Source organism: Solanum stenotomum, chromosome 11 (assembly GCF_019186545.1).
Source record: "Solanum stenotomum isolate F172 chromosome 11, ASM1918654v1, whole genome shotgun sequence".
Taxonomy (NCBI): domain Eukaryota; kingdom Viridiplantae; phylum Streptophyta; class Magnoliopsida; order Solanales; family Solanaceae; genus Solanum; species Solanum stenotomum.
In genome coordinates this window covers 34,496,271-34,564,339 of record NC_064292.1, presented here as the reverse complement: position 1 = coordinate 34,564,339, position 68,069 = coordinate 34,496,271, and the positions used below count along the sequence as shown (strand labels likewise).

Below are 68,069 nucleotides of genomic sequence, written 5' to 3'. Positions count from 1 at the left end.
AACTGAGGAAGCTCAACATGTAAAAAAGTTGATACATGACTATATTGCTTCTTTCATCAAAGTTGGAGATAAGGTTGGTGCTTCTAAATTTCTCAAGTTCAAGTACAATTGTTTTGAATAATGTGTTTGTGTCCATCTAGTATTAATACTTAGCTTTAATTCTAGTGATTATAATTGATTGTTTGTTAGTATATTATTGTTTTTGTTTGTTGGTTGTGTTATTCAATTGTTAATTTGATTTGATTATTGTTAGTTAGGTATAGATAATTGAACATTTATGAAAGTCTGCATTATTTATGAAAAGATGTTTATGATCTAAGGTTGATTTTAGGATGAGCATCATATAATTGTGAAAGGTTTTCGCACATAATTAAGAAATCATGATTTTGTGAAAGGTTTTCTCACACATACATGAATCAAGATTTAAGGAGCTACTCTATGATAACTTAAGCTTGGATTAGTATCTAAATTATATTTTTCCATGTATGATGATCTGTTTATGAAATGACTATTTGGTTGGAATTTTTATTAGCACTAAGAGGACGTTAAGATGGAGGCTCTCCGTTAGTAGAGGCTGGATCTCTAGCAGCAATCTCCATGTCCCTAACTACGTGCCCTCGTATGATTTGTCTTAGAAAGATATAGGTATTGGATCCACATAAGCTAGAATTCTAATGTCATTTACTAAGCAAGTAAGGACATCTCTTTTTGGTGTGGGAGAAAGACACCAACTTTAATGTTATGGCTCACATGGTTTGTATCGGTTAACTGGTAAATATCCCACAAAATGAACTAAGTTACTTCAACGGTTTGTACGAAGCTTTCTTATGATTTTAAGATGAATTGACCATGTTCATGATTTATGATTCTTCTTTAAAGGCTTTTCAATATGTTTTAGCTTGGCCATGACATGTTTTCCTTTATTTCCCCTTATGATCATGTTTTACGTTCTTATGCATGTCCTCATACTTAGTACATTTCATGTACTAATGCATACTTGTGCCTATGTACATTGTCTTATAATGTAGGGTATGGCGCTTCTCCTCCTCCCACTCGTGGCTAGTGATCGATTGAGTGCTTGACCAAGAAGATTTGGTGAGTCCTCATGCTTCAAGGATCATATCACTTTACTTTGCTTTTCTTATGTCTTTTGTTTTCAGATGTTGTACGTGGTGTACGGGTTATGTCCCGACCACTTCTTTTGATATATTAGATTGACTTGTCAAGACTGTGTAGACTTCTACTCTTATTACAAACTCTTTTTTGATATGAGTCTATTGCTTAATTTCTCATATCTTCTATAATATTGTGTCCTATATATGTCAAGTGGCTTGTGTAGGGCCTCTATGGGTCTTATATGCCATTTCATTCTTGCAATTTTAGTTTACAACTATAAATTAAACTCTTTCGTCACACTTGAATAAATAGTTAGAAGTAGTATAATTTAGTAAATAGTTAATTGAAAAGTACCTTAGATTTGATAATCCGCCTCTTTTAGTGTCATTATATTACGTGTGAGACCACGTACAAGTGTATTTGGGAGCAATAGATATAAAGCACATCTAGTTGGAAAGGGATCCACACAAAAGGAAGACAGAGATTTCGAAGAGACTTTTTCGCCAATTCATTGAAAGACTCTTTTAGAATTATTATGGCACTTGTAGCTCATTATGACTTAGAGTTGTACCAAATGGACGTAAAGAGTACATTTCTTAATGTAGACACTGAATAAACAATATACATAGTGCAACCAGAAACCCTTGAGTCTCAAAATTCAAAGCACTTTGTATGGAAACTTAAGAAGTTCATATATGGTTTATAATAGGCATCTCGCCAATGGTATCAAAAGTTTTATCACGTGATAATCTCTTTGAATTTTAAGAAAAATATTGTTGATTAATGCATATATTTCAAGTTCAGGGGGGGCAACTTTATTATTCTTATGCTTTATGTAGATGACATTTTACTGGCAAGCAGAGATGTAGGTTTATTGCATGAAATTAAGAAATTTCTATATAGTAAAGTCGGAATGAAAGATCTTAGTAAGGCGTCCTTTGTTCTAGGTATAAAGATCTAAAGAAATCATATTAGAAATATACTTGAATTATTACCACTTATATCAATAAGGTGCTAAGTAGACTTGGCATGCAAAGTTGTACACCAGAAAAGAAGCCCGTGGCAAAAGATGATAAATTTAATTTGAGTTAATGTACAAATTGTTGTTCATCTTGTACTCCTAAGATACTTAGAACAAAACAGAATTTGGAAAAATAGAAAGAAGATCAAGCCCACTGAATGCACAGTGTCCCCTTAAGGAAATTATTCCCCTCTTGTATCTGAGGTTTGATTTGGAATATGTCCTCCCAAGATAGAATGATCTCAATCACCAGTGTATTGATACCCAAAACGCTGATGTCAGCGAGCCATTCAACGACAGTAAAGTACATTTAGAATACTGGATTTAGTAGTAGAAGAAGAAGTCTAGAAATTGGTTCTTTTAAAATGAGAGGAAATCGCTCAATTTATTGAAAACAGAGGGTAGTGTGAAAAGGTTCTTATTGTGCCTTACCGGAAAGGTCACAAACCTTTGAAAAGTCATAATCTTTCGGAAAGGCCACTACCTTTCATAAAAGTCACAACTTTTCATAATAGTCGCAACTTTTCATCAAAGTCACAACTCTTCATAAAAGTCGCAACTCTTCATTTTCCATTCACACCTTTTAAAACCCAACAATCCCCCGCATGAATGGGGAATGACTCCAAGACAAAGAAACTGACAAGTATGTGTACTTTACAAGCAAGAATTAATTGCATTTGGATAAGTAGGTTTCCCAATTGGACTTTCCGTAGTGAACATATGTCGGATATACTCGGTCAATCGGTAGATGTGATATCTTTGAACTGTCGAGCTTTGGTGTATACCTAGACAACCATATGTCACACAATTAACCCTTTACCGTTTATGGTTCTTACGAATGTGTTCGTTTCAGCCATGAACACCTCCTAGTTTCATGGGTGTAGAGAGAATAAGCTTTTGACAATAATTCTCTTTGAAGCGGCTTACACTTCACACCCACATAGGTGATTTCTAACCGTGTTATCGCGTAGATACACTATTTGGTCAAATCTGCCAAACTTAGCAAATCATTAAAAACATTAAGCTTTAGTAACTCATTAACAAGCCTTAATGTTGTATCCTTGTTCCTGAGCATTGTCTTCATTATGAGAATGGATTGAGTTTGTTGACAATGTCGAACCGTCAGTCACAACTTTGTTTTTCTCCTTGAATCTAGCTCTTGGGATCTCCAGTCTACTAGATAGAGTTTCCGCCATGATTACTTGTCCTAAGTCGTAAACCCATTCCCTTAGATGATCTTTAAACTTTCTCTCTAGTTAGGCCTTTTTGTAAATGGATCCGAAAAATTATCCTTTGACTTTACATAGTCAATTGTGATAATTCCACTAGAGAGTAATTTTCTAACGGTATCATGTCTATGTTTTATATGACGAGACATTCCGTTATACATCATGATTCATGCCCTACCTATTGCATCTTGACTATCAAAGTGTATGCATACTGATGCCAAATGTTTGGGCCAAAAAGAATATCTATCAAGAAATTTCGGAGTCTTTCAACTTGTTCACCGATCTTATCTAGAGCACCTATCTCAAAGATCATTGTAGAGCTAGCAATACATGTCTTTTTGGAAAATTTCCAAGAGACTGCTCCTCCACCAAGAGTAAATACATATCCACTTGTGGATTTTACTTTATTTGATCCTAGTGATCCAATTTGCATCACTATATCCTTTCAATACCGTAGGATATTTGTATAATGCAAGATATAGTTTTGAGTATGTTTTACCTTTAAATATCCCAAAACTCTTTTCATTGTCATCCGATGAGTTTAATTGGGATTATTTGTGAACCGACTCAGTTCATTAATATCACAGGTTATATCTGATCGCGTACACTTTTTGATATACATCATATTTCCCAATACTCTAGTATAGTCCAATTGTGAGTCATTTTCACCTTCATTCTTTTGAAGTGGAATGCTCAGATTATTAGAGTCTTGACAATATTAAAATCCAAATATTTGAACTAGTCAAGTACCTTTTCAATGTAATGAGACCGTGACAATGCTAAACATCTTGGAGTTCTAAGGATTCTTATACCTAAGATCACATTAGCAGCTCCACGATCTTTTATATCAAAGTTGCTTTCTAGCATATGTTTAGTAGCATTTATGTCATTAGAGTCTCTACTGATGATCAACATATCACCAATATACAAACAAACAATGACCTTGTGATTTTAATGTAACAGATTTATCACGTTCATCATTCTTAAATCCATTTACCAACATAGTTTGGTCAAATTTCTTATGTCATTGTTTGGCTGTTTGTTTTAGTCCGTAAAGTGACTTAACAAGTTTGCACACTTTGTTTTCTTTACCAGGAACCACAAAACCCCTTGGGTTGTTCCATATAAATTTCTTCCTCCAATTCTCCATTTAAGAAAGTTCTTTTCACATTCATTTGATGAATTCGGAGGTCATATACCACAACTAATAATATTAGCATCCGAATGGATGCAATTCTTGTTACTGACGATTATATATCGACAAGCTCAAGACTTTGTTTTTGTCTAAAGCCTTTGACACAAAGTCTTGCTTGTCAACAGTTCCATCGACTTTCATTTTTCTTCTGAAGATTCACTTTGAACCCAAAGGTTTATTTTCTAGAAGAAGATCAATTAACTTTCAATATGGTTGCTCAAGATTTCATCAATCTCACTATTTACACCATCTTTCCAAAAGGATGAGTCTACATAAGACACAAGAAATGTTACAAAATCATATTCGAAGGAAGTAAATGTCCTTTAACATTTACTATGCCTCTGAATCTTTTTATTAAGTGCATTCTCCTTTTTCCTTTCCAAGGTCTTTTAGACCCTTCACTAGACTACTCAAGTCTAATTTTACAGTCCACAGTCATAGGTCCTATTTAATCCTTTTAGAAATAGGAACTTGAACTTTGGCTAGACACCCCCACACTTTGAAATATTTCAAGTTGGATTTCCTTCCATTTCATTTCTCATATGGAATAGATTGTGTCCTGAAGAAACAAAATTGCTTTCTTTCTGAAAAGACAACTTTTTGTCGTTCCCTTTTGCAATAAGGATAGTTCCTCCACACAAGTTTTGTGGTAAACCTGAACTTATAAATAATGCATCCATCATTTCTTTCAACGCTCGGTTTTTCATTAGTTAGATTGAGGTGAATAGGACAGCAGTTTGATGGATAATTCCACTTTCCAAACATATTTCTGCACAAGCAGATTTATACTGTCTATTCTTATCACTTCTTATCTTTTTCCCAACTGATTTTCAACTTCGATATTATATTGTCTAAACATTTCTATTGCTTCATCCTTATCATTCAGCAAATATACATAGTCATTTCTAATGCAATTGTCAATGAAAGTTATGAGATACTTTTTTTCACCACGAGATGGTGTTGACTTCATATCGCAAATGTCAGTGTAAATCAACTCTAAGGGATTAGAATTCCTTTCAACAGATTTATAAGAATGCTCAGCATACTTAGACTCCACACAAATATGACATTTTTATTTATTGCACTCAAAGTTAGACAAAACTTCTAAGTTGATCAGTTTTCCTTACAAGGTTTTGTAATTGACATGCCCCAAGTGTTCATCTCACAAACTTTGACTCAAGCAAGTAAGAACAAACAAAAATTTTGAGTATGAAAAGCTCTTTGCGAGGTAACTTTTTTCTTACTAATATTTTGTTCCTATTTCTTACAATTTTGTGTGATACAAACATTGTTTAGAGTCATCACCTTGTCAAATGTCCTTTTTCAGAGGGAACTTTCCATAACTTTTAATTTGATTGTTATAGAACTACCCATGAGCAAAGTTTCATCGGGTCCAATAAAGGCAATATAGTCCAAATGTTTCTTTTACAGAACATAACAAATGACTATTCACCAATATTCATGTCTATGCAAATACTTTTATTATAATAGACATATCTTTTCATGAAAAATCACAATGTTTTAAGTGACACTTTTTCATAAAAGAACACAATTATTTTGAACAAGTATATATAGAATTTGGTAGTTTCATACTAGTCACACCATATACTAGTAATAGAGAAACTCAACAACCACAATACAAAATATACTCCAAGAATTTTGTGGGTCTAACATAATACAAAAGTATCATTGAATTTCATATCTTTTGCTCCAAAATTAAATTAGACACCAAGTCTAATTTTATGTTTATCATAAGCAAAGAACCCCCACATTTTAAATGTGATCTCAAAAATATTTTTCAAGTATTTGAAAATAGTTTTTCCACATATTTTTCCAAACTATCAAAATGTCATTGGCACTATGAAACCTCTTTTGGAAATATTATTCTACAAAAGAATTATATTGCTTCAATTCACTTCGACAATCTTTACATAGTGTCAAAGTTCATTCCATAGAGGCACAAAATCACAAACTCTAAGTCACTGGTATTTTTTCATCTATCACAAATAGACATACCACTTAGTATTTAGAATACTAACAATAAAGATAGTTTTTTGTACAATGTAGTTTCTATATAACAGTGAAGTTTATAGAAAGTCAAAAGTACAACATCGACTTATTATGTGAAGTTTTCATATTTTTCAAACCAATTGCATAGTCTGATTTATCCAGAGTAGTAAACAACAAAAGTTTTTAGCCTACAAAAATCAGACACAATCAAATTTCACATGGAGTATAAAACTACAAAAGTTTTTTCTCTCCAAACATAATTAAACATATTCTTTATCACATAGACATGTTTTTCTTTTCAAATAGTCTTCCAACTATAACATTTTGACATACTATTTTATCAAACAAAAATGTGCATCTCTCATTTTGAAAACTAAAGAATTTTAAAGGCAACACTATTTGCCAAGCAAAATTCATTCCACAACAAATGGTTTGCAGATCTTTTTCTAAAGATACACATGATAAAAATCAAAATTGTTAACTCTTAGAAACTATTTTTCTCCTTAGATAAATAATAAGAAGGTTACCTGGTGTAATCTTTAAACGGAATTGCACCAATTTTTCTGTACATTCTCATATCGACCTTGCTAAACAAAGCACCGAATTCTGGAGAAGTAATGCATTAATCTTCTATTTCCATGATCTATTTCTATCAATCAGTAGAATACAAGAAATGCCAACAGTATAATAATTTCCTTAAGATTGTTGTTCATCTTGTATTCCTAAGATACTTAGAACAAAACAGAATTTGGAAAAACAGAAAGAAGATCAAGCCCATTGAATGCACAGTGTCCCCTTAAGGAAATTATTCCCCTCTTGTATCCGAGGTTTGATTTGGAATATGTCCTCCCAAGATAGAATGATCTCAATCACCAGTGTATTGATACCCAAAACGCTGATGTCAACGAGCCACTCAACGACAGTAAAGTACATTTAGAATACTAGATTTAGTAGTAGAAGAAGAAGTCCAGAAATTGGTTCTTTTAAAATGAGAGGAAATCACTCAATTTATTGAAAACAGAGGGTAGTGTGAAAAAGTTCTTATTGTGCCTTACCGGAAAGGTCACAAACCTTTGAAAAGTCATAATCTTTCGGAAAGGCCACCACCTTTCATAAAAGTCACAACTTTTCATAAAAGTTGCAACTTTTCATAAAAGTCACAACTCTTCATAATAGTCGCAACTTTTCATCAAAGTCACAACTCTTCATAAAAGTCGCAACTCTTCATTTTCCATTCTCACCTTTTAAAACCCAACACAAATTTAGATATAGAGAATAAAAGAGATGGACAAACTCTCATGTGCATCAACAGTTAGAAGTCTCATGTATGCACATGTTTGTACGCGTTCAGATATAATGTATATAGTAAAAAATGCTGGACCGATATTTAAGTAACTCAAAAATGGATCATTGAAAAGCAGAAAAACGGATTATGAGCTATCTTCAAAGAACTAAAGATCGCATGCTCAATCATCAGGGGCCTAACAACATAGATGTTGTACGATATTTTGATTCAGATTTCGTTGGATGTCTTGAGAGTTGGAGATCCAAATTAGGTTATGTTTTCATATTGACAGGAAGAGTTGCTTCTGAAAGAGTGTGAATAAAACATTAATATCTTCTTTTACCATGGAAATCAAATTTGCAGTCTGTTATGAAGCATCAAATCAAAAAAATATGGTAAGAAATTTTATTAGTGGAATACAAATAGTCAGCGGTGTAGAGAGACCATTGAAAATTTATTGTAATAATAAATTTGCTAAGGTATATTTCAAGAATAATCTAAATTTCTCAAAGTCAAAGCACATTTGCATTAAATCTCTAGTTGTGAGGGAAACAATTCAGAGACGTCTTATGTCGATTGATCATGTTAGTACAAACTCGATGATTGCAGATCCGCTCACGAAAGGTTTGCCGCCTAAAGTGTTTCATGTGCATGTGGCACATATAGGTTTATGATGAGTCACTTTAGTAGGAGTTTTGGATTTTATTTATGCTTTTGACATGTTAAAGTTTATTTTCTGTAAAGATTAAAGTTTTATGAAATTTATTTTTTTTATTAATAACTTTTAAAAATAAAGATATTAACTTTCTATTGTGATATTATCTAAAGTCGAAGAAATTGATTTTGGACTATTCAAATTATAAAGTAGGACCAGTAGGAAATAGATATGACATAGATCCTTTTACACATATTTTTTATATTTGATTTATGTCACTGTATTACTGATATTTGTGATTATTGATGGGTTTAGTTACAAATATGTGTTACAAAAATTTCTTTGATCCTATATTGGTATTATGATGGACCAAATTGTTTCGAGATATTTCAATTAAGGTAGCAAAAGTTTGTGCACAGTAAAATTTCATCTATGTACGGTTCAAAAATATATGTGGTCCAAGTGAGAGATTGTTAGTAATTTATATTTTATGAATTCACATATTTCTATTTCTATTATATAGAAATGTGATGGAGAGGACAATCACTGGCAAAACAGTTATTATACCAATCGTACAAGGGAAAAAATATAATTATGATTTGTTAGCCATCATACAAAAATTTTATGTTCATTCTAGAAGCTTTACTTCACTCTAGAAGTATCTTCATCTCTCCACTCTCTCACTCTCCGCCATAAAATCTCATTACAATGTGAGTATCACTGAAACCAATCGAATTCAAACACAAACCACTACTACTCAAAATCAAACACCCAACCCCAATTAATTTTGACTTCGACTGAATCAACCCTTCAAACGAATCTCGAATCACTCATTTTTATGAAAATTCTCTAATTTTCTTAACCAAGGTATGAATTGATGCTTCCTTTTTGGGGTTCTATGGAGCAAAATTCTTTTCACTTTCTTAGTTGGATATTATGATTCTATCTTGTATTTCTTTCAATTCTATCTCTATTAATGTTTATTTTGGTCTTTATTAAGGGGATTGAAACTACATTAAAGAGTTAGTTTGATCAAGGTGGAAGAGTGTATAAATTGACTGGAAACTACATCGGAGGAATTGCAACTGGGTAAGTATTAGTGTTTCTTCAATTTTGATGCTTTGTTTCAGATCTTTTTGAAGTGTAACCTGGTTGCTTCTTTGATGAAAATGTTTGTCCTTTCATAAAGACAATAGATACTTATTTATTCAAATTTTTATTTAGCTGTCAGAAAATTGAATTAAACAAGAAGCAATTTTTAGCCAGGTTGAACCAACAACTTGAATAGGGATTCTTCTTCATGTTCTTTTTTCACTTAAAACTTTTATAGTACTTCTTAATGTTAGTGTATGCGCTTTTAGGTCAAGAGGAATTCTGCATTCTAATCTATTTCAAAGTCCAAACGTTGCTACGGAAGCTTTGAATCTAGCAAGCTAAAGAATTTTGCATCTACATTGGCTTGAAAACATAATACGATTAGGAATAAAATAAGAGTTTTGTTTAGTGGCATATTTTGATTATATTTGAAAGTTAATTTGGTTGAAACCTTTCAAATTGCAAATGATTAACATGTCTCAGAAGTCGAGTCATCCAATTATAAAATATCAGTTTATCTCATAAACATTGATATGTTGTATTAGAGGCCTTGAACTTCTCTTTTGCAACTTGTCAATCAATGCAAACTTCTCCTAGATGAAACATATGTATCTTTAAATTTATAGCTCTCTAATTTCTATTTTTGCACTCCTCAGTTTTAGACTTCTTTAGTTGACAATTGTTGTTTTCTTGGTTTTTGAAGGTATATCTAAACGCCTCGCTGTTATATGGTTTCTGAGATAACAAAAAGTTGACTATTAAGTTAGGTATTGTATCTCCAACACATTTGAAATGATAGATAAAAAAGACTTTGGATTTTGAAGTTTCGAAATGGAGTTATATGTCATTATTCATTGTAGAGAAATTAGAAACTATTGTTTTACGAAGGGGAAGAGCTTGTAAATAAGTTGGCAAAGTTGGAAAGGGATGTCAAAGAATGAGAAGGCGCAAGAATTGACGCTGCGACATTTTTAAAAACTGTAAGCTCTTGAACTCTTTTTGATATTTTTTATCCTAAATAGCAGTAGATTTCTTAATATTTGTTTAGGGTACTTCATTTTTGCAACTGATCGTTGAAATAAATCTCTTATATCTCAACCGCTTGCTGATTATTTGATTTTTATGGCTCTCATTGTTAATATTGTCTTTGTGAATTATGTTGTTCCTCTCTTTTATAATTGAAGATATTGAGAGTGGTAATCAAACTTGTTATAAATTGTATCTCACAATCTTTTCTTTGATCTCATATGACTAGTTCTCCTTTGCACTTTATCGGGTGTGGTTCTCCTTGTAGAAAACTGATATGTTTTTAACAATGTGACCGATAAAAACAACTTTAGTACACTGGATAGACAACATGCAAAATTATAAGTTACCTATTAGAGATACTGCTTCTCTTCCCTTCAAATCTATTGTCCAAAAATTTAATTTTATCCAATTTCTATTGTATAACTAAAAAGAATATTTCAGGAAGTTCCTTCAAGTATAAGAACACTCAGTTATTACAAGTGTTATTCGACAACTTTGAGTTAACAATGCATAATGCATGTGCACAAAGGATATGGGAGTTTTCCTTGCTTAATGTTTGAGTACATTTTCTTTTTGATACACGAGAATGAAATTCAAGCATAAATCTGATTATAATCTAACAAACACTATATTATTTTTGTTTCCCAAAATCTAAAGGCAATTCCTGATATGGGCTATAAGAGTTGTAAACATCTATTTCACAATTTTTCTTTGTTTCATTTAGAAGAAAACTTTGAATCTTTAGCACATGAAATTAGTAACTGCGATACTTGTAATGTAACAAAATATGCTTCAAACTATTCGGTGTATGTCTATACAAAAGGCTATCAATCACTTAATGCTATTAAATTTTTGTCCATTATCATTGTGAGTTTCACCCACACAAGTGAAATGCTTCAATTTAATGGTTAGTCTGAGGTAAAATATGTTTTTGATGTCTTGCTTGAATTTATAATGCTTTTAAAATAATTTTTTCCACAGTCAATCACAGTACAATTGTCTTTAATGTAAAATGTAGACATGGTTAGCATTTTGAGGTGAAACCTTTTTATTTTGATGTTGATGCTATATACTTATATTCATAGAAGACTTATCAATGAGAGACTTGATTATATCTCTAAACTTCCAACCTTTCTTGGCCATGACTTCAAAATTATTGGATAGAAGTGTTTTTTGGGCATGCAGTGATAAAAGAGAAGAATAAACATAAAGCTTGATTCAGTGTCTTTACACAAAAGTAACACATCTTTTAATTATATAGTGATATTTCTAAATCTTTTAAAATTACTATTGATTTAACATTTTAGTTTGTTTTCACATAATAAAAGAAAATTTTGGATATCAAAATTTGATCTGACTTCATGCTTGCCATAAGAAAATGTAGGCAATAATAAGTTATAAGTATTGAACATTATCTTGGGATAGAATGTTTGGTTACTCTACTATACAACTACATCAATGAGTTTGTCTTTGAACACAAATTTGATGACCTTATTTAACAAGAAAGTGATGAGATTAAGAGCCTATTTGATTTAGCTAAATGTTTGTTGATAATAATAGCAGTTTGTAGTTATATTTATATAAAAAAAACCCGTAAAGCACAACTTTACCCTTGGTCATTCCACTCTTCATGTTTCTATATAGTAGAAAAGTCCTCTGTTAAACTTTACTAGCCTGTGCAAATTCTATACTTATAAACTAAATTTCTGAAATAGTTTATATCCATATTTTTGAAAAATAGTAACCTGACATGATACCTTAGTCACAGGGATTATCGGAGAGTTTCATTTTATTGTTGAGTTAGACATATCATGTAAATTACACTTCGACAAAGATACTATAATCTTATGTAGCCATATTCTTTTTATTTGATAAGTTGAAAGTGATGTAAGTGAATCTTTTCGTTGGATCTCGATATGCGAGCTATATTTGTACTATGTAGAACGATGAGATTAGTTACATGTTTGTTAAAAGTGAATAATTTCATAATGAGGGCATTTTAGACTTATACTACGTGTCTTTTCAGATGCGCAGAGTAAGAATGTAGCTATGAGCTCTTTTGGAGTATGATGCGTCTGCTCGGCATTTTATAGGAACAAAAGGACTTTCACCAACTCTTGATTTTTAATGGATAATCTAGAAAATTGTTGGCAGGTAAGAACTGTAGCTTTAGTAAATAAATCTTTTTTGTTCATATCTTATTATGTTTCTAATATTTGAATCTTGTTTTGTGTTGGTGTCTTCACTGTTTCTTATTTCTCTTCGAGTGTATTTTTATGAACTGATTTTATTTTCAAGTTTTTATTCCTTTCCATGAAATATTAAAGCTGGAGTAAGTAGTTCGCGTTGAATGAAAGAAATTTTTCAGCTTATCAAGACAACTGCAACCACTTAAGGATACCAACTTCTATTCTTTTGGAATATACATAGAGCATCTGCTTAAATTTACTGGTAATGATTCGAGGCATTAATAGATTTTAGAAAATGAATTTTGTCATATTTGATGCGCTATCAACTTCTATTCTAATGAGAAATACAGGGAGCATTTGCTCGAAGTTATCATTGGAAAATTTGATGTTGTTTCTAATATACTCAGTCTGATCCCACAAGTTGGGAATGTGGAGGATGAGGCGTACGCAGATCCTACCTCTATCTTTGCAGGATAGAGATGTTGTTTCCGGTAGATCCTCGGCTCAAAAAAAGCATTTTTAAGAACAGGTTTGATAAATACAAGAGTAAAAAGGCTATGCTAAAAATCATTGTATTCGTTCTTCATGTGTACTATGTTCTCTTCTTTGAACTACAATATCAAAGTAGTTGTTCTCTGTGATGTCTGGATTATTGATTAATCTTAATAAACCGTTAAATGACTAGAAGCCAAAAAATTTCAGTTGATTAAAATGAAACTAAAAAAATTGTTTAGGTAGGACAAACAAAAATATGGATGAAGTACATATTGTTTCTAAATTTTTTGGTTAGCCTAATTTAGAGAGTAGCATTGAGAATCACTCTCTTCTAGCAGCTGAAAGGTGGTTACAACTGTATGATTTTTTCTTTTGCAATTTGTGACAATTTACTTTGGTAAATGACATACCATTGTTAAATGAAAGTGTTGATATGTTACTATTTGAAACTGAATATGATGAGGCATAAAATCTTTTGAATTTTAGTCTTTAGTTTGCTCAGACATCTGTAATAGATTTCTTTATCTTCATGATATATTTGCATCAAATTGGTAACTCAGTAATTTAATTTCAAGGGCTTGCTGAATACTTGCAGAAATGTCCACGTGTTATGTCTAGATTAAGTTTAAAATACCGTGGAGTCAAACTGTACAAATATGCATGATAGGAGGTCTGAAAAGGGCAGTAGCTCAGAAAGAAGTGAGATATCACTTATCCCTCCCTATAGCTTAAACATATCCTATATTATCTTTTGTTTTTGTTTTTATTGCAGCTTTGAAACTTTCTTCGAATGGTATTGCTAATGGAAATGTGGCTTTCATTCCATGGAATAGTAACACAATAAGAATTTCCCATTCAATGTCATTTGGCAATGATGATGAATCGTGGAGGTAACTTCATGGTTGAACAGTTTGTCAGGCTTCATGGTGAAGACATATTGCAAGTTCATGACTTTATCCTCTCCTCGGGATCCAGTTTCAAAATGTATAGAGGTTGTTGATGTACTTAAGTTGAAACTATGATGAATTTATTTATCATGCAAGCCTAAAAAATCAAGAAGCCTAAGTTCATTTGTGAAAATATTCATTGTGTATCATTTGAGTTGAATAACTTGTATTATATGAAGACAAATAACTTTTGGAAGAACCAATGAAGTTACTACTATGATACAATGTTATGTTAAGAAATTGCAGCAAAAGCTTGTGATATATTTTTTACTTCTGACTGTAAGTTCTTATTTCCTATTTCTTGTTGCTTCAGTAAGTAGTAAACTATATATATACCTGTAGGATAAATTCTCTGATAAACAGAAGCTTATCTATTTCACATATTTTTTTTTTAGTTTTATTATAAAATGAAGCTTATAAGTTGTTTGGAAAGTTGTATAATGGAGATAGAGATAATAACAGAAAATTAGAAAAACTAAAGCCAAAGTGATTATTGGAAATATTGTAAAATATAAATGTTGTGCCTGTGCTCAGCACAGGCCATACCCTATCTAGTATTAATATATTTGTATATAGATATGTCATCATTTAAAGGAACCGATTTTATAATCTAATAAAGTGTTAAACTATTTGAGGCTAAAAGTAAATTTCAATGAATATAGGGGTTAATTTAAATTAGAATAAACTCATAAACCTTTTCATATGTCTAATGGAGATTTATTGAAATGTGTCTTTTTAACTTGAAAAAGAATGGTCCCTAAATTGGAAGAACGTTTTTTTTTTTTCTCCTCTCTCCATCTCTAAAAAGAACAACTAAAGAAAACAATCTTCAAGGTTTAGAAAATCAAATTCTTCAATAAAGTAATTACAATGGAACACGGTTAGTTCACTTTTCATTCTTATATATTAATATTTATATTTAGTGATTCACTTGAGATCTTGGATAAATTGCTTAAAATTATCTAACACGTTTATACTATATTTAATCCATTGCTGATGTGAGTTTCACTAAAATGTATATCATCTAATTAGCTATGTATTACTATTATCTATGTTCTTTTGGTAATTTAATACTTAGGTGTCATGGAAGTTGTTGATGCCACATGCTTGATTTCTGCCATGTAGATTTGCTTTGCTATAAAGGTTGTAAGTATAATTTTTATTACTAATACAATTTTGACACAAATGTAATTTTTTGTCTAAATGTCTTCAGTTAATATAGTTTGGCTATAGCCGGTGCTTCAAATTAATTTTTAATATTAAAATTATTTTAAAAAGAGAAGCTATTTTATTATAAAGAATTAAATAAATTTTATTTTTATTAAATTAAAATATACATATTCAATTTTTTAACAATCTTATACACAAATAAATAATAATAATAATTAAATATTGATATAATCCCGCAAAAATATTATTGTTATCTTTTTGTTTCTTATCCTGCAAAATAAATAATATGTAAGCATAAAAATAAAAAAAATTATGAAAAAATAAGAAAAAAATCTTAAATGAAACTTAACCACACTTATGAGATATTTTAATTAATTAATAAGGAATCAATTGGTGTGTGTGTGTGTATATATATATATATATATATATATATATATGGAAGAGATATTTTGATATCGAATAAAATAATTTTCTAGTTTTGTTTCCACTTTTTTGAAAAAAGTAAAAATATTTAGCTTCATCCCAACAATAAAAAAATTATTTAGCTTTCATTTAAAAATGATTTTACTGATTTATCTGACACATTAATTTATTATTTTTTTGTAATTTTCTTTTAACTGTTTTCAATGTCAAACAAACTCTTAATATTGATGTCATAGCAAAGGAAGAAGGGCAGTCAATAGCAACACAAGCATTAACGGCTAGATATGACCGTAAACGACGAGTACAAGTAAATATTTTCTTATAATTCTCTTTTTTTTCCTTTCCATGTCATTTTTACGATATAATGTAAAAATAAGATTTATTTCTCAAACCTATATATGTTTCTTTCTTATTTCTGCAGAACAATATACGTTTTTAAATGTTTAAATTGTTACTTGAAATATTTATCATTTCATAAATAGTACTATACTATACTTTATGTAAATGAAGTTGGAGGTATTAATTTTATATTTGATGTAAAGGTGGTGGAAGTATTTTCATTTATTAAGGTTTTGAAAACTTTTCACTTTAATATAGCTTTGTCAACTCTAATAGATCATTTTTTCACAGTAGTTTTAAGTGGCTCAAGTCATACGTAGCCCTTAAAGTTGTTCGTGTAATTCACTTAGATACTTTAATTAGGACTAGTACCTATTGATCACCTCTACTTATTTAGATTTGAATTTTTACTAGTACCTATTGATCACCTCTACTTATTTAGATTTGAATTTTTTGAACACTTTTTTGACAATCAGCTAAAAAATATAAATGTGTGTAATACACTTGTGCTGACATGACAAATTGACAAATCAGTGACGTACATGTGACCTTTTGAGGAAAAAAAAAGAAGAAATGAAGGAAAACAGAAGTTGCAGTGGAATCAACTACAAAACTAATGATGAACAACTAATTCATCTCATAGACATCAACTTATCTCTGAGCAATCAAATAATTTAACTTATTGATGATCAGTAGAGAAAGATTTACAGTTCAAATGATTTAACTTATCGATGGAAATTCTTCATTTCAAAATGCTATTCCGTCCAGCCACCATTGTCGCCGTCACCTTCCAACCCTTTTAATTCAACGATTTTATTTTTCAAATCTGATTTTTCTAAAATTGAAATTAGCAAATTACATATATATAAAAATTAATCAATACATGAACCACCTATAATTTTTTAGATACCAATGAAATCATTGACTACATAATCATCTAAGCAAAGCATGGAGAAAGGTACGTAGAAGGAGAGGTTATTTCTTCTTCTTTTTTTATTATTATTTTAGATCTGATTTATTTGGGTACAAATATAAAGAAGAAAAAAAAGAAAGGAATTTAATGAATAAGATTGGCGATGGTGGTGGCAACATCGGCGGCAGCTATGGAAAAGGTGGTGGTGTTGAAGAAGTTATGACTAATGAAGAAGGAAGAAGAAAGAGAATAAACAAGATAAATTAAAAGTACCCTTCTAACGCTAAATGTAGGTGATTTGCACCTTCTTGCCATGTGAGCAAAAAGTGTTCAATAGGTATTTGTTTTGAATAATAGAAGTGTTCAATAAGAACAAGTGTTAAATAAGGTATCAAAATGAAATGTGCAGACAACTTTAAGGGGCTACGTATGACTTAAGCCTTTTAATAATTTATGGTTGAATCAAAAAGAAATTTCTAAATAGTAAAGACTAATTTCATTTTACATGTCCTTAATTAGTTAATATATTACCAATATGGATTATGGTGCAATGGTGAAACTATTTTACCCTTATTTACAGGTCTCGGGTTCGAGTCTTGAAAATCTCAAATAGACCCTGCAGTGAGCGATCCGAATATAGTCAGTGCTCCGAATACTAAATGGGAAACAAAAAAATAGTTAGTTATTGTTAGCCACACAAAATCGAGTTATTTTAATAATGAAACACCTAACCGACTTGTGACTTGTTGCAGGAAAAGAAATCCAAGAGAGACGAGTCAAGCACACAACACTTAAGGAAGGAAAGAGATAATCTGCTAACTGATACAAAAACGAGTCAAGCACACAACAACTAAGAAAGGAAAGAGAACATATGGTAAATTAATCAAGGGAGAAAATCTACTCAAATCAACCAGATAAGGAAATATATAATCTGCATCAATCAAAGGATACTCTCAACGAAGCAAGATCAACCAGAATCCAGGACTAGTAAGGGAGAAATCGAAATCAAGGGATGCAGTCAAAATAACGAGATCAGTCAAGCTTCAAGATTACAAGGAGATCATCATACAAAGGAAAAATTTGATTTGCTCAAGCACATATCTATATGGATATGACTTAGAAAATCAATCAGAATCAAATCAAAGAGTCAATCAAATATCCTTGATTCAAATACCCTTGGGTTTCTGTAAAAGAGCAAAGTCCTCCAGAGCTATATAAATCTCTCTCAGTCATAGTTGTGAAGTGCACACTTCACTTGAACTTGTACTATTATCTTCTATTTTATTTCATAAAAGCATTGTATTCTTATAAGTATACAACTGAAAAAGAAAAAAAAAGAAGAAACTGAGTGTAGGTTATACGAGTTGAGGCTATGTCAAAGTAGAAATTTTGATTTGCACATCAGACAAGATCTACAGTTGAAATACCTGATGAGTCCACAAATTGGACTCATTTAGGGCTTTATTTTAATAGAAATAGTGTCCTCAAATGCTTATTTATTCTAAATATCTGATGAAAAGACTCAAGTTTCAGGTATTTGAAGTATTAGTGGAAGCATGGACACTTAGGCGCAAAAAGGAACAAAAAGGCTGAAAAGAACAAAGAAGTTGAAGCCTGAGCATTGCCAAGCACGCTTGGCAATTGAGGATGTTATTGTCACGACCCAAGCCTAGGGCCTAGACGTGACCGGCGAATGGGGAACCCGAAGGAACCCCAAACAAGCCTCATAGCATATCATTACACATCCTTGGTCGCGGAAGCAATTAAAATGACCATAAGCGATAAGCATAATCAAAGGGGGAAATCGGGACTAAGGGAGCAAGAAAAAAAAAGAAGAAATGATACATAAATACCATAGATGAGTCAAGCTCAAGCATAATACACAACTTGTCCAACACCACCTCTAAACATGAGTACTTAGCGGGGGCCAAGACAAACTACCGGGCTCACCCTCATAGTCAAAACATAACTAAAAAGAAAAGTCTTATACATAGCAAAAGATCATGAGCAACGTCCCCGGAATGGAGGACTCACCAATAACCTTGATAGGAAATCGTATTAGCCACGCGGAGGAGGATGGTCANGACCCTGAAAATTGCATTTTTTGCGATTTTCGAAATTTGATACGGTTGTTCTAAAATTCGGGTTAGACCCATTTCCCACTCAATTTGACCCCCTGAATAAGAATATGAAGTCGAATTTCCGAAATCATGCACGGATTTTGAGATATATGGAAATTACAATTATAGGTGTTTCCGAAGCACATTTTCGGGCATTTTTGGGGTCGTTTCAGTTATAGACGAGGCAGTGGCAAATGTTAGCCATTTAATGCGCAAAAATGAACCCCTTGAATTTGTACTTGCCAATTATGATGAATCTGAAGTTCAGGGTTACGAGGAAATGGTAGTTGCTTTATCAGGGTTACGAGAATATTCAAGGAATCTAATCAAGTTGGATATCAACCTAAAAAATAGAGAAAGTCCTCCTGCAAAGCCATCAACAGAAGAACCACCGAATTTGGAGTTAAAAGCCCTACCCTCTCATCTTAAATATGCATTCTTAGGAGCCAATAATACTTTACTGGTAATTATCGCCGCCGATCTGCTTGAAAGGCAGGTGAAATTTCTCATTGAAGTACTGCAGAAGCATATAAAAGCTATTGGATAGACAATAGCCGCTATAGTAGGAATTCCTCCTGGTATATGTACTCACAAGATTCGGCTCGACAATGAATGTAAACCTAGTGTGGAACATCAACGAAGATTGAACCCTCTAATGCAAGAAGTGGTGAAAAAGGAGATCATCAAGTGGCTAGATGCGGGAGTGATCTACCCTATTGTAGATAGTAAGTGGATAAGTCCGGTGCAATATGTACCGAAAAAGGGAGGTATAACCATAGTCCCAAATACAAAAAGAGAATTTGTGCCGACAAGACCAGTGACTAGGTGGAGAGTATGATGGACTACCGAAAGCTTAACTCATGGACTGAGAAAGACCATTTTCCAATGCCTTTATGGATCAGATGTTTGACCGGTTATCGAAAAGAGGGTGGTATTATTTTTTGGATGGGTACTTTGATTACAATCAAATCTCTATTGCGTCGGAAGATCAAGAGAAAACCACTTTTACTTTCCCTTATGGAACATTTGCATTCAAAAGGATTCCATTCAGGATATGTAATGCCCCAGCAACATTTCAGTGTTGCATGCTGTCTATTTTTGCATAGATGGTCGAAGACTCTATGGAGGTGTTCATGGACAACTTCTCAGTCATAGGGTACGTTCGAAGAATGCTTGACTCACTTAGGCCAGGTACTCCAAAGATGCGTGGAAATGAATCTGGTTCTGAATTGGGAGAAATGTCACTTTATGGTGAAAGAAGGTATTGTTCTTGGGCACAAGGTGTCACGAAAGAGGATGGAAGTTGACGAGGCAAAAATTGAGGTCATTGAGAAATTACCCCCCACCGATTTCAGTAAAGGGTGTTCGCAACTTCTTGGGGCATGCAGGATTTACAAAAGGTTCATTAAAGACTTCTCAAAGATTGCACTCCCATTATGCAAACTCTTAGAGAAGGAAGTGAAATTCCACTTTAATGATGCTTGTGTGGCTGCATTTCAGTGTTTGAAAGAGAAACTAATATCCACCCTGATTATCATCAACCCTAATTGGTCTGAATCTTTTGAGTTAATTGTGATGCTAGCGGTATGACACTGGGGGTTGTGTTGGGACAAAAGCGCAACAAATTGTTTCACCCAATCTACTATGCAAGCAAGACTCTAAATAGTGCCCAACAAAATTATACAGTCACCAAACAAGAGTTGTTTGCAGTAGTCTATGCATTTGAAAAGTTTAGGGCATACTTGCTAGGCACCAAAGTAATCGTACACACTGAGCAAGCTGCACTCCGTTACTTGATGGCAAATAAAGATGCAAAACCATGATTGATTAGGTGGGTACTACTATTACAAGAATTTGATTTCAAGGTAAAAGATCGAAAAGGATACGAAAATCAAGTGGTTGATCATTTATCAAGGTTGGAAGCAAAGGGGAATGTTGAGCATGAGGTTTACATAGACGAATCTTTCCCAGATGAATGCGTGTTTGCAATATCCCTCAAACATACGCCATGGTATGCAGATTTTGCAAATTACATTGTGTGTGGGCTGATGCCGGATGAGTTGACCTTTTACCAACGGAAACGATTCATGTTCGATGTTAAAAAGTACTTTTGGGACGAACCATACTTGTTCTGAGAGTGTGCTGACCATGTCATCAGAAGGTGTGTTTCGGAATAAGAAGCGGTAGAAATTCTCCATGCTTGCCATACATCTCCAGTGGGAGGTCACCATGGTGGTATTCGTACCGCCACTAAAGTTCTCCAAAGTGGATACTACTGGCTGTCACTCTACAAGGATGCATATGAGTTTGCAAAAAAATGGTCTAAATGTCAGCAGCAAGGCAGAATGTCTAGAATACACGAATTATCTCTCACTCTTATTTTAGAGGTCGAGCTATTTGATATATGGGGGATCGATTTCATAGGCCCATTTATGAGCTCGTTTGGAAATAAATATATCTTAGTGGCTGTAGATTATGTTTCCAAATGGGTGGAAGCCATCGCACTTCCAAACAACGAAGGAAAAAAATGTTGTCCAATTTCTGAAACGCTACATCTTTGCAAGATTTGGCACTCCGAGAGCAATCATTAGCGATGGGGGATCCCACTTTTGCAATAAGTGGGTCTTAATGGCACTGAGTAAATAAGGGGTGAAACACAAAGTAGCAACCCCATATCATCCCCAAACAAGTGGCCAAGTCGAAGTGTCAAATCGGGAAATCAAAAGCATGACTGGTCTAGGAAACTCGATGATGCACTATGGACATATCGGACTGCTTACAAAATACCTATCGGGATGTCTTCATATCAGTTGGTTTATGGTAAGGCTTGTCATTTACTCATCGAGTTAGAACACAAAGCATTGTGGGCATTGAAATATTTAAATTTGGACTGGTCAAAAACTTCAACGGAGGGAGTAGAGCAGCTGAACGAACTGGATGAATTTAGACTCAGATCATATGAAATTTCAGCCATCTATAAAGAGAAGATGAAGAAATGGCATGATGCTCAGATACTCGCGACTTAGACTCTTCCCCGAAAAGCTCAAATCCAAATGGTTTGGACCGTTAAGAGTAACGCGAGTGTTCATCAACGGTGCCATCGAAGTTGAAGATCAGGAAGGACCTCCATTTACAGTGAACGGTCAACGTCTGAAGTTGTATATGGGGGATTGTCAAGAGATTTCGTTGGTTGAAGTGGTATATTTGGAAGACGCCTGAAGGCGTTGCTGTGTTGTGCCGCGACGTTAACTAAGGCATTGTTTGGGAGGCAACCCAAAATCCCTTTAATTGCTTTATTATTATTATTATTATCATTATTTATTTCCTAGTAATATAATGGTATGTTGTTTGTGCAGGTGAAACTACGCGAAGTGTTTGAAAAAGTGAAAAGTGATGGCAAACAAAAGAAATTGTCGGCGAGTCGCCGAAGGGGTCGGCGAATCTGACCTTATCCGCCATTTGACTCAAGACATCGTCAACACTGAAGTCTGTAAAACTCAGTGAGATTTGGAGATTATTTGCGAATCGCCGACCATTTCAACGATCACGATAGTAGCCGCCGTTTGGACCTTCACAATGACTGAAGATTAGGTAAAACTCGGCGAGTTGAGTGCTCACTCAGAGAATTGCCAAGAGATTCGGCGATCAGAACTAATGTCGCCGAATGGGCGAAAAACTGGACAGTCTTTGCTAGCCAAAGGTTTAAAAGTTTCAACTTCATCACTTTTCCTCATTTTTTTTATCAGCCCGAAATCACACCTACACTCTATTTTTAATATCCCTACTCTTTTAGAGTATTTCAAGTTAATCGATCTGTACGGGGAATAGGATAACACTGCTTCCTAGCATTTCAATAACCATCTGAGCAGCGCAAAAGCCTCACTTTGATTGCCTACATTGTGATATCTTGTTCTCCAATGCATCGAGTGGAGTTAATGTGCGAGGGGTACATACCTTTGGAGCAGCTCATGATTTTGATGAGATGATTAAGGCTAACCCCGTTGCAGCAGCTGAAGCAGAGAACCAGAGTCGGGAGGGGGACACACCGGGCACTGATGCCCAGACACATGGAGCGACGACTTAGTCAGGATCCCCTCCTTACCTCTCTCTGTCTTCCTTAAATTATCATGTTAGATATCTTGTCATGTGCATCTGAGGACAAATACTTTTTATTTATGGTGGGGTGAGGCCCACTTTTTGTGTGCTATTTGTGACTCGTGTTTTTGCTTATGCATTTGGGACTTTGAGCTATTATCGTGTTAAATACTGCTTTTCTCTGAATGTTTGAGCTTGAGGCTCCGCTTATTTTTAATTGCAAAATGATTTTGACCCTTTCAAAAAAAATTGTTTTTTTTGCATATTTCTGCCACTTCTCATGTGTTGAATGTGGCTGTTCTTTTGCAAAAAAATTAAGTCTCGGTTTCAATCAATACCAATGACTTAAATAGTGCTTACAATCAAACGAACATGAATGTACGGCTACAATGAGGCCAAATGAAGTTGCATAGACAATATGTAAACTCTTTACATCTCATTGTGATTAGCCATTTATCAAATTGATTCTTTTGTCATGATCGTCACATACTAGCGAAAGTGTGTGATCTTGTTTGACTCAAGTGTCGATGCCTTGTGTGATGAGCTTACTTTGAACCTTGCATGAATAAACCTAGAATTAGCCCTGTTAATCTGATTAATTTAGTAAGGTGTCCTCTTGAAATGATCTGAGGTAACTTTTGAAGAGTGTGAGCCAAATTTGACATATACCTCTTTTATGGCCTACCCGTGAGCATGTGAAACTCTCTTGAACACCCTTTGAGCCTTACTTTTCTTTGGAAGAACCTTGATGCACCCTACACCTTACTTGACCCACTACCTATAATCCTTTTGATTTGTGGTTTAGCGAATAGCCAACTTAGGCCAAAAGTCTAAGTTGGGAGTGTGGTGAAAAGGAAAATGATAAGTCAAGAAGTGCAAGAAAAGTCCCTCTTAACCCATGGTGTTGCAGAACAATGGAAATCCTTCAAAAAAAAATTAAAAAGTTATGGAATAAAGTACAAAAGAAATCGGGTTTCCAAGCAATCCATGAAGGTGAATAAAGAGATTACTTAGAAGCACTAGAAAAAGAATTGATAAAGAAAAATAACGGAATGCCTTGAGAACACCACATCTCATGAGGATGAAAAGTCACTGAGCCTAAATGACCATACATTTGCACTCAGCCCCATTACAAGCCTTAGAAAGACCTTTTTGATCTTGAGTGAACCGAACCAAAGATCAATTGGAAAATAAGGGCAAGCCTATGGGTGAAAACATGCATTGTGTTCCTCCTTTTGAGTGTGAGCGTTGCATCTGATTCCTAATCTTTAATTGACTAACCTCTTTGTGTGAATAAGGAATCATTCTTTATGTGAGGGCATTTAGATACTTTTTGTTGAGCTTGAACTTGCACAAGTAGCAAGTATTGCGAGCATGAGAATCTTTGGTATTGGTGTGTCACAATTTGAATCTTTGAGTGCACAATTGATCTTTGCATGAGTAATTTGAGTCTTGTTGTGTATGTTCATGATTTAGTCTTGTGTATCATTATTTGAGACACCTTTTTCAATGGCTGAACTTGAGTTTGCTTGAGGATAAGCAAAAGTTTAAGTTGGGGGTGTTGATGAGACTACAAATTAGACTCATTTAGGACTTTATTTTAATAGAAATAGTGTCCTCAAATGCTTATTTATTCTAAATATCTGATTAAAACACTTAAGTTTAATGTATTTGAAGTTTTAGTGGAAGCATGGACACTTAGGCGCAAAATGGAACAAAAAGTTTGAAAAGAACGAAGAAGCTGAAGTCTGAGCATCACCAAGCACGCTTGGCGATTCGCCGAAGGGACGCACTCCGCCCTTTGTTCCAGTATGCAAAGCCTTGAAGGAGAAGGATCAAAAAGGGGATGAAATGAGCCGTCGGCGTTTCACCGAATAGTTCCGCGAAGCAGTACTATGTCTCCCAATCACACAGAGCACGGCGATGTTGAAGGCTAGTGCAAGAAGGTGATCAACTACACCAAATGGTGAATCGCCGAGTTAATCGGCGATTTCGACTAACCTCGTCGAGCGATCTGCCAACACTATTTTCTGAAGTCTATAAATACTAAACTCTTTATTAATTTTAGGAGAGTCGAACCATTATTAGAATTGTTCACAATAGAATAGTACTTTTTGATATTTTTGCTCTAAGCTTGGGAGGGTTTTGGAAACTTGAAGGAAAAGAGGGTTTTCATCTTCAAGATTTGGAGTTGGGTCTCTTGAATTATTCATTCTTGGCCTGTAACAAAACTAAAATCTTCATACCCATTTGAATGCAAGCTCATTTAGGTATAAATTTCTATCTCTTGTTCATGTCTAGCTAAAACCCCCATTCTTGGGGTGTGATTTAGCAAATATGTGTTGATATTATTGTTGGGTCTTATTTTCTTGTAGGTTAGATGTATTTTAATGGTGATTTCACATAGTGGTTGTGGTTTAATTTAATGGGTTTGTAGTTGCAAATACAAAACCACCCATGTGTTTTCGGCTTGCTCGAGAAAGAGGTGTGAAACCAAGACCGCTAGACTGATGGCCTAAGGAGTGGGTCGACATGAGGTTCAGCCCGAGAGGGTGAACCCTAGTCCCATATCCTAATACTCAGCTCGAGAGAGTGAGTGGGGTAAGGCGTAGGCTGGCCTTCATGCGGCAAATGGGTGTCCGAGAGGAACCCAATTGAAACGGGGTAAGTTGCCCGAGAGGGAACTTATTTCCATCTAAAGCTTAGCCTAGTCACTATTAGCTTGAAAATTTCCTATCGAAATCATGTACTCAACGATTGATATCAATTTATATTGCGGTCACACCCCAAGGACTTCTCCCCATACTTGCTCTCCCCTTAAATTTTGTTGTTTTTATTACACTTGTGACAAACCCCCATTTGATATTTGACACTTTTGTGTCACCCACTTTAATTTACTATGTTTTTACTCGTTAATGTCTTAAGCTATGACTAATTAGAACTAAATTTTATTTTTCTATTAATTTTCAAAACCACTCCCTTGGAACACGACCCCAACCCTTGGTTGGGTTACTACATTATCGACGATCGAAGACACTCGTACCATAGGATAGTGTCGTTGGTCACGATAAGCATCAATACCTTGTACCACCCAAGTTCTATTCAAAGCTCTTAAGAAAACCCTTGAAACCCAAATGGACAGGAAGTAGGCACCACATCGGTGTTTTGAACCACTTATATAAACCTTTCTGCGTTATTTACTTAATGCATTTGTTATCTTCATATATTTGTGTTACTAACTTTCAGGTGAGTCGACTGACTAATTCAGGAAGTCGACTGAAGGATTTTTTAAATTCACCCCCACCCCTTCTTTACTTTCAATTAGTACCAGAGCAGGTTTCACTAGTAAAGTGTTTAACCACACGTGAGCAAAGATCCAATGGCGCACTATCAAATTCCTAGTGCTTTACTTCAAGATGGACATTCCTCAACTCGACCACCATACTTCAATGGCCAACACTACTCCCACTGCAAAGATAGATTCAGAATTTTTGTCTCCTCAAATGACCATCAAGCAGGGATTGTGAACAAGAAGGGTCCAAAGCCCATTCCTGGACTTACATGAAAATATGCCAATGATAAGATTTGATCCCGAATCTTTTGATATCACAAAGGAGCAACAAGAGGTAATTCAAACTAATGCTAGAGTTATAAATTTGTTATATTGTGTAGTGAGTGGGGATGAATACAACAAGATCTCAACATGTGAAACTGCAAAAGAATGTGGGACAAGCTAGAAGTGACTTATGAAGGAACCAGTAAGGTAAAAAAAGCTCGGATTAGTTCACTGGTTAATGAATATGACATATTCAAAATGGCTGAAAATAAAAATGTAAAAGACATGTTCTCGAGATTTAGAAAAATTGTCTGCGAACTCAAATCTCTTGGAATGGTGTACTCAAACGGATTACAAGTTAGAAAACTAATCAAAAGTCTTCACAAAGGCTTGGGAAACTAAAGCAGTTATTCTTGAAGATGGAGATCTGCAAATAATGATGTATGATAAATTTTGTGGAAACTTGATGGCCTATGAACAAAATCATATTAACACGTACATCAAAGATGATAAAAAGAAAATGGTAGCCTTTACATCCGAGACATCTAAGGTCGGAGAAGAAGTTTATGAATATCAAGACGAAGGAATGACTCTCATAAATCGAAGAGTCAGACAAATGCTTAGACAAAGAAAGTAGAAACCTCAACAGGAATTTAAAAATAATGAATTCAAAAGAAATGATGATCGTTGCTACTATTGTGGAAAACCAGGACATATAAAACAAAATTGCCCAGAACGAAGAAGGATAAACAATCGAAGAAATGAAGATCCAAAAAAGTTTTGGATCTTGGGATCAAGGAGAAACATCCGAAGATGATCATGATGAAACTGTCAATATATGCTTCATGGCATTAGGTGAATCAAGTGAGGTAAGACCTTTTTATTGTCCTAACTGTAATGATTTACAGAACTCTTTAGACATGGTTGTTGATGAATTACAACAAGTTATTGATGAATATAATAAGATTGCTCAAGAAAAGAAAGATTGACATATTCTTCTCGAAGCAAGTCATATTGAAGTCGACTTACTAACAGAAGAACTGGAGGAAGTAAAAATGCAGTTGGAAATCTCCTAGTCATAGCTCTGTCAAATATAACATAACGACTTTCAACAGGAGAAGATCTCCTAATCATAGTTCCAACAGATCCAACAGATCTATATCTAACTCTTTCTCTCACTCTCTTAAAACTTCGGTTAAAATTACTTGCTATACTTGTGGTGAGCTTGGTCACAAATCGTTTAACTGTAGAATATTTTTTTTTGGAAAGTGGATTTGGAGACCAAAAGTTACTAATCATCAAGGACCCAAAAATACTTGGGTAGCTAAAAGAAACTAATTTCTTTGTTTTGCAGGAACAGTCTAAGAAAACCTACATAAAGGGAATATGGGTACTTGATAGTAGATGCTCCAGACACATGTGTGGAAATAAAGAAAACTTCAAAACTAAGAAATATTGACGGAGGATTTGTAAGATTTGGGGACAATGCTAAAAGAGAAGTAACATGAGTAGGAACTATCACTCTCAGCTCATCATGTGATTTAGTTGAGGTGTATTTGGTTGAAGGACTCAAACACAACCTTCTCAGCATTAGTCAACTATGTGATGCTGGATTTCAAGTCACCTCAACAGAACAAGTTGCATCCTCAAACATCCTGAGAAAAAGATTACTCTCGTCGAATATCGAGTAAACAGTATATGTGTTTTAAATAATGTTGATGTCCCTTCTATTACTTGTCTTACTGCAGTTACAAGTGATCCTTAGTTATGGCATTGAAAGCTTGGACATGCAAGCATGCATGCTCTTGAAAAACTATCTAAACTCGAACTAGTCATTGGCCTACCAAAATTAAATTTTGAGAAAAATCATATTTGTGATGCATGTCAATTTGGTAAGAAGACTCGTTCATCCTTCAAAGGAAGGATATTGTAAGTACTTCTAAACCCCTTCAGCTTCTTCATACGGATCTCTTTGGTCCTACTCGAACTATCTGCATTGGAGGTAAAATATATGTTTTTGTAATTGTTGATGACTTCTCAAGGTTTACATGGGTAATCTTTCTCACTCACAAAAATGAGGTTGCTAACTTTGAAGTGTTTTGTAGAAAAGTTCAAAAAGAAGAGGTTATTTTATTAACTATCCACAGTGATCACGGTGGCGAATTTGAGAATAAAGCCTTTGAAGATTTTTGTGCTCAAAATGGTTTCACTAAAGATTTCTCTTCACCCAGATCACCTCAGCAAAACTGAGTAGTAAAAAGGAAAAATCGTTCATTACAGGATACAACAAAAAGATGCTGCTAGATCGAAAATCCTCTTGATCATTTTTGGGAAGAAGCTGTAAGTATTGCTTGTCATATTCTCAACAGGTGTCTCATCAGACCCATACTAAAGAAGACTCCTTATGAACTCTGGAGAGGAAAGAAACCAAACATCAGTTACTTTCATCCTTTTGGCTGCAAATGTTTCGTCCATAATAATGGTAAGAGCAATCTTGGTAAGTTCGATCCAAGAAGTGACGAAAGGTAATTTCTTGGGTTATGCACCTCTTAGCAGAGATTTTAGAGTTTTTAACAAAAGAACTTTAAGTGTTGAAGAATCTGTTCATGTGATATTTGATGACACTAATCAAGAGTACAGGAAACTGAAGTTAGTGACGATGAAATTACTTCATTCAAACCAACTGAAGATATCTCAAAAGTCACAATTGAATCTAAAACTAACGAGTCACCTACTGCAGAGGTGGAGTCAATTACCCCAGCTGACAAAGCCAACATTCCTAAAGAATGGAGTCACAATGCCAACTACCCTAAAAACTTCATTCTCGAAAAACCTAATGACAAAATCCAGACAAGATCTTCCCTCAGAAAACAAGCTTCATGGCTCTTGTATCTCAAATGGAACCCAAACAAATCAATGAAGCTATGGAAGATGAGTAATGGATACAAGCAATGAAAGAAGAGCTTGATTAATTCGAAAGAAATCAAGTGTGGACTCTTATCGAAAGACCAAAGAATTGCTCAGTAATTGAAACCAAATGGGTGTTTCGTAACAAGTTGGATGAAAATGAAAAAGTCATTCATAACAAAGCAAGGTTGGTTGCTAAAGGTTACTCCCAATAAGAGGTATTGATTACGATGAAACTCTTGCTCATGTAGCTAGGTTAGAATCCATTCGAATTTTGCTTGCATATGCATCTTTTAAGCGTTTTAAACTTTTTCAAATGAATGTAAAAAGTGACTTTTTAAATGGTGTAACACCTCGTATTCAAAAAGGCCAAATTTCAGTTTCTCCAGATGTTGCAAGTGCCAGCCACGGAGGCCAACCATGGCCCGTGGGTTGAACCACGGACTGTAGGTGGGTACATGGGTTGGCCACCCTTCCATGCTATTTGAGGCCAAGGACCACGGCTCGACCTACAAACCGTAGGTCATACCACGGTCCGTGGTTCACTGGCCAAAAATATGATTTCTGATCACCATCGACGGACGTGCAGGATGAACCGTAGGTCAGTCCATGGTCCGCCAATGGGTGGCCGTAGGTCAGGGTCCTTTTTCCCAAAATCTCTGATAGATCGACGGTCCACCAGGACGGACCGTAGGTCAGACCACAATCCGTCGACTGGGGTCCGTCGGTCATGGGCTGGCAGTTATTTTTAGGAGCAGTTAGGTCTTTTCCTAATTAATTCCTATACTATGTCATTTTGCCTATATTTAGGACTCCTATATAAGTTTTTTTAACCCCAAATTAGACCTCTTTACTTCATTCTTCACATTCTCAAAAGAAGATCAAATTTCCTCTGAATTATTCTCTCTCTAGAAACTTGAAGAAGAAGAAGGAGGAGGAGGATTCAACTAGGTCTCAATTCCTCTAATGTAGATAAGCAATTGGACTTGAGGTATTGTTGTTTTCATCCATGGATTCCTTTCATTCATGGAGTACCCAAATTCCTCGATTTTCAAGGTAGAATTCCCTAAACTAGCTAGGGGTTTCTTCAATTACCATGGGTTCTTTAGATTAATGTCTTAATGATTGAATTATGTTTTAATATGCTTGAACTGATATAATCCCACAAAAATATTATTGTTATCTTTTGTTTCTTATCCTGCAAAATAAATAATATGTAAACGTAAAATTAAAAAAAAAATTATTATGAAAAAATAAGAAAAAAAATCTTAAATGAAACTTAACCACACTTTATGAGATATGTTTTAATTAATTAATAAGGGATCAATTAGTAAATATGTATATATGGAAGAGATATTTTGGTATCGAATAAAGTAATTTTCTATTTTTGTTTCCACTTTTTTGAAAAAAGTAGAAATATTTAGCTTCATCCCAACAATAGAAAAAAATGTTTTGCTTCCATTTAAAAATAATTTTACTGATTTATCCAAAACCTTAATTTCTATTTTTTTCTAATTTTTTTTACTGTTTTTCAATGTCAAGCAAACTCTTAATACTGTTGTCATAGCAAAGGAAGAAGGGCAGTCAATAGCAAAACAAGCGTTAACTTCTAGATATGACTAGAGTTGTCAAAAAGGGTCGGTCAGCCCCACTCGTTCCAAGCCTCGCAGGTCAAGAAATTCAATGAGCTAGGACGGGTCAGCCCTTCATTTGAAAGGGCCTGAAAATGCTCAACCCAACCCAATCCTAGAAATGTCGAGGGCAGGGCTAGCCCTTTTTTTAAATTTAATTTTTATTTTTTTTCTTTTCAAACTTATAATTCTATAACATCAAGAAAATGACAAGATTTCCAAATCAAATATGACAAACAATGGTGTTATTTCAATAGTACAACATGTATCTAGGATACTAGATACGCGAGATACAGGTATCTGGTGTGATGCATCCCAGATACGCGAGTGAGATAAGAGAATGACGAGTGAAATGGGAGGAAGCCGAGGGCACTGAATTTTTCTATGTATCCTAGATACATCTTAATCCACTTGAATAGAGTATATCTAGAACAAATTAACCTAATTTTGAGCCCATGTATTATGAGATACATGTATCTGGACATACCAAAATCTAATAAGATTCAAAATATTACAACATAACACGCATTTAAGTAATTAGCTCATATACTAGTGAGTTGTTGTAAATTATCTTTAAATAAATAGTTTTGGCCCGTAGGCCGGTGCCCCTGACCCGACCCCATTCAAGCCTCAAGGGCCAAAAGCTTATATGGGTTGGGCTTATAAGCCCTAATTTTAAATGGGTTTGAAAAATCCTATCCCAACCCTAGTCCAATAACGGATTGAGTTGGACTAGCCCCATGGCCTAAGCCCATTTTGACGGCTCTAGATATGACCGTAAACGACGAGTACAAGTAAATATTTTCTTATAATTCTTTTTTTTTATTTTCTTTCCATATCATTTTTACGATATAATATATAAATAGGATTTATTTCTCAAACCTATACATGCTTCTTTCTTATTTCTGCAGAACAATATACGTTTTTAAATGTTAAATTGTTAGTTGAAATATTTATCATTTCATAAATAGTAGTAATATACTATACTTTTATGTAAATGAAGTTGGAGGTATTAATTTTATATTTGATGTTTCAGCTTTCATATTCAAAGTGAGTAAAGGTGGTGGAAGTATTTTCATTTATTAAGGTTTTGAAAACTTTTTACTTTAATATAGTTTTGTCAACTCTAATAGGACATTTTTCCACCGTAGTTATAATAATTTATGGTAGAATCAAGAAGAAATTTCTAATTAGTAAAGATTAATTTCATTTTACATGTCATTAATTAGTTATTATATTGTCAACATAGATTTTGGTGCAGTGATGAGACAATTTCACTCTTAATTAGAGGCCTTGGGTTAGAGCCCTGGAAATCCCGAATGGACGCACAGTGCGCGGTCTATATATAGTCGGAGCTCCGAAAACTGAATGGAAAAAAATAGTTAGTTATTATAAATTCATTTTTTTACAAACACGCAAAGTGCAAATAATTTCCCTCTAGTTAAGTGTTATAATACAAATCCTTTTGGAATCATGAAATATTTCTTGAATTCCAACAATGGCTTCACATCAAAAGATGTTCTAATATTCCAGCACAACTTGCATGGAAGGAGATTCTGATAGTATTCAAAATGTGGCGATCACTTTTTATAGTCTTTAATATGATGACACAAAGGTTCTTATTTGTCTTTTAAGTATATAAAAATGATCCACGATAGAAGTTCTCTATGCCTTCCAACTTTAGTCTTTTGTTTTATCTTATTATTTTAGCAATATATTTTGGAATCAAAAGCTTTACATTAATTATCAAATACAAAAAAAGATCCTCCAATTGGGAATGGGATTCATATTTAGATGAGAATATACACGTGCCAGGTTCTTAAACATTCTCCATGCAACCAATGAAGATGTGAAGAGGAAGATCATACATTTGGGTTTTTGTCATTAATTTTTACATATACTCTTATTTGTTTTTTTCTTATTGGGTGCCCCATGTTTGATTTGACAAGATTCCAGCCTTCAAAATCAAGTGTTATGCAGTTTTGCACTTTTTCTGACTTGACCATTTAATGGATTTGTTTATCATCACAAAAAGGGCACTGTTTGAAGCTTCATCCCAAAAAGGAACCAAAAGCATAAAAGCCTTCATGTACTAGGGCTTCTTTTGGGGGTCAGAAAGAAATTGCTTTAGCATAAACATGTAAGAAAAAATTTAAATCTTAAGAATTCGGTTGGGTTTCGAGGAGTGTTTGGACGGACGCTTTTAAAAAGTGATTTATAAATCAAAAACTAAAAGTTATATGTTGGGACATTCAACTTTTGATTTTTTTAAAAATACTTTTTGAGTTATCGAAACACTTTCAAAACTAAAAAAGAAATAGCTTAAAAGTCAAAAACCACTAAAAATATTCATCTAAAGATTATGGTTTTGGAATTATAATTTCTCGCGCGACTAATTATCTCACCTAGAAGGTGAATAAAATAACAATACCAAATTGAATTGGATATGGTGAATATTTAATTTAGAATTCAATTTGAAATAAAATTTATATTGTATTTGAAGAGATAAATCCATATTGCCTATCATATACAATATTATTTAATCACAAATTTCATCCAAAATATCTTATTTATTCCACGTATCAAATCATCCCAAATAATATATAGTAGCATACATATGTTATATTTAAAACGGGGCAAAGCTAAGTGTGAAGGCCATTGTCCTAGGAAAAGTGATTCCAACACACACACACACATATATATATATATATATGCGCGCAGCTCATTGGTTGATGAATAATTGGGATTCAGGTGAAATGAAAAAGCAGTTCATGCTGACTAGGTTGAGCACTGACCCACACAAAATTTTCTTCTATAATTTTTGTGGTTACAAGATACTATAAATCTAATATTTAAGTAAAGCTGGGTAGTGGATTTTACTTTTTAAATTTTCTGTTTTATCGATCATTTGATTTTGTTATTGCTCGGAGCTGTCAATTTTACTTTTTCTTAGGAATTTTTAAAAAGGACTACAGTTTGAACTTAACTAGAAATTCTTGGTTATAACCCATTGCGTTCACAGGCCAGGCGCTACGTTCACTATGCTTCATGCCCCCGACCTTCCGCGATCGTGGAGAGACTCCCACAATCACAGAGTTCATTTAACTAGTTTTTTTATAAAGGACCATCGTGAATTCAACATTAGTTGGTTATTTTCAAATTGAGTTTTTGTGAGTTGTAGAGCTCCAAATTTGCTAATTCTTGTTGCAATTGGTACGGAAGATTTGTGTCTCCGCATTGGGGTGATCATGGAGTCACAAGGAGCATGTATTTGATATAAAATTATTCCCGAAGTGTCACGATCCTAAATTTACACGTCGTGATGGCACCTATGTTCCCAACCGATAGGTAAGCCAACCCAATTTAACTTATTCAACTTAAACTATGAAAAGGTAAGTAGCAAGCAATATCTCGAATACTAAGTCTTTTATAATAAAATGCGGAAGAAACTGAAATACCCCCCCCCCCCCCACCCAAGATTTAGTGTCATAAGTACAAGAGCTTCTAAAGTCAATACAAGTCTCTAATTATTTAACAAGTTTAAACATAAGAAATATCTTATTAGAATACCAACACAACCTAATAAATAGAGAGATGAAGGTATGGGCCGCAGAATATCCAAGCAGCTCACCACAGCTCCAAGATTATCCAAACTCAGACTCAAGCTCTAAGAAATGCGCTCAAATTCGAATACAATCTGCACCACAAAAGAGTGCAGCAAGTGTAGTATGAGTACGAAACCACATGTACCATATATATCTCATTGACCAACAACGAAGAAGTAGTGACAGGAGTATATAAGAAAATAATTCTTTAATTTTACAAGTCCACCTTATACTTTTCAACCAATTTTCCACCAAATATGGATAATCAAAGTCACGTAATGTTCAACACCAATAAAACACATACTCAAACAAAAATGAAAGATGTAATGAGATGCAATGCAATGTGACACCATGAAATGATACGCGTAAAATGCTCAGTATTCTCTCAATCGTCTATACATGATACTTCTCAGAAATATATCGAGAGTTCATGACCCATGGGGGACTCACGAGATCCATATACCGACACGGACGATCTCCACGTGTCTGTGCGGACGACCTCAACGCACTATCATACAATACATAATCCCAGCACAGACGATCTCCACATGCCCAACTTATAATCATAACCAATCTCAACACGGACTGTAACACCCCGCTATTTGAAAGAACTAGAATTATAAAGAAAACATTTTCTGAAAAGATCAACTTTGGAAAGTTTGGCAAGTTTTGCAAAGTGTAAGTTTTAGGTCAACTTCAAACGATCATAACTCTCAGTACATGATGAGTTAGGTGGAAAACAAGATGTAAAATGAAAGGTCTTGGAATTTTCTTTCCAACGCCGCCAAGTTTGCTAAATTTTGAGCTCGTATGAGAGAGATATGCCCATTTGAAGTTGGGTTGTCCAGTTAAGGAAAGTTACCCAGATTTAAGAGGAGTATTTTGATCTTTTCATTACCGAATTAAATCATTTCGTTTTTAGTAAGTTATTTGGGGTCTAAACTGACTTAGCTCAGTTTACGCAATTAAGAATTATGCTAGGGCTTTGAGAGAGAAGAAAAAAGGAGAAAAGTCAAGGCATTCTTGGAGATTTATTACGGAATCAAAATCGTTTCGCCAAGGGTTGATCCCTAAAGAGGTATGTGAGACTTTCATAGATTTGGGTTCGTTCATCCACGCGCCAATCATGTTTAGTTCAGCGAAATTCGTTCTAGAAAGTTGAAAGTTTGATAATCTTGAATTGTGTTCTTGAAATTGACTTTCGTTCTTGAGATTTGATGGAATTGTTGAGTTCTTGAGGAAATCATGTTGATTTTGAGTCATTTATGAATAGATTCTTGTGTACATATACTGGGTATCTGAATCTAAAGAGAATTTGAGAAAAAGAATCGAATTTAGACGAATTGAGGTTAGAAAATGCAGAAGGAAAAAGTCGGGAGAAACTAGCAACCCAGTCCGCGTCGCAGACATGCCTCCCCTTTTTACAGAAGATTTCTCCGTGTCGCAGAGATTTCGGGGACCCCTCTGCCTCAAAATTTATTTCGCGAACAAGTATTTAAATGCATCTCCGCGTCACGGACTTGCTTCCAGACAATGATTTCTTGATCGTTTCTCATGTTTAGTTATCTAAAAACACTCTTAAACATCACGAGATCTTTCCTATCACAAATCACAACCTTGACTCCATAAATTCAAATTCAAGGAAAGTTAAGAGCCACGTCTAGAGAGTTCTTAGAGTCTTTTCAAAAATCTTTTGCAAATGCTTTAAACTTGTTTTAAGACTTGAGTTTTGAGTTGAGTAAAAAGTAAACAGTAAAGTTCATTTCTTCAAAAGAGTATATGGTGACTATGTATTCCCAAAGAGTAAATGTTTTCACATTTAAACAAGAAAGAAAATACCGATTTCCAAAAGAGCCTTTGAGCTAGTTTTCAGTTAGGAGTAAATGTTTTCACATTTAAGCAAGAGAGGAAATACTGATTTCCTAGAGAGCCTTTGGGCTAGTTTTTGAGTAATTATCTCAAACCACAGAAAGAGTAATGTTTTTAAACATATGAGCTAGTTATATTTTGGGAGTAGTATTGAGCACCGATATAAGGGAGAGTTCAGAGAACTCACAGCCCACAAAAACCATGTAGCTAACATGGGTAGAAAAGAGTTATACTTTTTAGATAATTCCTTAGTGATTTTTAGCATAGACTAGTGGATCCACTTAGTAGTTAGGTTCTATACCCTCCGACAAGGTATAGGACAACCCTAGCAGCGTGAGGTAAATGGTTTATCATCATGTAGCTCATAAGTAATGGCTGTCGGTTAGAGAAACTCTCGTAGAGATATTTTGTATTCTTATATACACAGAGTTAATTGTATTTTCATATACAAACATAGTTTATATTGTATCCATGCATACAAACTGAGTTACCATTGTATTTCTAAATACAAAGAGTTGTTATCCATGTTTTAAAAGTTTTTATTGATATTACATTTACATTATTGTTTTATATTGAAATGAGTTGAGTTGAGACCAAGTATGTTCCTTCAGTTCCTTTCAAGCTATGTCTTGTTTTAGTATTCCCCTCGCATGCTCGTACTTTCAATGTACTGATGCTAATTGGCCTGTATTTTTTTATGATGCAGATTCAGGTAACCAGGATCAGTATCCAGCACATCGTTGATCCAATTGAGCTTTAGAGTTGTTGGTGAGCCTCCTTGCTTCCGGAGGATCCCTTTTGTTTGCTTTATCAATTTAGTTCATCAAGATATCGTGGATCTTGTCCCGATGTCCATCTTAGTTGTTAGAGGCTTTATAGACAATTACTTGATATTAGTTCATGAGTCTTTTCCATTCAGTTATGTTGAGACTTGAGTTTCCACCTTGGCGAGTTAAACCATTCTAAGTTTTCTATTGAGCTTTCAGTTTACCTTTTTAAGTACTTTTATTAGGAGTAAGTCTTCCGCTAAGTAGTAAGCCAGGTCAAGGGTTTGTTGGGGCCAACAATGATTCTCGAGTGTTAGTTCCACCCAGGGTGTAGGCTCGGGGGGTGACAAACTTGATATCAGAGCACAAAGTTCAAGAGTCTTAGAGAGTCTATGAAGCTGTGTCTGTAGAGTCCTAGTTATTGGTGTGTAGCGTGCCACATCTATATTTAGGAGGCTGCAACACTTAGGATCTATCTCACTTCTTTTATACTCATTTCGTGTAATATTGTTTATCTCTAAAAAGTTTCTTCTAATTTGTGCTTGCGTGTGTCTTTCAGATCATGCCTCCACAAAGAGTTGTCAGAGGTCATCCTGCTAGAAGGAATGTTGAACCACGGGAACAAGGGATACCTAATGCACCTAAAGTGCAACCCTAATGAGAGGTCACTAATGCTGAGTTCTGGGAAGCTATCCGGTTGTTGAGTCAAGCTGTGACCAATCAAGTTGGACAAAAAGAAAGTTGACAGAAAGTGGATGATATTTCGAGGATCCATGAGTTTTTAAGGATTAAGCCGCCAAGCTTCACTAGTTCAAGTGTTACTGAGGATCCATTAAACTGCATTGAAGAGCTTCAGAAGGTTTTTGAGATTATGCACATTACCATAAATGTCAAAAATTAAAAACTAATTTGAAAAAATCCTAACCTTGAATTAAAGGAGAAATTATAGACAATGGAAAGGGAGCTAGGCAACAGCTAGGGCGGCGGCAGCAGCGGCGGTGGCGGAAGGAGCGGTATCACGTCTTTGGCGATTTTAGAGAGAAGGAAGAGAAGGAAGAATGGGAAAAATTTGCGTCTGTGTATGCAGATATTTTAAAGAAAGTGACGGACAACGTCTCTTTGTCCGTTGCTTTTCTTTTAAATGGCTGACCAACATTTTGACCAAAAAGCAATGGACTAAGCGACATTATCCGTCGCTTTTTTGAAATATTTGACCATCTATTTTGACCAAAAAGCAACGAACATAAAGATGCCGTCTGTCGCTTCTTTAAAAAATAGTTAATCAATTGATTAATAGAAAGTGACGGACATCGTAGTTATTTTTTAATTTATAAATAATTATTTTTAACAAAAAGTAACGGACAACGTCTCTACCTATATTAGATAATTAATTATAAATTATATATATATTTAGCGCAAAAATCTAGGAAAAAAGTGACGGGCTAAGAGATGTTGTCGCTTTTTGTAAAAAAAATAATTATTATTTTTATTAAAAAGCGACGAACAGTATGACAATTGGCTTCGCTTTTAGGTGCAACATCGTCCGTCGCTTTTCCGTCCGTCTTTTTTTTGATAGATTTTTAGTAGTATAAGAAAACAAATGCAGTTAAGAGTTGGCCTAGATCTCTATCCCCTTCGGATATTTGATGTTTCTTGGGTTTGTTTGGTTATTATGGAAGGTTAGTTGAAGTGTTTTCTTTGATTGCTTCTCCATTGACCCAAAAGAAAGTTAAGTTCTTATGGTCGAAAGTGTGTGAGAAGAGTTTTCAAGAATTAAAAGATAGATTTACCTCCACTTTGGTGTTAACTTTACTAGTAGTATCTGATGGATTTGTTGTTTATTGTGATGTTTCAATGATTGGATTAGGGTGTGTTCTTATGCAAATTCGGAAAGTTATTGCTTATGCTCCAAGGCAACTCAAGATTTATAAAAAGAACTGGAACTAGCGGCGGTTGTTTTTGCCTTAAAGATATGGAGACATTATTTGTATGGTGTTCATGTTAATGTTTTCACCGACCACAAAAGATTTCAATATGTGTTCAAGGAAAAGGATTTAAATCTTCGCCAACGTAGGTGACTAGAACTTTCAAAGATGAATGTCCTTTATCACCTGGGCAAAGCCAATGTAGTGGTCGATGCCTTAAGGTTGTTATATATGAATAGTGTTGCACATGTTGAGGATGATAAGAAAGAGTTGGTTCGTGATGTTCACCGACTAACTCGACTAGGTGTTCGGTTGGTTGATTCAAGTGAGGGTGTTTTTGTTGTTCATAATGGTTCAAAATCATCTTTTGTGTCGGGTGTAAAAGCCAAACAAGGTCTTGATATGATTTTAGTTGAGTTAAATGAAGTGGTGCTTCAAAAGTCTGTTGAGCCTTTCTCCCAAGGGAGAGATAGTGTGCTTCGATATCAAGGTCGTTTATGTGTTTCCAATGTTGATGACTTGAGAGAGCAAATCTTATCAGAAGCCCACAGTTCTCGATATTCCATTCACCCCGGATCCACCAAGATGTACCATGACTTACGGGAGGTCTATTGGTGGGATGAGATGAAGAAGAATATTGCGAAATTTTTGGCTAAGTGTCCTAATTGTCAACATGTGAAAGTTGAGCATTAAAAGTTGGGAGGTTTGTCCCTAGATATTTGAATTCCTACTTAGAAGTGGGAAGATCTGAATATGGACTTTATTGTTGGTTTATCCTACACTTGGCGGCAACATGACTCGATTTGGGTATAGTAAACCGTATGACGAAGTCGGCTCATTTCATTCCCATCAAGGTCTCTTATTCGATAAAGATTACACTAAGTTGTATCTAATAGAGGTGGTTAGGTTGCATGGAGTGCCCCTATCCATTATCTGCAATTGTGGTACCCAATTTACTTCTCAATTTTTTGTGGAAACATTGTTGTTGTTGCTTTTTAAAAATTTTAGCTTCAAATTTAGTATAATTACAAATAATTAATTATTTTAATAAATAAAAATTATTGTTTTTTGTGGTGCCGACACGTAAGCGCTATCACATCTCCTTTTATATATATATATATATATAATTATTATGGAACACAAAATCAGGTCAATCATATATATGGGCTCATATATTAAGTAATTTCAAATTATTTTAACGAAGAACTGCCTAAAATGTCCTTAAACTATGAGATTTGGTATAATATTGTCTTTTATCCACCTTATAAGTGTGAGTTGTTAGAAATAAGGGTATTTTTGAGCCAAAAGATTGACGACGGAGATATCGCGGGTCGAAAGGTGGACAAAGAATAATTTTATACCAATTCAAATAGTTGAGAAACATTTTAAACTCTTCTGGCCTTCTTTCGAATTTGGCTTTAGACCAAATTGATACATTTGAGCCGCCGTATAGTTGCAGGTGTTTATTTTTTCTTTCTATTCTTTAAACAATGACCTAGAAGTCTCTATCTTCTTCAAATTTGTTGAGGTCAAACTACATCCCAAACATCATATTATTTTTGTGAAGCTATTGTATCTACGTTAACAAATAGCCTTCTCAACCGCGACAATACCGCACTAGTTCTAATTATCAGAACATTATCTTTCCACCTAAAGTGGTACTGGCCTAGCCACATATAGTTCAAGATAGTTAATCTAATGCTATTTGTCGAAAAATTATATTATGTATTTAAAAAATTATATGAAATATATATCTATCAAAAAATATTTTTTCACATATATATATTAAATCTTAAATACTCTTAACGAAATTTTTGACTGCTCTACTGAAAGTAATTGTATCTTATCATTTGCCTACAAAAATAACCAATAAAATTTCAGTATTTCAAAACCAAAATATATGCGTAATACACATATTTTTTTTTCTATAAAAAATAACAAAGCAAATCTACATACTTTGGCTAGTTTGATAATGCCCCCCCCCCCCCCCCCCCCATCATATAGGTTCCATACTCTTTAAATACATCAACAAATTATATATTAAAGAATCCTCTAGTACAGAACACCTTTGGATTTAATTAGTTTTTCTTGGAGGACCAACTTGGTATTATTTTTATTCTCCTTGTTAATAGTGGAATCCGTGTTTTTAGAGGAAAGGGGGAAGAATCCATGTTCAAGAGATGAGAGGAACAAAAGAAAAGGAGTGGTGGTGTCAACTACATTAATCCGTTATACCCAAGCCAATAATTCAGATGGTTCGAAGAATAAAAGTATAAACCTATGAATAATCAACAAAATACAATTCTAAGGATGTAGTAGTATATAGTTCATAAGTATAAAAAGTTAGTTCTATTACAAGAGACCTCTTAGCACGTTTGAATTTTGAAAGATTGGTCCTGAAACTAAAAAAATAAAATGCTCACAATGAGATTTAAAAGGAAATTTACCACTATGCTACAACTTGCTTCTTGTTCATAAGGGGGTTCAAAATTAATATATCTACATAAATATAAAATTTTACCTTATATATACTTTGTAATAAAATCCACGTAGGTCTGCCCTTGCCAGTATCCATATTGGAGTCTGACTAAATCGAAATTTGTTTTCATATTGAAGGGTAAAACCTCCCAAAAAAGTCGAAAAACGTTCGATTAAAGATGAAGAAGTAATTAATATGAACTCCACCATCATCAGTACAAAAGATGTGTGTTGTCTTTAACTAAGCAACAAAATTAATAACATGAAGATTGACCAGGTGTCATTAAGCCACTTGGCAACGAATATATAGCTTAGGTATGCGGTAAAGGATTAAAAAAAATAGAATAGTAATTATATCCTATGTCTCATTTTATGTGAGGTAATTTGACTTGATACAGAGTTTAAAAAAGAAATAAAGACTTTTAAAACTTGTGATAAAAAATGAATGATAGAAATTTGTGACTATAAATTATTTTATTAAAGGTAAATGAATATTTTAAAATTAAAATTTTATTTATATATATATTTTTTTGGGATTGACTAAAAAAGGAAAGTAAGTCATATAAATTAGAATACAAAATAAGATATAGAAATGAAAAGGTAAGATTCGTAGTGAGGTGGAAATTAAAGGTGGGCTAGTGTTTATTTTAATAGCAAGTGTATGGAAAAGGTAGAATTAGAATGAAAATGGGAAGTATAAAATGTTGATAGAAAGGAAGAAAGAGAGAAGTTGTGGTAAGCAAGTAAAGTAAGGTTCAGGTAGTTGAGAAGAAGAGTAGTGCAACAACCTCGAAGCTAGTTCAAACTAGTGGGAGGTTGTCTGCCAAAAAGCAGCCAACACTCAATTAAATGGCTCGTGGTAAGGTTCAAATGAAGAGGATAGAGAACCCCGTTCATCGACAGGTCACTTTCTGCAAACGCCGAGCAGGCCTTCTTAAGAAGGCGAAGGAGCTGTCCGTTTTGTGCGATGCTGAAATTGGTCTTTTCATTTTCTCCGCTCATGGAAAGCTCTATGAACTCGCTACTAAAGGGTAAACATTCTTTTTTCTCTGATTACCTACAAATATAGCTTAATCATCCATAATACTCTATTACTTTACAGTTATCAAGTTATCCGTAATACTATATATACCTTATATATAAGAAAGTTATTTCTATAAATATCTTAAAACCTTAGATTTTGTTCTTAAGTTTTTTTTCTTTTTTCTTTTTTCTTTCCCGTTATTCATTTTTGTGTTTTATGATGGAAGAAGCATGCAAGGGCTGATTGAGAGGTACCTCAAGTCAACCAAGGGAGTTGGGGTGGCTGAGGTAGCCAAAGATACACAAGCTCTGGTAAATCTTTTTTTTCTTTAACAGTATAGTTTAATAACATGTTATACATGGGATAAATATACACATTAACAAAAAGTGTTAAAACATTTACTGACATTAAATTCAATATCATTATATGCGATAATTAATTGCTATTAAAAATATTATTTATGATGTAACGTTACTACTATTTATTATAGAGAATTTCCTATATATATATATATATATATATATATATATATATTAATTTAATTGTGTAAATAAATATTTTTTCCTATAGCAATTAAAGTCTCGTTGTAATGTCAATTTTAGCATCAGATGCTGTTTGTAGTGATATATTATTGCATGCATGACACATGGAAAGTGAGAATCACAACAAGATATAATATATTCAGTCGAATAGGGAAGACAACAAAAATTAATTAAGGATTATACTCACTTTTTACAGACAAAAGTACTGCACGGGATGCTTCATGCTTTGGAATATATAATTGCATTATTAACTGGAAAGTATATTAATTTATTTATTTTATTTATATTTATATATATTGGTAATAAGTGATATGAGCCCTTCCTTTGCATTTCTTGCTTTTTGACTTGGAAACTATCTACTCATAAAAAGGTACCCTCTACAAAGAAAAAAAGATCTTGGTTCTGAGGGAAAGGAGAACTAAAAATAAATAGGTGTAGTTATTTTTTAATTATAGTTTTTATCAACAAAATAAAGAGTTGATGCACTTAACTTATGATGATTAGTACTACGTTGTCTAAATGAAAAATTGCTTTTATGCTAGGAAGTTGTATTTAGAAATAATAAAAAATACAAATAGACAATAGTTTTTTCTTATATGTTACAGTAATGAACGAAATTATGTTCTTTAGGACCCAAAAGAGGAGATCAACATGCTGAAGAATGAGATTGACGTACTCCAGAAAGGCTTAAGGTATATATTTATCATTTCTGATCTATCTAACTAATTTTTCTTTGTAGATAACATTGAACCTACCAAACAAAAATGTTGAGAACGATAAAATGACACAAGCCTTCTCTTCATTAACAAAATATTATATACAATCTCCTATGGTGCCTTGATAACTAGCGCCAACTACGATAAAACAGAAAAGATATTAATTGCCTAACATTTAATACCAGTACAACAAGAGATGGAGCTATGTGGGGGTTCGTGGGTTCGGACGAACCACTAGCTTTTCCGTAGACCTGGTATTTTGTATTAGAAAATTAAATACATACATATACCCATTAATAAGAATGATTGACTACTGATCAGTTGTAAGAATGGGCGGTGAAAATGATTTTCACACTAGTGTTGTGGGTTCGAACCCCAGTATCAACATGCTTTGCAATATTTTTCTCTTCTGTCCTAAAATTTAGAACCCCCAAACACCTAATCATGGTTCAGCCTCTGAGTAGTGTGCTTGACACCAGTGAGAATTTTAGTGGTGGAGATGTGATGGAGTGAAATGAGCCCCTCGTGAAACTTACTTCCTAAGAAAGTGACAATCAACATTTTAATGCGTTTATGAAAAACAGGATAGTGAGCTATGTGTCTGGTCGATTGGCTATCACAATAAACAACAATGAAATGGTCAATTGAGTAAACAAACTGTGAAGCCAGACCAAGTCACCTACCACCTTTCTCAATGACCTATATATACTCTACTTCTGTTGAGGACAAAGAGATTGTATGTATGTTGTTTCTTTGATTTTCAACTAACAGGATTGTCCCTTAGCTTAAGAATGAGAGGGGTGGTAGTTGAGGCAATCATATTCCTTTAAAACATCCCAAACAAACTTTCTCTGTGAAATGATAACCCCTCAATCTATGCTAAGTATCTCTAGCCCCAAAAAGTAGTGTAGTTTGCCAAGATCCTTGATTTTGAATGTGTTGTGCAAATAGATTTTCAGTTGTGTGACTTCTGTTGTGTTTGTCCTTGTTAATATGACATCATTAACATATATAGCTACAAACACCATCAGCAAGGTAGATTTCTTATAAATTACTGTATAATCATGGTGTGAGTGTATCTAATTGTAACGACTCAAAATTGGGAGTCGTTGTGACACCTACCCAATCCAATCATACTAAGTAAACCAATTGTCATACAAATTAAGAAAGTAAATGAAAACGGAAAGTAGAGTAAGGAAACATCTAATAACTCCAAATTAAATCATACTGCAAACTCTCATTATATCTATATAAACGAATATACACTCGATAAATTTCCAAAACCTCAGTGTCACGTGTACATGAGCTAATTAATAAAATTCCATACGTCATTGTCAAAAGTATAAATGAAAAATAAATGAAGATAGAGAGGGAAATGGGTAAGTCTCCAGAGGCTGGAGCTCACCATGAATCTAACTAGATAGACCTCGAATGAATCCAAATCACCGCTGCTAACTCGTGCAGGGATTTGCACCAGAAAAGATACAAAAAATGTAGGGTCAGTACAAATCACCAGTACTTAGTAGACATTATAGGTCGACCGAGCTTAAGCAATTACGATATCGAATAAAGAATACTAAATTTTACCCGCAGAAAATTCCCCAACAGTTTAATATACTCCTGAGATAGAATACACGACCATAGTTCATGAAATTCAATGCAATGCAATGAACAATGATCCTACCAGTATACACCCACTCAAAAGTGGAATATTGTAAGGTAGGACTTGTCACGGACCGAATCTACACCCTGGATGTGGCTGACACTCGAAAATCATTGTTGGTCCCCAAGCAAACCCTCATCCTAGCTGACTACAAGCGTAAGACTAACTCAACCATACATAAGCTTAAAACTGAAATTAAATTTCATTGAACTCAAATACTCAACCTTTTAAAAAGTCTGTACAATATTCAAAAGAAAGTAAATAGAGAAAACTTCTCAACTTTGTCTATCTATGAAGCCTCTACTATTACAGAAAGATATTGGGACAAGACCCACGACATCTCAAAACTACTAACTGTAAGGTAAAGATGAAGCCTCCAGAATATAAGAAGGCTCACCAAAGCTGACTGGAATATCACGTGACCTCAACGAAACGCCCGTTGATGATCCTGAATACCTGTAACTGCATAATGAAACGATGCAGGCCAAATGGCGTCAGTACATAGAATGTACGAGCATGTAAGGGGAACTCTACAACGTAAGTATAATCTCAAACTGAAATAAGGAAGACATAATCACCTTGTCTCAACTCACTATGACTCAAGAATACTCAACTCGACTCAAGAATATTCAACTCAACTCAAGGATATTCAACTCAACTCTGGATACTCAACTCAAACTCAAGATACTCAACTCAAACTCAAGATACTCAACTCAACTCAGGATACTCAACTCAAACTCAAGATACTTAACTCAACTCGAGATACTCAACTAAAACTCAAGATACTTAACTCAACTCGAGATACTCAACTCAAACTCAAGATACTCAACTCAAACTCAAAATGAAAGCAACAATAAAAGATGCTATATACATGAAGCTTTTAAAACAGTAGATAATAACTCAAATGTATATAAAAATATAATAATAAACTCATTATACTTATTTGGAAGATTCTCTAACCGACAACCATCACTGTGAGTTATGTGATGATACAAGATCTCTCCCAAGCTGCAAGAATTGTCCTATACCTTGCCGGGGTATAGGACATCCTCAACAAAGTGGATCCATTAAGCTATGCTTAAAAGGTAATAAAGAATCATCTAAAAAGTTTAACCCTTTACCCATGTTGACAAACATGGTTTATGAGGATTTTGAGTTATCTAAACTCATCCCCATATTGATACTCAATACTACTCCCAATAATATATACTTATCTCATATGTTTAAAAACATAACTCGTCCTGTGGTTTGTGATAATTGATCAAACCACCCTCTTAAAAAAGGCAATTGCTCTTGAAATATCTTTTGAACTCATAACTCATTTAGAAATCTCAGTTTCTCTTTTATCAATGCAAAAATTGATAATTTTGGAATACATAGTCCCCTTATACTCATATTCAACTCATACTTGAAAACTCTTTCTCAAAAACATATCAAAATCATATTAAAATATGATCATTGATGACTTGGGAAGTCATACTGCATAAATATTGATGGTATATCTAAATATCATACTGCTCATACATTGATGACATACTCGATTGTCATACTAATCATGTTTTAAAAACTCTTTTCTCAAAACTCATCTTTACTTTCTCAAATCTCAGTTTAAGAACTCAAGTGTTGGCTTTAAAAAGCTTCTCAAAATTCATAACTCAGCTCATAGGGTTTATGTGGAATTATGGACATGAACGACTCAACTTAGGGGTCTTAATAGAAATATAGAAACTCGGTACTCAGAACTCAAGACTCAAGAACTCGGAACTCATGACTCAACGATAGACTCCTCATCAATGATGCTCAATTCATGATGTTCATGAGGAATTATAGGCATGAACGACTCAACTCAAAGATCTCAATAACAATGTAGACTCATGAATACAACTCATTCTCATTATCATACTCAAGTACTCAAATCTTAAAACAAGTTTTAAAAGATTGTAAAGACTTCTCTAAATGACTCAAGGAACTTCCTCAAATTTACTCTTAACTCTATCTTTAATTTGAATTATGAATTCAAGGTTATGATTTATGATATATATGATCTCTTGATGATTGAATGTACTTTGGATAATTAAAATCAGGAAGATAGTGAAGATACGCTTTAAAAGAACTCAGATGGGATGAAAAACGAAAGAAGAACGAGGGCAGGCGACCCTGGCGCATTCCAGGGTGCCAGCCCCTAAACTCCAGGACACCATTACTGACGCACTGCAAGCGTGGCGCGCCAGCCCCTCTGCCGCATCTGTGGCCCGTCGCGCCACCCCTTCCCAGAATATTCTAACGAATTTTTTTTCTCAATTTTTTATTCTAATTCACCTAGAATCGATTGTTTTCTTCCAAACTTTCTTAGATTCGTATACCCAACATAAGTAAACAAAAATCTACTCAAATTTCCTCAGGAACAACCCTCAAACTCGAAACCCTCACCTCAAGAACTCATCAATCTTTATTAATAACGAATGAAGAACAAAACTTCAAGAAACTCATCAAAAACTCAATACATGAAATCTCATGGAAAAATTCAATAAGAAAAATCATGATTGACATGAAGGTGAACTAACCCATCACTATGAAAACTTACATACCTTGAAAGAATTAAATTCTTGGTGAAAATCCTCAAAGCTCACAAAAATCTTGAACACTCTTCTTTTCTCCTCCTGAACTCCTCTCAAAAATTCTAAGCGTGCTTAGGAATGACTAAAACTGATTCCAAGCATTTTAGACCCCTAAAAGATTAAGAAAAATGAGCTAGGCTTGTGGGGGTAAGGAAAAGACTAAAATATCCCTCCTTAAAACGGATGAATTGCCTTAACTAGACAGGCTGCACTCCAACGGGCATATCTCCTTCATTTGAACTTGGAATTTTGCAAACTCAACGACATTGGAAAGAAGACTCATAGATCTTCGATTTGATAGATCATGGGCCATCTAAAACATTTTGTGCTGAAAGTTATGGTCATTTGAAGTTTACCAAAGAATAATCTCATAGAGAAATTTAATTGGAAGGAAAATTCCCAACTCAACTTTATGCTATGAAGTTTTAGCGACCTTAACATCTAAGAAAATTTTGAATCACTCGGGAAAAAACTTGAGTCTTAACTTCGAAATTTTTGGGATGTTACAAGGACTCATGGAGGACTCTCGAGGTCCATATACCTATCCGGAAAAGATCCCATGGAGCCTAAAATTCTCTTTCATAAAAATATTGTTTCCATTCAATCAAGTCAAGGATCAATGAAAGGAATGATTATAAATGAGGACGATTAGAAGATGAATGCACATGCAACATATATGAATACAATGAAATTCTCAATTCAAGACACAAGCTACGAGCTTCAATATCAATAAAGTTTCTCATTTTTGCATGTAGGCCACACTTTCTCTTTCATTTTATAGAAGGAGAATACTTTCTTTATAGAATGCTCAAGTTTTATATAGGCTACTTAAGACCACTTAAGATGATTAGAATCATATATTACATCTCTATTTATAATAATAAAAATGTAAAATCAAAGGTCTTGCACAAATAACTAGGTACATGTATCACAATTTACTAGATCCATGTCTTACAAAATCCTACAAGACTTCTTGAAATAACTAAGAGACAATATTGGAAGACTAAACATTAAGGTGTGAATGCATTAATTCCAACAATGTAATGAACAATGATCCTACTAGTATACACCCACTCAAAAGTGGAATATTGTAAGGTAGGACTCATGGGGGACTCCCAGGTCCATATACCTATCCAGAAAATATCCCATCAAGCCTAAAATTCTCTTTCATAAAAATATTGGTTTCATTTAATCAAGTCAAGGATCAATGAAAGGAATGATTATGTAAGAGGACGATTAGAATATGAATGCACATGCAACATATATGAATACAATAAAATTATCAATTCAAGACACAAGCTAAGCTACTAGCTTCAATATCAATAAAGTTTCTCATTCTTTCCCATAGGCCACACTTTCTCTTTCATTTTATTTACATTCCAAATCGTGTATTCTCATTGAAAATCACCTCTCATACATAAAATAACGCATGAATCAGTCCAAGATGAAATATACGAATCAATATTTCCAAGTCTCAAGCCACTCATCGCCTTTACAATTCAAAAAATTTATTAAGTACTTCAACCCAACAAATCGCCCACCCAATAACACACTTTACATGATAAGTCATCACCCAAACTAAGTCTGAAAAAGAGTAATCCATAACTTATATCTTTACGAATGCGGAGCACCTATAACGATCGTGAATGTGACCTGACTCAACACTTTGCAAACGCAAAGGCAAATTGTTACATGGTCCTACAACTCTTCTTTCACAAAAATTACCAAGGGTCCCACAATTGCGAGGGACATCATGGTCCTTCTTTGCGAATGCGGTGGGATCTTCATGAATAAAAAGAAGGGGATACACCAGATAGCTCATAGCAAAAACAAAAGTCATTCTAAACTCGGAATGAACCCTCAAAACTCTATCTAAGCCCTAAACACAAACCACTAGTGCAAAATGAGTCTTAAAACACATCCTCTGACCATTTAGGTCAAATGTTGATCGAGATCAACTCAAAACTTAAGGAAACTTCAAAATTCAACCAACCGACCAATCCCCCCTCCCCCCACCCCAAAAGCCTCAAGGAATAAACTAAATCCCCATCTAGGCCAATAATCTCCTAGTGGAATCATCAAAACTCAGACCTAACCTTGACAACCTCAAATGTTGACTTTGGTCAAACTTCCAAAGTCTCAGACTTAAAAGGCAAAAAGAAAATCTTCCAATACTCATTTGATCACCTTGGTAATCAGACCACACATCCCCGTAAGTCATAATTACCAATCCAAGTTTATAGGGATGGTTAATCGGGAAAAAATGAAGTGACAATCACAAAATGACCTTGAAGGTTTTTACATCCTCCACTACTAAAACATACATAGAACATAAAGAGATAGGACATACTTGAAAGCTCAAGAAGTTGGACTACTCTGCATGTCTAACTTAGTATCTCATGTGGTCCTTTCCACAAGATGATTCTTTTGAACCTTCACAGAAGTTATTATGCTTATCCAATATAGTTATAGGCTTCTCCTTAAAAGTCAAATTCCAATCTAATTGCAACACGTCTCACTAAATCACATGGGAACTATTTGAATGATATTTCTTCTATATGGACACATAAAACACATGGTGAACACCCGAAAGACCTAGAGGTAAGTCTAACTCCTAAGCAACCTCACTAACTCCTAAGCAACCTCACTAATGCGCTGAAAGATCTCGAAAGGACTAATAAACCTCAGGCTAAGCTTGATCTTCTTTCCAAAAATCATAATACCTTTCATAGGTGATACCTTGAGAAAAACCTTCTCATTAATCATTAACCCTAAACCTCAAACTATTTTATTTGTATCTTTTTGTCCTACTTTAGTTGTCAAAAGCCACTCTTGGATCAACTTCACTTTTTCCATAAAATCTCTGAACATATTACTACCCAAAGTCCTAACATTGAAGGCATCGAACCAAACCAACGGAGATCTACATCTCTTATCATACAAAGTCTCAACTGATGCCATTTGGATGCTAAAATGGAAGTTATTATTATACACAAACTCAGCTAAAGGGAAAAAAACTAATCTCAACGACCTCAAAAATTAATGACATAATCCAAAATATATCCTCAAGGACTTGAATAGTTCTCTCTGATGACCATCCGTCTATAGGTGAAATATTGTACAAAGCTCAACTCAGGTACCCAAATTCTTTTGCATCAAACTCCAAAAATGAGATATGAATTGAGTATCCCTATAAAATGATGGAAATAAGAACACTGTGAAAATGAATGATCTCTCATATGTAAATTTGCACCAACTTTTACAAATTGTAGCTAGTTTGGACTGGTATCAAGTGAACAGTTTGGCTAATCTATCAATAATTATCCAAATGCCACCAAATTTCCTTGAAGTTTGTGGTAATCCTACCAAAAAACCAATAGCTATCCACTTTTACTTCCTTTTGGGTATTGGCATCCTATAAATCAGCTCACTTGGTTTTTGGTGCCCATTTTTTACTTGCTATCAATTTAAACACTGACACACATACTCCATGAAATATTTATGCCAACACAGTTCTCTTATCCATCGTTCCAGTATTGGGCTCATCTCATAGAGGGAAAAGCCAAATATAGCCATATCTTCATCCTACACCACTAATTATGTTGCTTGAAATCATGATACATCTTCGCTGCCCCTGTATGGATAGAACACCTACAACTATGAGTCTTATCCATAATCAATTTAGTTAAGTCACACACTTTAGGAACACAAACACGACCCTTAATACTCAAAACTCCCTCCGAATCTAATACTACCTCTCTAGCTTTATACCTAAACACATTGTCTCAACCTTAAATTTTCATCCTCAAATTGTTTAGCCATAATGAACTCCAAGAGAATAGACTAAGCCTACACTAGAAAGAACCCTCTCATGCTCGAAATATCAAGTCACATCAAATGGTTGGCTAATAACTAAATGTACAAAGCCAAAGGATGCTCCTCAACTAACAACAATGCACGACTACCCATACTTATTTCCTTCCTACCCTAGGGATTCTCTAACACATTGTCCTTATTCGAGTGATAATTTTTTTATCATATCATAGTCCTTGAGAAACTCTAACCACCTAGGTTTTCTAAAATTGAGATCCTTCTTATTGTAGCTACGATGATCGGCGAAGATCTCACAATGAACGCCATAGAGGTAATGCCTCCAAATTTTCAAAGAGAAAACTACAACTACCAACTTCAAATAATGAGAGGGGTAGCTCCTCTCTATCCATAGTATAGATCAAGATGTCATCGATGAACAAAATGATGAATGAATCTAAATGTGGTCGGAATACCCCATTCATCAACTCATAAATGTCTCTAAGGTATTAATCAACCCAAAAACATTACTATGAATTAGTAATGTCCCAAACGAGTCTTACAGGCAATCTTAAGAATGTCTAAAGCTTGAATCTTTGACTAATGGTAGCCCGATATTAAATCAACCTTTGAAAACATGGAAGCACCCTAAAGCTCATCAAACAAGTCATCAATGAGAGGTACCATATAATTGTTCTTGATAAACAACTTATGTAAGTACCAATTGTCAATACACATCTGGGTAGAACTATCTTTCTTGTTTACAAACAAACTAGGAGCAACCCAAGGGGAAACATTAGGTCTGATGAATCTATTACTCAACAAATCCTACAACTATTCTATTAACTCTAACATTGTCATCATATAGGGTGGAATGGAAATGGGTTGAGTGCTCGACTATAAATCAATGCCAAAATTGATGTCATGACCTGGTGGAATGCCTAGTAAGTCTGTTGAAAATACCTCCGCAAACTAACTCATCACATGAGCAAACTTAAATGAGGGAGTACCAACACTAGTATCCCAAATGTATTCTAAGTAAGCCAAACAACCCTTCTCTACCATTCTCTTCGCCTTTAAAAATAAAATCACCTTTTTTGGGGCATGACTAATCATACCCTTCCACACTAACTAAGGAATACCAGGCATTATTAGAGTAATGGTCTTGGCATGACAATCTAAGATAACATGATAAGGAGATAGTCAATTCGTACCTAAAATTACATCAAAATCTACTATATTAGGAATAAGGAGATCCACCCAAGTATCATACCCCTAAATATTCACAACACTAAATAGATACACTTGATCCACTACTAATGAATCACCTATATGGTTGAAACACGAATATGGACGGTAGTGAATCACACATCATAACCAGATGCATAGAAAAATAGGTAGACACATATGAATAATTAGAACCAGGATCAAATAGCACCAAAACTAAAAGATGACAAAGCGAATAGTACCTATATTGATTGCATCTAAAGCCTCGACCTCTAGTCTACCTGAAAAAATATAATATTGACCATGCCCACTCTCGTACAATGTGCATCTATTAAATATTTCAAAATCAGTATGAGCCCCACCTTTAGCATTTTGAGAACCACCTTTCCTACTATCTGAATCTCCTTTAGATAGTGGTGCTGGAAATAGATGGGTCTTAACCTATAAACCCTATTAATCCCCACTCAACTTGTTCCTAGAGCGCTCATTAGCAATGTCCCAATTCACCATAATCGAAACATTATTTGCTTGACATAGGCTGATGAGACAAATTAAAATGTTTGTCATGGCTTGTGAATCCAAAACGAGAACCCATAGAAATCTATCTTAAACCATAGGTGTGTGAATAACTACCATTGAAATTTTGTAGTACAGGCTGAATGGGCATGCTAGTTTGTTAATCGTGACATCTTCCCAAGAATTCCTTGCCCTAGATGATGAACTACTAAAACTACCATGTTTACAAACCTCTTGTCATTGCCTTTATAGGCATTATGGCAAATCTACTCAATACTCTTAGCATGATCAATCACTTCCTGAAAAGTAGCGCTAATAGTCAATAGATGTTTGATAGACAAATGGAGAGGACTAATTAATCCCTTCACAAACTTCTTAAATCTCTCCTCCTTTGTAAATATGCTCCTCAATGCATGTCTACCCAAGGCATGTAACCTAGTCTTATACTTAGTAACATTCACAATAGCCTTCTCTAGATCATTAAATTGATCCCTCAGACTCCCTCTCATACTACGAGCAAATACTTCCCCAAGAAGGCCTCAAAAAACTAAATCCAAAATATAGAAGGTGAAGTCCTATTATTTAAGTAGTGAAGTATGTACCATGTAACTCAATCAAATAAACCAAGGTTATGGAACCTCTCCTAAAATCTAACCAAGAACTCATAAGCATCCTTCGCAGGTGCACCAGTGAAACAAGGAAGACCCATTCAAACAAATCTATCAAACATATTTTACTCCTCAACTATTTTCATAAGTATTTCCATAACAAGTGATATTGGAAAAACATCCATTCTAGGAGCCACATCAGCAACTGACTGTGCCTTCGGAGTATGAAAGCCTTGAACATGTACCAGCTCTCGGGGTTGAACCCCAACTCTAGTATGTGAACCATCGGGGGTGATAGGTAGACCTCATGTCTAAGCCATACCCTCCAATAAACTCATAATGCACAACATAGTATTTAGTAGAACTCTAGTCGCTACGAAGCCCTGTGGAACCTGGTCTATCCCCAAACCTTCCATATGAAAATCCATATCCTCAATCTTAGGCTAAGGTTACATCTCTTTAGCACGGCCCTGAGATGGAGAAATAACACCTGCCCTATCTCTACCATGACCCTGAATTAGGACCCTAGCAGTGGGTGTGGGTGCATCATATTGTATCGCAACTGATCTCGTTCCCACCATGTGAGTGAATGAAATCAATAGATAACTAATTTCATATGATAATGAATCAAAGAATATAATTTTCCTATGAATGTCTCGTAGCTTCCTGAAGATAGATACATACATCACCGTGCCAATCCGGTGAGTAAATATCATGTCACTTGATATACCATCTGTATTAGCCATAGTACTCGTTCCCTTACAAATTTGATTACTTTGTAGTTTTAATTGCTATTGTGAGAATTACTATAGGGATAGCCATGCAATTTATAGCATTTGTCCTTGGTGCATGTGTCCATGCCTCTTATGAAAGTCATTAGTTAAGGCATTCCTACTATTACTACTTTATGAATAGTAATTGTTTCCTGTGTAGTTGTTGTTGTTTCTTGAATAATTAATTATTGTATCCCGGATATGTTGCTGGAATAATTTATCCCAAAAATCTTTCCCATTGGACTCTTATTATTGAAAGTGTTCTCATTCAATGAGGTTAATTCCATTGTCAATCGATTGAATATTTTATTAAACTCTCTTTGTTTCTCTTCTCGAATCAATAGGGAGGATGTTTGTGACATAGAATACTCTCTCTTTAGGATACCTACCTCTTCCCACTGTGTATAATTTGTTCAATTCAATAAGGAATTGAATTAGACATACTGTCATTTGCTCCACATATGCATGTGCAGTTGCAATGATTTTTGAGGCTCAAAGTACTCGGTTGGTTCCATAATTTCATCATCCTTATCTAGTAGCTAGTAATATACATAACTCCTTGTGTGTTATTGTTGATTTACTTTTGAATCTCATACAATTTTTTGTCCACTGGTTTGAGAATATCTATCGTCTAGCTCTATCCAAAGTTCCTTAAAAATTGGCTCAAAAAAGAGAATGATACCTTTCGGGGAATAATCAAACCCATGTTTGAATTGAATGTTGGAGTATAAGTTTAGTTACTTAAGTACCATGCATTCAACTAATTATTAGTTTCTTCTCTTTCTGTTCTTCTTGTTCGTCAATAATGCTATAAAGTTTAATTATCAAAAAAACGTCTCCTTAGCTACATGTATGGGGGAGGCGCTGGAACAATGACACTGGATGAACTGCATTCACTTGAAAAGTACCTAGAAATTTGGATGTATCATATTCGTTCAGCAAAGGTAATAATTTCATCAAAGCAGTATATACTTTGTCGTTGAAATTATTTATTCTAGTACTTTTATTCATGTGAAATGAGAGTTGTTTGATTTTCTAAAACTATCTTGTAGATGGATATTATGTTTCAAGAGATCCAACTGCTGAAGAATAAGGTTAGGCAATATCCAGCTTTTATATTACATTTACAGTGCATAATATGTTGAACAAAGAAGTTTACTATTGAAGAAGATGTACTTTCAATTCTATTTATTATTTTTCTTAACGGGCGTGAAATGAGCTAAGATAACACTTATCTTAGGACGAAGGTAGTATAATTCTACTCGTGTAATTATAATTAGTGAAGTTTGTTCCAATATAATGAGATTTATGGGTTTTTATTTGCGACACGACATCTTCAAACGTGATGTAAAGTTTCTAAGCATATTAGGATTTAATATTTAGTGGTAGTACTTGTTTCTTACAACCTTTAGTTTAATTACTAAAAATGTTATCATGTTTATATTAGGAAGGGATACTGGAAGCTGCAAACAAATATTTACAGGATAAGGTAAGACAACAAAGATATTTGGAATTCCAAATATTCAAACTCTTTGTTTCTCTTTTTTTTAACTTATAATACATCATAAACATTATTATTTTCATTGTGTATTTTGCAGATAGATGAGCAATACACCGTGACTAACATGACACAGAATTTGACTGACTTTCAATGCCCACTAACTGTACAAAATGAGATATTCCAGTTCTAACATATGCTCACTACATAAGCTATTCTTATTGTGAAGCATCTACGTAATTTGGTAAGGAGATGTAATAATGATGATTGAGTAATTTCACTTTGGAGACATGAACATATAAGGATGTTATTATGTTCAATTTAGGTAATATGTTTAGTGTGTGAGCCTCTTTAGTGTATCTTATCTAGTATGGTGCTACTTATTAAATATGTCATCTTATAATTTCTAAGTTGAATCCTTGTTTTGCTATTCAAATGAATCGTTGTTTTGTTATTGATTGGTTAAATGAACTTATTATTCAATTTACAATACTATTTATCATATATATATATATATATTATTTAATAAATTAAACTTTTCACCTCCTTGGTTTATTGCAAGCTAAAGAGTACTCCTAAAGAAATTATACATTGATTTAGGAAGCTAAGTAATACTTGAATCAATTATTAATTTATAATTAGGGGAAACTATATAAATAGGCAATAAAATTCAAAACAATTGCAAGTTCATACTCAAATCCAAAGTAATTCCTGAAATACATGTACATTCTCTCATATGTAATTACAGCCCATACCCCCATTTATTAAGCCTGATAATTTTCGCTTAACTGATATTAAATCAGTATCATATACTATATTGATATCATTAAGACTGATAATTTTCGCTTAACTAATACTAAATCAATATCATATATTGTATTGGTATCATTAAGGTTGATAATTTCGCTTAACTTGATACTAAGGTTGATAATTTCACAGAAATAGTTGCGCAGATCTAGGAAACTATTTCTGCCCGATCTTTTCTTCCTTTCCCAAACTCAATTTAACTCATACCCATTGAACTTCTACGGTAAAACCTCTTGAATTCTTATAACCTAGAACAATTTCAGTGAAACCCACCCAGGAACTATCAATTTACTCACTCATCAACAAGATTTTCGCCTCAAGAACTCATCCAAACATCAAAATTCAAGAATGGAGAGCAACACTTCAAGAACACTCATCAAGAACTTAAATTTCTCAATCGTTATGGATGAATTCGATAATGTAAAACATGATTGGCGTGTGGGTGAACGAATCCAACACTATGAGAACTTACATACCTCGATTTGGCAAAACAATCCCTTGATTCGCAAGCAATCTTGATCGTTCTTCCTTTTCTCCTCTTTTCTCTTCTTGAACTCTCTTCTAAAACCCTAAGCGTAATGTAAAACTGACCCAAATCTGATTTGACCCCAAAATATTACTAAAAACGTTTTTAATCCAATGGGATAAGGAAAAGACCAAAATACCCCTCATTAGTTCGGGTAACTTTCTTTAACTGGACATGATAACTTTAAACGGATATATCTCCTTCATCCAAACTCGAAACTTAGAAAACTCGGTGGAGTTGGAAAGGGGATTCCAAGACCTTTCATTTGATATCTTATGGGCCACCTAACTCATTCTGTACTGAAAGTTATGGTCGTTTGAAGTTGACCAAAAACTCATAGCTTAGAATAACTTTGCAAAAATTTTAAATTAGCTATTTCCAATTTAGCGTTTTCTAAATTTAGCTCTTTCTAAGGCGGGATGTTACACAAATAAAAAATATCAAAAATGACATTGCAATTTGAACTATATCTTGAGTAAAATCATTATTAACTGCCTTTTGCTTATAAACTTAAGGGATAAGAGTCTGAAAAATACCCCAACTTTGGTCGGATTTGCTGTTGCGATACTAAACTTTCATGAGGACCTATTACCTCCCTAGACTATTTAATATCGTATTTTTTATCCCTGGACTATTTAATAGTGTATTTTTTGAAGGTATATATGTGCCCACGTGGACACATTACTATTTATAATTTTGCATTATTTTTTATGTCCACGTGGGCAAAAATATATGTTTAAAATATGGTATTAAATAGTCTAGGGAGGTAATAGGTCCTCATGAAAATTTAGTATCGCAACAACAAATTCGACCAAAGTTAAAGTATTTTTCAGACCTTTATCCCTAAACTTAACTATTGTATAGTATGTCTTCAAGTTGTATTGAAATTAGCATAAGAAAAATTACCCATGGTGTTAATCTTCATCACTATCTACATAAACAAATAAGAACATTTTTTTTAAAATTAGAACAAGAAAAAATATAAGTAGGATCTACTAATTATAGATTACAAAAAACACAATTAAAAAAATGCTACTTCAACAAAATAATACATAGTCTAAAAGAGTAACTTTCAACTATTACTTATTTCTCTGAATGGTGTCCCAATTTTTCTCTGTTACAAAAGTATGAGAGATGAATCATGACCATGGAAGTTTTAAATATGAAAGGTTGATAGTCATGGGTATAAAGATGAGCTTTTGTAATAAATTAATTGTGACTTTTTAAAAAAAAAAGTCAAAATAAAGGAGAAAAAAATGAATATAACTTTGTCTAATTACAGTTACATTTGTAATATTCAGTTGTAATTAGAGTTATAGAGGAGTATTTGCAAATATTTTATAAATTAAATAAAATAAAAAAAGACAAAAAAAAAAAAAAAGGAATCGTGGAAAGATATAAATAGTATAGTATTAATGAGGAAAGAAAAAATGCAAATGAGTCTTTTTCGTGAAATTTCAAAAAGGACAATTTATTTTGGAGGAAAAACGGAAAACAATGAAGGTAAAAGAAGAATTTTAGGAAGATATAATAGTGTAGTATTAATAAGGAAAGAGAAAATATTTAAGTTTACCTTTTCTCTGAATTTTTTAAAGAATAAATTAAGGAAAAAATCTAATATATATATATAGCTAGATAAAAAAGAGGTGATGTGGCACCTCTCAATGGTCAAGGATCTTATTTATCTTTTTGTGGTTTTTTTGACATCTTTTCTAATTTTTTTCAATTATTCTATTTTATAAAATCATCTCCTTAATTCATACCTCTTCATTTTCATAAATCCAATTCAATTCAAATCCTTATTAATTTAGTACTACCTCTGTCCATTTTTAATTGTCATAGTTTTCTTTTTTAGAGTAAAACGATAATAGCTTTGACTAACATTTTACGATATATTTTTTCATCATATTGATATGCAAAAAAAAATGGATTTTATAGTACTTTTCGTATAGTTTTTGAATAACTATTTTTTTTTTTAAAAATGAATTAATGTAATCTAATTTAACTTTGAAAGTTAGTCAAATTGGCTTTTGAAAAACAACATGACAAATAAAAGTGGACAGAGAGAGTAATGTCTATAACTCCTAACCTTTCATATTCATAACCTTCAAATTATTTAATATACAAATTTATAACTCCTTAAAATCACACTTATAAAAACCTATTTTGAGACATGTTTGATGATTATTTTATTTTCATCTTTTTCTTATTATTCATTTTTTGTCTCTTTGGTTGGTTAATTTTATGTTTTCTTTGATCTGATTTTGCAAGAGAAAGATGTATAATGAAGAATATTAGATATTTTAGCATAGTTTGATTTTACGAGGTAAGATGATTCGGCATGCATAATATAACCATCATTTTTTTTCTATTGTAATTATATATTAATGTTGTTTTTTTTGGCTTCTTGATGATACAAATCATGATTATTTTTTTAGAAATAATGATTTGATTTTTTCCTCTTTTGTTTTTCTTTGTAGTTTCTTGAGATTTTTTTCCCTTAGAGAATCTGATTATTTTTATTCTCTTATTCTCTTTGTAGGTGTCACGATCCAGACAGTCGTGAGTGGTACCCACACTAACCCTCTGGTGGGAGAACCATTACTACAAGTCAACTACACAACTTAATGAAAATATAGGCATTTAAAGATACGGAAGTAGGTTTAAATGACAAAAAAATGGAGTCCCCATAAACTCCAAGGGTTCAACTAAAACAATGAAACATAACTAATGCGGAAATTCAACCCCTAGAACCTGAAAGTCATTGTACCAAAACATCTATTAACTAGCAAGTCTAAGAAAAGGGGGCGCACCCCCCGAAAACTAAACAAAACACCCTAAACAAATAGTCTGAGTCTGAAAAAGTGGACTTTAACAAGAGAGATCCATGGCAGCCTGAAAGAATTGACTCACCCTTGAATCCAGTCACGCTCAAAGTCAACTAACTGAGGTCTGTCAGTAGCTGCATGAAGATGCCCTTTACTCAACAAAGAACAAACAAGTGCAGTATCAGTACACAACCACAGTGTACTGGTAGGATCATGCGACTTGATATACCGTGAGTTTACGGTATTTCTAATACATTTCACTTACAAGTTGTGTGTATCTAGGGTTTTATTTGTATTAGTTTTCATGTGGTTTTATCATATTTTGCAGGAAAGATGTTCAGGCGCGAAATTAAAGAGACAGCTGACAGAATTGCAGAAAAGGGCATCTACAGATTGTAGATCCGTTGACGCTCTGTAGATGGTAGTCATAGACTAGCAGCCAATGCATGGAAGGCAAATCAGGGAAATTTGACCAAGTGTGGAACCTCGGTGCCCATTGACGGTCCGTAGATTGATCTACGGACCGTACTGTTGATCCGAAGATTGCTACTGCGAGGGTTTCAGTACCTGATTTTTGAAGATTCAAAGTGTGGAGCTACAGAAGTGGATTGATGGACCGTAGATCTATCTACGGTCGATACTGCAGTTCCGTCGTTTGCTTCAGAGAAGCTGATTTTTGAAAGTTGAAATATTTTCCAAGTCCTGGCTGACGGAAGGGACTCACGGATCGTAGATCCATTGACGGTCCGTGAGTCAGTCTCGTGGGATGAAGACATGTGCCTCTAACAAACTTTCCTTATTTTGTTTCCCTTTTTATTTAGGATTTGTTTTCTATAAATAGGGCATGTAAACCTCATTTTTGGGGGTTAGACATTATTATTTTCTTTTAGTTTTTGACTTGTGAGATTAACTTGCAACTTTTACAATTCTTAAGTTCCGAAGTGCGTTTTGAAGATTTTGGTGCTGCAATTCAAGTTGAATTTCTGGGTTTATTATTCTTCTTACGTAAGTTCATAATTCTTTCATCTAAAACAATGAATTGTGTTCATATGATTATGGGTAACTAAACCCCACAACTAGGGTTGTGGGAACCATGAGCGATTAACAAAGTATGAATAGTAACTAAGCAATACTGGAATAGTGTCTTGCATGCATTGATAATTCTTTCGTTTAGAAGTCTTTTTAACAAGTGCACGCGTTAGAACTCGCCTTGTTGCTACTTGCCGGACCAAGGAGGTAATCAACAAGAAAAGAATTATCAACATAGATTTAGTGTGATACTATCTAATAGGCTAGTGTCGATTGGTGCGAAGTAATAACTAAGCCAAACATCGATTATGATGTCTATTATGAGGTAAAGGTAAGGGTTAGTAAGTTATACACAGGTAGCCGGACCAAGGTGCGGGGTGAAATTCCCTAGATGTAGGACCAAGGATTTATAGATACATAACTTATCACTTTGCATGTAGTACACTAGGAAAGGATTGCTATTACTAGGATTACTGCGTTATGAGCTTGTGGGGAACACGTATACCCTAGTTATTCCTCTCATCTTGATAACAACCAAAAGTGAGTATTGATTACTGATTACTTATTAAATTCTTACTATTTGTTTCACACCCCCCCCCTTTTAATTACCTGTTTCTGGAAGTAATTTGACTAATTATATTTGTTAGTTAAAGTAAAGTCTAAACCATTTTCCTCGTGGGATCGACCCCAACCTACAAGTTGGGTTCTTTACTTGATAACGATCGCTTATGCTTCTTTAGGGAGGTGTAATTTGAGCATGTTTCAATGTTGAAATGCATGGTTAGACTAGGATATTGTTGAAAATGGTCTAAGATGTGGACTTGCAAATAAAGATTGGCTGAAACCTGGCATATATTACATCCACGATACCCCGTCTACGGACCGTAGATTCGGTTCGTGGGTTGATGCACTTGAAAATCTCACCAAGTGTGAAACCACGGATGTGGACTACAGTCTGTAGATTGATCTACGGACCGTTATGTACATCTATGGTTTCCATCTGTGACTAATATTGTTGGCCCTCTGATCCACGGAAGGGGTCTACGGACCGTAGATCGATCCACGGACCATAGGTCTCCTCCGTGGATAACCAGTGTAGCCTCTGTCTGAATTTTTTTTGGGTCTTTATTACTATTTGTTTTTAGTTCTAAAGTTTTATTTTTTGAGTGTGTTCTTAGTTAGTTTTAGTACTAATATCTCTTTCACAGGTACGATAACACCCAAGAAGCTTGTCACCTACTCCAAGCAAGGCAAGTCGAAATTTGTTGCCCCTAGCTTCAGATTGATCGATGAGGACACGGACACAAAAATAGATCCATCATACATTCCTCCAAACACAAGGACTTCTCCCACGGCACCCCGAGCCACCAGAGGCACCTCCTAGAAGGTGATCAGCGACGTAGTCACTGTCTCCCAGTCTGATGAGGAGCACACACTGATTGGGTCACCAACTGGGGATGCTTCCAGTTCAGAGGAGGGGTCTATGTTCGGATACGAGTCTGCCCAAGCTTCGGGCTCTGAGTCGAGAAATGCTGCAGGCCGTGCTTTAGGGTCCGAATCCGCCCATGTTGCAGGGTCTAGTGCTAAATCAGCCACAGGGTCTGGTGAGAATGATCAAGCAGCCTCGTCTGATGAGGCCACTAGCTCGGAGTCCGTACCTGCATCACGAAATGATGATCCTACTCCAGTAACTGGCAATCTAAATAAATGGTGCGTAGAGGGCCAATGGCAGATTTATCGGGATACCAAGATGATAAACGACAAACAAAAGATGGCCCGACTTATTACAGAGGAGCACAGAGTCCTCACAGGGAGCTTGCACACTGTTCCGGACATCCACTGGCTGTTTAACCTTCACAAGTGTGACTGGATGGCTCGGGACCCAGGGACGTATAGCGAGGAGATTGTGCGGGAATTCTACGCCTCCTATGCTGCCACTCTCCGAGGTTTGATTTCCAAGCGGTCAAAGCCTCTAGCCCAAGATCCTCTAACTTCCACTATGGTTTGAGGTTGTTCGGTGGACATATCACCTGCCACCATCAACCGTTTTCTCTATGGTCCCACCACGGGTTACTCTTGGTCTCTAAACACAACGGAGTTTGATTACAGATGGGACATCGTGCGGAGTGGCACTTTCCAGAGGAATGCTGAATAGCGAGAGGTTGTGATACTATGGTTGGCTAGGTACATTGCTCCAGATGGCGAGCATGCGGAATGGGTCGCCACTCTACGGTTGGGTATCCGAAAGGCCAGAAAGCAGGTCAGGCAGGCGAGCGATAGTACAAGCAAGCTAACACGCGGGTGTTGCGTATAATGTTAATCCCGTAGCGGATCTGTAAATACACTTTTTAGAATGATTTCGTGCTAAGCCTGGTAAAGGGGACTTCGAGGAAGATTAAAAACTCATCGATCTCCTTACCGCTCCGTGGGGGTCTTCATTCACTCTTCTCTTACTTTCCCTACTTCTAGAAAAAAAAAGAAATGTTGAACAAAAACGATCTCTCTAAGGAACTCGGCAAAATAGCCCCGTAACTTCGGGAGAAGGGGTGCCTCCTCACAAAGGGGGTCGCAGTGACCAGGGTCCCAGTGTGGCTGATCATCCGAAAAGACGCTCAGCTGCTTCGCGTATTACACCGTATTGCCCGAAGGGCTCCGTAGGTAATTCGAGACAATTCAAGAAGAATAAGATAAGCTAACACAAAAAAGTGCCACATTAAATTTTGTGGCCAAGTTTTTCTGGTTGTTGGTGCGTAACAGGGTGTCGCCTACAAAAGCTGACAACCAACTCACATGGGACAGAACGGTTATGGTTGCAGCATTGGTAGCAGGAGTGGAGATTGACTTTGATTTTTCAATTGTGCAGGGACTCTGGAGTGCCGATCTGGCATTGTGACAGGTTAATCCACCCTACAGGGGCATTAGACATAGGCTTCATTCGAGATGAGGCAAATGTGGCGGCACCTCGCAGAGAGCCCCAGGTTGAGGTACCTCCCTTGGGTGTTGATCTTGCAGACAAAGTGGGGCAGGCCCAAGGCGGTGACCCCAGTATACCAGATCACACCGATACTGTCCCGGCCTCCTCTTCTCAGACAGCTAGTATGGCTCCTAGTTCATCCCGGTCCATACCACAGTTATGAGCTATTATTGTCCCGTTGGCCAGAGTACAGAAATTGGAGGCTCAGATGGTCACACTGATGCATCACATCCAACCTTGGATGCAAAAGTCGATAGCTGAGTTCGAGGCCAGAATGGAGCGTAGGATGGAGGGCATGATGGACCAGAAGGTCCAGGCAGTAAATAAGCGTCTTGATGCTTTTGAATTAGGAGTCCTCGAGCTATCAGCCCCGACCATAGATCTATCCTCTTTGCAGGCTGAGTTAGCCAGTCTTCGGACCGACGTTGATGCCATTCTTGTCGCCCCTATAGTTGAGCCTCAGGCAGCACCTACTGCACTGGCTGATGATACGGTGTTAGATATTTTATTTAGTGGGACCGCCGAGGAGGGGCGTGAGCCTACACATGCCAAAGGTAAGAGACACCGTTCTAATCGCACTGAGGAGGAAAAAGATCATAAGAGACAGCGTATGCAGGAGAAAGAGGCCATGAAGGCTTCGATGTTAGATGAGGAGTTGCGCCAGCAGAGGGTGCGTGAGAGTGCTGCGGGGGCATCGAGTTCTGCCCCAGTTATAGAGATCTCGCCTGTTGTGAGAGACGTTATGAGCACCACTGATGGTGTTGTGATGGATGTTGTAAGCACTACTGAGGGTGACCCTACTATTGTTCCAGCGGGCTCCGGGAAACCGGACCCACCCGCTCGTTCATGATTCTTCGGCGCTATGCGCCACAAGTTTGCTTCACCCATTCCACTATCTTTTACTGTTCTTGTATGCATTGGGGGACAATAGCATCTATTTTTGTTGGGGGTGGGGTAAATGGATTGTGAGTGATAGGATAAAGTCTGAGTAACCCAAAAACTCATAAATCCTCTCTTGGGGTTTTCTTGCCTGTGTTCTTTTCCCCCAAGCGACTGTTTAATTTCTGTTGAACCGGCATGTGTTAGGATAGTATGTATAGAAGCATGAACATAAATAAAGCAGGATGGCTTACGAAAAATATACCCGTCCAAATTTTGACTTGTGTGCTAGAAATGGTAGGCTAAGACAAGTTGAATATGTTGGCTCTAAGTATGACATGATAATGAATCAACCTGATGGCACGACTTAAGCTGAAACTTGAACTGGATAATCTGATAATCTGATAATGAAACTATGTGCCAAGTATGTGTGAGAATAGTTGATTGGTCAAACAGTTTTTGTGCAAAACTAGAACTTGCCCGGTTAGTCCTGCTAAGACAATTCACTCTAGAAACTAGGAGGTGATCATAGGCCCTTGTTCTGATAAGTCCACAAATTGCCTAAATGAAGGATCCTACCAAATGAAATAAATGCTCCATTTGATCCAAATGCTTTGAGCCTAAAAATTAGACCAATTCTTTCTAAACCCCGAACTCGCCTTCCCATAAATCTACTATGTTGGCCCTGGTCCCTCCTTGGACATGTGCACCTCGACTTAGGTCAAAAGCCTAAGTTGAGGGTGGCTAATGTAAAAGGTAACTTCAATCTTGGCCCTGACCCGATATTAGGTATTGTGCACCTCGATCAATGAAAAATCCATAAGTTGAGGGTGGCTATGAAAGAGAAAATCGAAAGAAAAATGGGTATGAAAAGAGTTTGATGTTGAGAAAAAAGAGGTAAATGGATGTGACTTGTTGAAAACTAAAGAAAAAGCATAAAACGCAAGAAAGAAAAAAAAAGTGAAAAATGGAGAGATCTACAAAACCTAAAGTCACATCCATGGGTGAAGAAAATCAAGGGAAAGAAGGTAAAACGGTAGGAGGAAAAAAAATATGGCAGAAAGAGGTTGAAAGCCAATTGTAATGTCAAGGAGGGCAGAAAGTTACTAAGAAGTACCCAAATGTACCACACCTGACCCTGAGCCTACGTTACAAGCCAAGAAAGTCCTATAGTGATCCTAGAGTCTAATGTGGGGCGTCTAAGCAGTGAAAATAAGGGCAAGCCTATGGTATTGAGCACTAACTATACTTGAAGTTGTTTCTGAGAGTGAGTGTTAAATGAATCGTTGTACTCAAAGTCATAAGTCATTGTGTGAAAGAAAAGGGAGTTCGTTTGAAATTAGGGCACTAGTTGCATTTTCGAAAAGTTGGTACTTTGGTGATAGTAAAACAATGTATGTTGTGTGCTGGTTGGTCGATCGTTGTCATAGTTTGATCCGCATGAATTAGCTTGTCGAGTCTAAGAGAACAAATTTTGCACCCGAAAAGTGAGTGGGATAAAGAGCCATATGATTGCTTGTGCTTGAAATGCTTGCTTATATACAAGTGTCGTTTAGAGTCTTAGTGCGTCGCTTGAGGACAAACAACGAATTTAAGTTGAGGGTATTGATATACCGTGAGTTTACGATATTTCTAATACATTTCACTTACAAGTTGTGTGTGTCTAGGGTTTTATTTGTATTAGTTTTCATGTGTTTTTATCATATTTTACAGGAAAGATGTTCAGGCGCAGAATTAAAGAGACAGCTGACATAATTGCAGAAAAGGGCATCTACGGAGGGCATCTATGGACCGTAGATTCATTGACGCTTCGTAGATGGTAGTCGTAGATCAGTAGCCAAGGCATGGAAGGCAAATCAGGGAAATTTGACCAAGTGTGGAACCACGGTGCCCATTGATGGTCCGTAGATTGATTTACGGACTGTACTGTTGATCCGTAGATTGATACTGCGAGGGTTTCAGTACCT

The 68,069-nt window shown here is 34.9% G+C and overlaps 1 protein-coding gene and 1 long non-coding RNA gene across 8 annotated transcripts; both read left to right on the top strand.

Moving 5' to 3' along the window:
- Nucleotides 1-9,232: 9,232 nt before the first annotated feature.
- On the top strand, nt 9,233-14,519 carry LOC125843587 (uncharacterized). 6 transcript variants are annotated; one of them, XR_007444046.1, is made up of 7 exons: nt 9,233-9,378; nt 9,512-9,600; nt 10,310-10,373; nt 10,467-10,586; nt 12,662-12,789; nt 12,963-13,086; nt 14,092-14,519. It is a non-coding gene; the product is annotated as an uncharacterized LOC125843587 (long non-coding RNA). The 6 variants fall into 6 exon arrangements; XR_007444044.1 differs by having other exon boundaries at nt 13,915-14,519; XR_007444047.1 differs by having other exon boundaries at nt 13,004-14,519.
- A 28,242-nt stretch (nt 14,520-42,761) lies between these two features.
- LOC125843582 (agamous-like MADS-box protein AGL12) lies at nt 42,762-57,418 on the top strand. 2 transcript variants are annotated; one of them, XM_049522722.1, is made up of 7 exons: nt 42,762-43,095; nt 43,318-43,399; nt 44,261-44,322; nt 56,406-56,505; nt 56,614-56,655; nt 57,009-57,050; nt 57,160-57,418. In XM_049522722.1, the coding sequence occupies exons 1-7, from the start codon at nt 42,914-42,916 to the stop codon at nt 57,250-57,252; spliced, it is 603 nt and encodes a 200-aa protein (XP_049378679.1). In that variant the 5' UTR covers nt 42,762-42,913; the 3' UTR covers nt 57,253-57,418. The 2 variants fall into 2 exon arrangements, with proteins under 2 accessions (XP_049378679.1, XP_049378678.1); XM_049522721.1 differs by having other exon boundaries at nt 42,764-43,095; nt 43,315-43,399.
- Nucleotides 57,419-68,069: the final 10,651 nt, after the last annotated feature.

Bases quoted from the DNA above. Each gene is read 5' to 3' on its own strand.
- LOC125843582 (XM_049522721.1), top strand. From the start codon at position 42,914: ATGGCTCGTGGTAAGGTTCAAATGAAGAGGATAGAGAACCCCGTTCAT. The intron at 44,323-56,405 runs GTATATATTTAT...ACGTCTCCTTAG, and splicing joins GTACTCCAGAAAGGCTTAAG to CTACATGTATGGGGGAGGCG. The intron at 56,506-56,613 runs GTAATAATTTCA...ACTATCTTGTAG, and splicing joins ATCATATTCGTTCAGCAAAG to ATGGATATTATGTTTCAAGA.